Raw genomic sequence first — 72,089 nt, 5'->3', positions numbered from 1 at the left:
GATAAACAAGAACACGTCCAAGTAAATGTGGCTACAAGAGCCCAATCCAAATATGTATTGAAAGGGAGCACCTCCAAAACAACAAAACCTCCTAGAAATCAATACAATTTGATAGATCAATTGCAAAAAACACCATCCTAGATATCAATACTAGAGTTTCTCAAAATTTCACCAGTACACAAGGATATCTTAGAAAGAGCTCTTATCGACACTGCGATTCCAAATGACCTGGACATTAATCAATTCCAAGCCATGGTGGAACATTTAACCACACCTCATAACCTATCATTCTCAGAACATGATGACATCTCTCTAAATCATTTGCACAATATCTTGCTCCATATCGAATTTTTGGTTCATAAACATCAAACAAAATGTGTACTAATAGATGGAGGAGCCGGTCTATTGGAATCAAGGATCAATGAGAGATGGGGTGAATCAATGATCTACCGGTTAATAGATTTTCAAACTTAACTTTCAACCACTAGATGCAAACACTCAATACTGAAATGCAGAAACATGAAACAAACAACCACAAGATCATAGCATTGGTATTTTATGTGGAAACCCAAATGGGAAAAACCACGGTGGGATTTGAACCCACAATATTATTCCACTATGGCCAATAGCAAAAAAAAATTACAAAATGGGAATGCACATGCATTCAGGCACACTGCCTAGAGCTCACTGTTCAAATACAATAACCCAAAAGCATAAAACCCTCAGGGAAGTCTCACTAACTTACAAGATAATTACAGTGATGAATTACAATAATTGAACTCTGAAATAGCATCTGCAATGCTTGGATGAGTTCCGATTGAGTGTTGAATACATCGACTAAATCACCTTCTCTATTCTACTCTGTTCTGCCCTGTACTTTGTCTCAGTCAGCTACTGGATCAAGAATGCACACGTGAAACTGCATCAAAATGGATTCTCGATCACCTCTCACTCGCATACAATCACACCATCTTCTAAAAAGATCACCCACATCAAACTTATATACCAGTAACCACAAAATAGATCATTTACCATGTCGGCCTGAAGATGTAACGCGTATTCATATGTTAGCTTGACCGGATCCAAAAAGATAAATTTGGATCACCAAAACAATAATGAAATGATGTGTCTAAGTCAGCCCAATCATCCCAAACATGCTTCAATGCACCACAATCACCAGAAAGCTTTCGGACCCAAAAATGTTTTGTTCTTCCTAAAATACCGGTTAACAAACTATCAATTAACACCTGCTTCTGGATAAGGATAATCACGACCACTGGATCAAATCTCTATGAAGAGTTGCCATCAATGACAACCCTAAACCAATATTCGGCCACCAGAAACCACCGGATGAGTATCAATTGCCAACAATCTCCCCCTTTGGCATTGATGGCAACACTTGAGAAAAATGACTAAGTGTTGAGCAATGTACAACGGTTCAAAAGAATTTCTAAGGCTCCCCTTAGACAAATAATTCCACTCTCCTATACTGTACATTTTTCATTTTTCCTCTCCCCCTTTAACAATAATGCCAAAGATGGGGTGTTGTCCAAAATTTATATACAGATGACAAATACTTTAGAAGTGCTTGAAGAGATCAAGTGGTACAAGAGCACCTAAGGGTTGAAATGCCCTTAACCAGTTTTGGATTGTGAGACCTTCCAGTGGTCATGTAAATACATAAGGACTGGCTCTAGTCCATTTGTTTGGTTGTTTAATTGCAATTTTTAAAAAAATTTCTTATCGGCAAGCCCTACCCCGATCAGCAAGTCTTATCCCGATGAGGTTGCCAGAGTATGGAGTGGTTGTACCAGGTATTGGCAGGAGTGGTTCACACTTACCTCGTTGACCTGATAAGTTATATGTGCTCGGAGTATTATTATCAAGTATCAGGGAGAGTAGTTTCAAGTTACCCCACTGACCCGATAAGAAAGATTTGTATTGGTCATTCATTGGTGAAGCTATCGGGTATCGGGAGGAGCTATTTCATGTTACCCCGATGACCCAATGAGTAAACATTGGCTTGGAGCATGCTCGATGAGTGTTGCTATCGGAGATTGGGAAGAGTAGTTTCACGCTACACCGATGATCTGATGAGACTGCCTCGCTTGCCAAGTTGTCATCGGCCATCAAAAGTCAGCTTTTGAAGTCTTCCTGATGACCCGATAGGAAGTGCGGAGCGCGGAAAGTCATCATCGGCCATCGGAAGCCAGGATTTGTTGTCACACCGATGACATGATGGAACCTATGAGACAGTTGCATATGGAAACCGTTGGTAACGAGATCTATCTCGTCCAATAGGAGGAGTTCACAATAGAGGATGGAGTGTATAAAAAGACCCAACGGGCATCTGTAAGGGGTTGATCATTGATTGTCGATTGTCTCAGAGAACACATTTGTTTTTTCTGAAATGCGATAGAGAAGTCCATTTTCTGGTTTCCAATCAGAGTCTAATTTTTGTTTGTGAACTATAATAATGTGTTAAAAACTCTAAGTTCACGTATGTTGTTAATGTAAATGTTTCTTTTCTCTGTTCTATGAGTTTCTGATTTGAACCCATGAATAAGCTCGGGATCTATAAATAAAGCTTTCCATTTCTATTTTTGTTCCCTGTTCGCAATAATCATATGGCTCTGACTTGAAACTCCACATGATCATTGGAGATTGTCAAGCAAAGCCAAATATGTACAGTAGATTTTTATTTGTAAGAGTCCAGGAGATGGCATTTGCTATTCCTACAAACTGACCCTAGGCGAGCTTGGTGATAGTCCGGCTAGGTGTCAGTAACTTGAAGGAGATAACTTGTAGGGGAAGGAATCTGCTGAGAACTGGAAGAAGATCCAGAAGGCTACAAGCTTGAAACCAAGACATTGTGAAACCAAAAGGAGAAAGTTTACTAAACCAAACAAGATGGGTGGTTTAGCAAAGAGAGATTGAATGTGTGTGTCCTAGAGACCTGCAAGGATATAGTGAGCAAGCTTACTCTGTGAGCTTGAGGAAGGTGAGATAAGCAAACAATTGGTAGGGGAGTACATACGAAAGACTATGGGCCCTAAGAAAGAATAGGATTATGCCACCAAAGAACTCTAGTTGGTGGTAAATTAGGACTCTCCCTATCATCAACATAAATAGTCTTTAAAAATCCTAGGTGAGTATCCCACCCACTCTTCAAGTTATCCAAAACTATGATAAATGCACTAAATAAAGTACCATGAATTTCTAATTCCCTTAGGTTAGATGGCATAGGTCAAGTCATTTCCTTCATACAATCCACCTTATTACTTAATATGGTGTCCAACCAAGTGGCAATAAGGTTCTGGAGTTCACCTATCCTTCTCAAAATTTTGTCATTGTCTACTTGGAGACTTGAGATTTGATCATTTAAAGCTATAACATGCCCTTAAACACTTCTAGTCAATGTTACATTTGGATCAAAGGACTGAGAAATACCAGCAAGCTTGCCCTGGCAAACACCTATCTGCTTATCTATATCTACAGTGAATTTAAGAAAAATGAGGCAAAATTTGCATAATTTACCGGCTTCTGACAATGTGTCAGAAATAATCTACAATCTCTTAGTTAGTCTCTCTTTGTCATCCTCAACCATCTTCTAGAATGTTTGAATTCTAACATCCTTAAATTTATCCAAAACTTTCTGAGTAGTCATCTTTCCCAAAGAATCAAAATTGGTATTTGCATTGTTAATTAATTGTAACAATTTACCGAAGGGGCTATTATTGGAATCTAACTGTATATCTAGAGCCACCTTCTACAATACATCAATTGACATCAAAATTAGCTTCTTATCCTCTAATTCTAACTTCACCGGATCTTGGCTGGCCTGGGCTTGCACAATAGCTACGAGCATAAGCTTCTCTGCAAGAGACATCTTTCCAAGATTAACGAAACCATCAAGATTAATTGGGATCTGAGGCGAGGTCCCTTTAATCGGAGGAGTGACAATTGTCAAGTTAGCTACTCCTTTACCTTTATCAACCTCATCAACCTTGGCCTCTACATTCTCAGGTTCCTTCTTCTTTTCACCATCCCCTGTATCTGTCGCATCGGTATTGCCACTTGGTGCAGTATCAACCTACTAGGGGCTACAGAGTTGTCCACCACTAAAGGAGCATCATCGGTTTCAGCATCTACTGTAGTGTTACCTTTCTCTTTTGGATGATCCTCAAACTGAGTTTCAACCTTCTGACTTCCGAAAACACCTTGCTTATCTTCCGGCTGTGAGGGTTTGAATGCATCCTTGTACAAAGGGTCATTCTTAATTATCTTTTTTCATATCTCCTATGTTTCTTTCCTCACCTCTTCCACATTTCCAATCATCATTTTTTTACTCTTGTTCTTACTTCAGAATTCCTTCTTGTTTGTCTCCTTAATCAGCCCCTTGACTTTATTATGAGTAACACAAGTATAGACATTTACTAGCTCTCTCTCCGTCATCTCCCTATCAATCTTACTTGCAGTCATTCTTCTTGTGTCTATAAGGCTATACAAATCTTTTGGAATGGTCTTCTCCAATTCAATTAATGTTTTACTAAAATTATGTAAATATAATACAATTGTTTCCTCAATCTTTCTTTGATCACCCTCATCTGAATTCTCATAACAAGCTCCAATATTTTCAAGTTTCCATCTACAATTATTTCATCAATTACCTAATCCTTTCTTTGATCTGCATGGCCACTGGTCTGTAATAGGTCCATTGGACCTTTCCTTTTACACCAGGTATCTCATTTAAGAAGTATAAGGCCAGGAAAATAAGAAGTGTACCATATTTGAAAGTGTGCTTTTTATCCTGCTTGATCTTCTTCAAATTACTTAACAATTCATTCAGGAGGGCTGAACACAGATCATACCTTTTGTCGTCTTTGAGCATCTGGTATGCAAAGTAAATAGTAGTATCAGAGACAAAGTTGTACCTGCTTGACTAGTAAACCTTATGACTGACCACCATTGATGCAAATTTCACATCATTCTTCAAAATGTCATTTATGGTCATTGATCTGTTATCAAATTTGGAGCCAGTGGTAGCTATCAGCGTGTCATTCAGCACTTTTCTCAAGCTAGGCACCTCATCGGTTTTAGCTAGGCCTGTCAAGGCTCAGATCACCTACTGGTGATCTTGTGCGGCCTATCAAGCCATATGAACTTGTCGTGAACACGGCTAAGAATATATCGAATCCACTCTGCTTCATCGAACAACGGAAAGTGAACAAACTGTGAGAAACCCTTGTCCTGAAGCACCTTGTATTAGGGTTGGATATTTCCCAAACCGTCAGCCAAATGTTTGTTGTAAAGATCCAGCATGTCCGCATTTCCAAGTTCCTCAAGATCACACTGAATGTAAGCCCTGATATCTTCATTATGAAGCACATCTTAGGGCATAGATGAAAATGCACCTTCCGGATTGTCCTCAACCGACTTGAAAGGGTGTTTCTTGAAAATAGGTTGAGCCTTGTCCTTAATCTCAACCACCAATGGGGTAGCAACACCAGAAGTTGAAGCCATTTCTAATGCTAGGGTCTATGAAAAGAGAAAGCCCGAACAAATAAATACCTTGCTTCACAATTGAGCGCTGAAATTCGCTTTGAAGTCGCTAAAATTGTTGTTGAAATAGCCAAATCGCTTTGCTCTCTTCTCTACTCTATTTGCTTGATCGCATTGTGACAAATGAAACTTTGAAATACACTTTTATCCTTCAAAAACCTAATTTTCCACTGTAATAAATGGAACAACCAGTTATCATGATTTTCACAGAGTTGCATACCGGAGCATCAAATATTCTCAAAAACTTATGGATAACATCTACACATCTGATTTAAGCCTTCTGCAACCTTTTGGAATCGATTGTAGACCATCAAAGAGAGGTTTCTTACAATCTTCATGAAAAAGCTCCCCCAAGGCATAAAGCCCTAGTTGTCAGATGAAGATCCTACACCGGATTTGGGTGCAGACCCATTGTCAACCTTGGATTCATCTTTTCTAACCCACATCTTCTCATGTTTATCTCTAATTTCTTCTACCTTCGCTTTTCCCTTCTCATCTAATTTGTTCTTGTCTACCAGAACACTATTCTTGCTTCTCCAGTACTTTGTAATGTGACCATTTTTGTTCCACGACAAACAACATTATTCTACATAGGTTTGAAGTTCATCTTATTTTGTCTCATCCTGCACTGGTTAGAAATATGTCCAAACATCCCACATGCATAGCATCTCTTGTTTTGTATGTTATTCACTACTGCTCTACACATGTTTGACTTGTGTCCAAAATTATTGCATATAAAACACTAACCGGTAAAGGTAGGAACATTATTCATGTTGTTCATTCCACTATTCATCCCACTTCTGCATTGATTCGCCATATGACCAAACTTATTGCAAGTAAAGCATCTACCATTGAATTTATGAGCATTAGGTTGTCTTACCAGAGGATTCTTTTTCTTCTTTTGATCAGGTTTTGCATTGCCTTGTCTAGATCCGGAGGATTCACCTTTCTCAAATCCAAGTCCTTGCATATCCTTTCCATGTCCTTGACTCTTCAGGATCTCATCGAGCCTTGTTGAGCTATCTTTAAATTTGTCTTTGTATTCATTAGCAGTAGCAATTTCATCCCTTAAGTTAGCAATTTGTCTTTCAAGTTCTTGACCATTATTCCTTAACTATGACAACTCAAGCTTCAACTGATCATTCTCATAGGTAAGCCTGAAGCATTCATCAGATCTTTCCTTAAATGATTGTGCTAGATTCTCTTCATTCTTCTTCTGGTCCTCAATCTCCTTAGTCAACCTCATCATAATGGATTGCATCTCATTCTTCAAGGAAGCATTCTCTATTTCAAGCTTGTTAACTTCATCAGCTTTACCCTCATATTCCATGATCTGACCTTCTTTCTCCTTCATCTTGTCCATCAATTTTTTCTTCTTGTCTCTTTAAGTGTCCGCTTGATCCTTCAAGTCATTACTGAAATCATCAGCAACATTCAGGTTCTTCTTCAAGGTATAGATCTCATTTCTAGCTGCATCAAGATCCTCAAGTGCCACACCAAGTTGTCTCTGAAAACCGGAATCCATTGAATCAATCTCCTAGACCTTCCTCAAGTGGTTAAGCTTCCTTAGAGGTACTAGGCTCTGATACCAATTTTTGGAATTAGGAATCACTGAGAGGGGGGGTGAATCAATGATCTACTGGTTAATAAATTTTCAAACTTAACTTTTAGCCACTAGATGCAAACACTTAATACTGAGATGCAGAAACATGAAACAAACAACCACAAGATCATAACAATGGTATTTTTACGTGGAAACCCAAATGGGAAAAAACACAGTGGGATTTGAACCCACAATATTATTCCACTATGGCCAATAGCAAAACAATATTACAAAATGAGAATGCACAGGCATTCAGGCACACTGCCTAGAGCTCACTGCTCAAAGACAATAACCTAAAAGGCTACAACCCTCAGGGAAGTCTCACTGACTTACAAGATAATTATAGTAATTAATTACAATAATTGAACTTTGAAATAGCATCTGCAATGCTTGGATGAGTTACGGTTGAGTGTTGAATACATCGATTGGATCACCTTCTCTGTTTTGCCCTGTACTTTGTCTCAGTCAACTACCAAATCAAGAATGCGCATGTGAAATTGTGCCAAAATAGATTATCGATCACCTCTTGCTCGCATACAATCACATCATCTTCTAAAAAGATCGCCCACATCAAACTTATATACCAGTAACCACAAAATAGATCATTTACCATGTCGGCCTGAAGGTGTAACGTGTATTCACATGTCGGCTTGGCAGGATCCAAAAAGATAAATTTGGATCACCAAAAAAATAATGAAAGGATGTTTCTAAGTCGACCCAATCATCCCAAACACGCTTCAATGCACTGCAATCACCGGAAAGCTTCCGGACCCAAAAATGCTTTGTTCTTCTTGAAATACCGGTTAACAAGCTATCGGTTAACACCCGCTTCCAGATAAGGATAATCACAACCACCGGATCAAATTTCTATGAAGAGTTTCCATCAATGACAACCCTAAACCAATGTTCAACCACCAAAGACCACCAGCTCAGTGTCAATTGCCAACACGGTCTAAATATATGTACTCTAAAAATTATCCATGCATTGGGCTTCTATGAAAAAGCTATTGATCCTAAAAAGAAGATAACTATAAAATCATATGATGATGAAGAAAGAGAAACAAAAGGATTGGTGGTGTTGCCCATTCAAGTGGGACCAATTCAGAAGGATACCATCTGTCAAGTCTTGGATATAGACTTATCTTGTAACATACTCTTGGGTCATCCTTGGATTCATGAGATGCAAGCAGTACCATCAACATATCACCAATGTCTCAAGTTTCCATACAATGGGCAAGAAATATTAGTATCAACAAACACAAATCCTTTGCAATATTGCAACAATCTGAAAGCAGCTCAGAATGTCTTAGTACCACATAACAAGGAAGCTCTTGCTTCCACATCATCAAGCAATCTAGATCAACTCAAGTCTTTATCCATAGATGTTGGAAATAAGATACAAATGAAAAACAAAAGCATGGGGGAATACTCTTTTGAATCCCTATGTCTATCATAGTTACCCATATCACCAAGGTCTCATGGGAAACCATCAACATCAAAGCAAAAATCTTCACAACCCATCAAAATGTTTGATGGTACATTCATCCAAGCAGGCACACTGGCAAATGAAGCAGAAGACAAGGATGTCCTTAATTGGTTATACAAAGATGAAGAAGAAATCAAAGCAACAATTGTTGATATCATAATCCCAACTGAACAATATGGTGACAGATTCAGAATCATGCAACAGATGGGATACAAACGAAAAGGTCCTATTGGCAAGCGTCGGGAAGGTATCATAGAACTGATTCAACCTCATTCATAGAAAGCCAAGAATAAATCCGGCCTAGGATATGGACTACACAATCAACCACAAGATCAACAACAACATCATCAACCAAACAAAAAATCAACATGACAACAACAATCATCACAGGAATTGATACAACAACAAAAGCAGAAGAAGCGGTCTACAAACAACAGGAAGAAGAATATGAATGCCAACAAGAAGATCTTGTTATCAAAAGGGAGGAGGCCGCTCATAATTTATATGAACAGATACACAAGATACAAGCTAGTTTTGAGACCGGCTCACATGAGTGGGAATAAGATTCCTCTAATGAAATATCTTGTGATGAGAAAGAGATCCTTATCATCTAAAAATATACGCCAATACCCTATGAGGGACAAAGCTCAAGAGATAGACCATTTGAATTTGGATCACAAAATATCGATGACTCTAATGAGGACGATCAGGTTATAGACTCTGAAGAGGGTACCATCATAGACCTTGACTTCACTAGTACCAACTTTGGCAATGTATCCATCATGACCCTCACTTATATATACCTTAACCCACCAGATGATCCCTTACCATTAATATATCCAGAACTCATTGATTTTGAACAAATAAAGCCACTCAATATCCCTATCTTTTAAGATGATGAAGCTATTGTTCATTACCTTTGTTCGGTAAACCTAGAAACATATTCCACCAGTGAATCTCATAATGAAAGTATCAATCAGGAGAGTGCCAAGTCTTTTAGTCGCAAAATGAATAAAATAAAAAATCGATCTATGGTGAAAACCATTTAATGGTAGTATTAGATCATAAAAAAGTAAATCAAAGGACGTATTCAATGGTGAAAACCTCTTTGAGGCGCCAAAGGACGAGAGACTTGACACTATTCCTTGACATTATCAGGAGAGATCACCAATTTTGATTGAACCAACTCAATCAATCAACATCGGCACTTAAGCAACAACAAATACCATACATCTGGCAGAGTCATTAATAGAACAAGAATGACCTGACTTCACCAATTTCTTCAAAGAAAAGCAAGTCAATTTTTCTTGGTCTTATGCAAATATGCTAGGGTAGATCCATATTTGATCATGCACCACTTATCTATAGCTCCAGTAATCATGTCAAACAGAAACTAAGAAAAATGAACCTGCATGTCGCTCTTTTGGTTAAAGCAGAATTGAAGAAGCTACTTGATGTAGGATTCATTCGACCCATAGATTATGTGGAATGGATCTCTAACATTGTACCTTTATCCAAACTAGATAAGAGCATCAGAATTTGTACAAATTCCAGAGATCTCAACAAGGCTTGTTCGAAGGATGACTTTCGTTTACTCAACATCGACACAATTGTAGATCTAACAATAGGACATGTTATGTTATCACTCGTGGATCGTTTCTCAAGCTACAATAAAAGAAAAAACACCAGAAGACCAAGATAAAACAACATTTACATGTCCATGGAGTACTTATTGCTGAAATGTTATGCCTTTCGACTTGAAGAATGTGGGAGCGACCTATCAATGGGCAATGACCACAATATTTCATGACATGATTCACACATTCATGGAAGATTATGTAGATGACCTATTGCCCAAATCATTTACAAGAGAAGGACACTTGGAGATTCTTGACAAAATCTTTCAGAGGCTAGAACAATTCAATGTACGACTAAACCCTAAAAAGTGTGTCTTCGATGTAACATCCGAAAAAACTCTTAGGATACATAGTATCAAAAAAGGAATCGAGGTGGACCCCGCAAAGGTACAAGCAATCATGGAGATGCCACCTCATAGAAATATTAGTCAGTTAAGATCTCTATAGGGACAACTACAATCCATAAGAAGATTCATTGCTCAACTAGCTTACAAGTGCCTTCCTTTCACTCATCTACTCCAAAAGAATATCACTTTTAGATGGGAAGACCGATGTGTAGAATCATTCCACCAACTCAAGCAATATTTGATGAATCCACCTATATTGGTACACCCAATAGCTGACAAACCTCTCATTCTTTACATATTAGCTACAAAGGTATCACTAGAAGCATTGTTAGCACAAGATAATTCAACGGGACATTGAATGGTTACAAGCTCAACTACACATTAATTAAAAAAGCTTGTTTGGCTGTGGTGTTTTCTTCTCAAAATTTTTGACACTATATGCTAGCTCAGGCAATCAAGGTAGTAGCAAAAATTGACCCATTAAAATATCTTCTTAGCAAAGCCGCTCTCACAGGAAGGTTAGCTAAATGGGTGATAATTATAAGTGAGTTTGACATCCAGTACACAAACAGAAAGGCTATCAAAGGTCAAGCTATCGCAGATCAGCTAGCAGAAGCACCATTACAAGATAGTCATCCAATCCATGTTGAATTTCCCGACATAGATATTCTCACAGTGTCGACAAAACCATGGGTCTTATACTTTGATGGATCATACACACATCATGGATCAGGTGCTGACGTCCTATTCATCACTCCAGAAGGACACATTATTCCAAGATCTTATAGATTGATGTTCCCTTGCACAAATAACATAGCTAAGTACAAAGCTCTAGTAACAGGCATCAAAATGGTCATAGAGTGGAAGATCACAGATTTTAAAGTCTTTGGAGACTCCTAGTTAGTCATTAATCAGGTTAACAATGACTATCAAACAAAGGAAGAAAACTTGATGCCCTACAAGAGTCTGGTGGATGACTTCAAGAAGTATTTTGTGGACATCAAATTTGAGAAGATTCCAAGGTTGGACAACAAAGTTGCAGACGCCATGGAAACTATCACCTCACTCCTGCAAATACCAGACAAACAGAGTCATTATGAGTTCCTGGTGGAAGAACTCTTTTCCCCTGCCTACGACAATTATAAATCCCAAGTCATATGCCACATTGTAGGTTCTGACTCAACCCTCTATGGAAAGATCTACGCCTACCTAAAAGACAATATCCTTCCACTAGATCCATCCTGAAACCAGAAACCCAAATTTATTCGGCAAGCAGCCCGCTATACCCTAACCATTGACACACTTTACCGATGAGGTCTTAATGGTACTCTTCTTTGGTGTCTTGATCGTAAGGTATCTAAAACCACCTTGCAAGAACTTCATGAAGGTATTTGTGGCACAAATTCAAATGGTCCTACTCTCGCCAAGAAACTTCTAAGGATGGGATATTATTGGCCAACCATGCAAAAGAATCATACTAGTTTGCCAGAAAATGTCCAAAATGCCAAATTCATGGCAATTTTATACATGTTGATGAGATGAAATAATAGCTCTTTTATTCCTATAACTAATAAGTTTTTTCCATGTTTTAAGTTGCATATTGGGATAGTGTTTGAGTCATGTGATGTATTAAAGTTTGACTATGTGCATTCTGGATGATAACTAAACCCAAACCCTGTATTATTTTGACTTATTATTCATGTTGCCATGCGAATTATTATAGGTAATGTCATGTGTGGATGTATAAGTGTTATGATTACTAAAAATAGATATATATGTATGCTTGTATGTTCTAACTTTTAAATGCAAGAATAAACAAGTTGTTGTAGAAGCAATTATTTCAAGCCAGATGTAGAATCACGTCATAAAAGCAGTTGGAGACATTCAAGGGCGGTTAGACATTCAAAACAACAGAGAAGATGGTGTGTAAGAATCGGAAAAGGAATAGCAAGGCGATACCAGATTCATTTATGTTTGTCTTCAACAAATATCAATCTAGTAACACCGCCATGCTATATTCTTGGCTGCGGTTTAGCTAAGTTACACGTTTCCTATGGATTAACTTCTTCTCTTTGTAGTCATAAATGTTTTCCACCTCATTTCATGGGCGTGATCTAGATAGTAGGAAGTTTGTTATAGTTTTCTTATAAATAAAGACCTGCACCTCTTCTCAGAGGTGAGACAACATTTTCCAGAACTTGAAGCATTTCTTTCACTTCATGTGTTGTATCAATTTTTGAAAATAATGAATAAAAGCTATGTTATTCTGAGTATATGGAATCATCTTTGAAGTCTAGATACACTCATCCAAGGGGGCCCACTTGGTGAGTATTCTTGTGCATTTGTTAGATTAAGTTTTCCCTTTACTGCAGTAGATGTTCTAGCGACTAATTGTTCCTGCAGCCACTGGAACCAGATCTTGTGACTGTTCGTGCAACCAAAGCAGACAGAGTAATTCCTGTTTGTCAGCTTTGAACTTAGTTAACAGTTATTTAATTAGAATCTTTTGTTAATGTTAAGATTTCCTATAGCCATTCAATTGTTATGTTTTCACTTGTTTATTTCAAATAGATTTAGTTGCTGCAGTAGTGCAGAATGACTATCACATGAACTTAGTGCATATACAATGCAGACCCATTTCAAGTAATACATTCCTGGGTTGACAAGTAAATGAACTTCAGTCATGGAGATAATAGCTACATAGAATGAATGACTAATCTTTGGGTTGAGACTTTAGCTCTAGTTATTGTTCCTATTGGCGAGGCAAACATTTTTGGCATCATTGTCAGGGATGGTGTCAAACTAAGAACCTCTTACAGTTATGAATTTTTAAGTTTTCAGTATAGTTGTTTTTGATAACTCAGTTTGTTTTAAGTAATTCTCGTGAATCTGCATGCATAGATGAAGAAGAGATGCTCAAGGTAGATTCCTTCCTAACCATCCTAATCATACAAGACTCAATCCATATGAATCACCAGATGTAAATCCTTTTGCTGCACTTTAACAAGCCCTAGATAATTTGAACCCGCTTGAATTTGAACTTTCTGAGAATAACCTTCATTTCCTCTTTGGACCTCCTAAAGAGGAACCTTGTCTAGTAACTCCTCAAAATATTTCCTGCCACTTTAAAAGAATCAGCTTTGAGATGGTTTATGACTCTAGGGAGTAGTACAATCACTACATGGGATGAGATGAAACGGTTGTTTCTTGTAAAATATAAAGATTATTATAGAGGGACTGACTGCCATGGGGATGATATTTTTAGAATGACACAAAAGGAAGATGAGAGTCTAGAAGATTATCTGGAGAGATTTCTATTCAGTGTCAAGAAGTCCAAGCATAGTACTCTAAATGAAGACTCTCTTAAGTTAATATTTTTAAGAGGAATCAACAATGAATGCACAGATGCTTTGGATCTTATGGGAAGTGGTGATATAACACAAGCAATGTGGAATGGAATTGGTCAAATCTGTAAGAAGTATTCTAGATCTTCTTCTAAGAAAAGTAGGCGTTTTAAACCAATAATGTCTTCATCAACATCCAGTAATGGAGTTTCTCGAATGGAGCTTACCCACATTTTGAAGGATTTTAAGGAGGATATCATAAACAATATGGCTACTCAGTTAGACACACTTCAAGCTAAGAAGAAGCATGAGGAAGCCGATGCACTCCTTGCAGAATTCTGCCCATATTATAGACAAAAGAAAAGAGACTGTAGATGTAAGATGGTTGCCAATCTTGAAGTTCCTGATTTCAAGACAGTACAAGGAGATGATGAACAAGTTTTCTATGTTTCTCAAAGAAGGCCAAATTTTCCAAGACAAGGTATGCCTCCTGATCCACTATATTTTTCTAGTTATAGTGGAAATTCCTATGCACAAAATAATCAATGGTAATCTCCATATGCTCAAAATTCTGGAAATTATCAAAATTGGTATAATCCTCAAGGCCAAGGGCAAAATTTTGCCAATCAAACTCCACAGCGGCAACAACCACAAGGAAATTGGTCTCAGTCTCAGGGACCATGGCAATCATTCCAAGGGAATTGGAAACCTACCCCTCAATGGAGAGGAGGTCAGCAATGGAAAAATCAGTCTTCTGGTTATCAGCAACCTCAGCAGCAGCCACAACAACCTTCTATAATGCCTCCTCCTGCTGCCAATACCATTCCACCTAAACCTACACAACTGCCCACTCAACCCATGCCAAATCCTAATAGCAAGCCTCAGTAGCAACAACAAGTTTATTTAGCTGATCCTAATTAATACCCAATTTATTCTCTTTCTATAAGTAATATTAACCTTAGATCCGGGACAACTTTACCTAACCCATCCCCTCCAGTTATAACTGAGATACAAAAGGAAAAGGAAATATCTAGCCCAACAACCCAAATATCTCAGAATCAACAAATACCCCCATTTCCTCAAAGGTTGCAAGATGAAGAGATTCCTCAACAAGATGATATAAATTTTGATATCACAGATCAGTTGAAACACATATGTGTTGAAATTCCATTATTTCAAGATATTAAGGATGTCCCTATCTATGGTAAAGCAATTAAAGAGGCATGTTTAAAGAAACCTGGCAAAAAGAAAAAGGATCCACAAACAATGCATGTAATGGGTCAATTGGCTGATATTATGTTGGGAAAAGTTACAATTCCTAAATATTCTGACCCTAGTAGTCCTATTGTGAAAATAGTCATCAATGTCACTCAGATAAAGAATGCCTTAATAGATTTGGGAGCAGCCATAAATGTAATGACAAGAGATATTATGCAAGAACTTAACATAACCAGTCTCAGGCCTACTCCTACAATCTTGCAACTTGCTGACAGTTCCACAGTTCAGCCTGATGGTATGATTGAAGATGTTGTCATTACTTTAGACTCCTAGGAATATCCGATAGATTTTATGATCCTATCTCCTAAAGCTACATTAGGGGGTATCTGGTTATTTTCGGAAGACCTTGGCTTGCAACAACTGATTTATATATTGGATGTTGGCCATGGGGCATGACTATTTTTTATGGAAATACTACTAAAACTCTTGCTCTATATTCACCTGCTTAGCCCCAACTTGATCAAGAACAAGTTGTTTTGCCTAACGTGGGAGAAGAATTTGAGGAGGAAGTCAACTCTATCAATCATCTTATGATGATTAACAGAGAATCATTCATATGAGTCTAGGATGAGGATTCGATCCTCTCTAAAATTCTGGCAAATCAGTTTAATCTAGAGCAGCAGTCGTAGGAGTTAACATCAAATATTGCAGCATCAAATTTTCTTGCAGCCACTTATATATTGCATACCTTGTTGCCGCAGGAAGTCCACACTTCTCATCTTTCTGAGGCATCTCAGGTTGACCTTACTATCAAAGTGGAATTTGATTCAAATAAATATTTGAAAATCAACAATAAACTCACAGAGACTTATGTGAGATTCTACAAGAAGCGAGAACCAAGCCAAGATCTGATGTCGGTCGTAGATCACATGCAACTCCTCACGCAACAGATGATCAAAGATCAAAATAGCTAAATGAAGATAATTTCGATATGAGAGAGAAATAGAGACAAAGAAGAGAATTTGGAGAAGACTCTCACCGAGCTATCACTTCACCTGCTTGACTCGTGAAGGTGAGAGTATAGTGCTTATTATATAGAAAAATATAAGCATATACATCCAAGGGGTGCATTAACTCCTATTCCCCATAAAAAGTGGGAGGTTTTACCTTCTTGGTAAATGCCAAAACATGTGGCATAACCTCCTTAAATGAAGACAAAAAAGGAGTTGAGAAAGTTGGCACATAAGGCCAAAAGAGGGTGTGAAACCCAACTACCCCATAACCCACTTAGGAAATGACAAAATAGTGGTTATGAGAGGTGGCACAACAAGCCAAAAGAGGGTGTGTAACTCAACTACCCATGTGAGGTGGAGAGTTACATATGTAGCTGAAGTATTTCACCACGTGTCCTCATATAAACCACTCCTATTAACCTAAGCAAGCTTAAATAATATATGTGTAGGAAAAAATAAATATCCCCTAACATAAGGAAAATAAAAAACCTACACTAACACCCCCCCTTAAGTGTAGCTTAGGTGGGTGAAAATATGGGTCCCGACAAATGCAACCATGTTAGGTACCCATGTACATAGATAGCCCCCCCAAAAGAAGAAGCCCCCCCATAAGAGGAATAGCCCCCCCCCTAAATAAGGAGAGAAAGAAAGGAGGACTAAGAAGTCCCTCCTGCAGTAGACACCTGTCGTATCCCAAGAAGAGATCGCAAATGAAGGAACTTGCTTTCGGTGAAGGGTTTGGTGAAGATGTCCGCAGTTTGCTCCATTGTAGAACAATACTTAAGATCAATGATGCCTTCTTGAATGAGCTCCCGAATATAGTGCATATGTATCTCAATGTGTTTCATCCTCTGGTGATGAACTGGATTTCTTGAGATCTGTATAGCACTTTGATTATCACAAAAGATGATAGTAGGCTTCCTAACTGGAATACCAAACTCAATGAGAATATTCTGAAGCCAAATAGCCTCAGTGGTGGCATTAACTGCCCCTCAATACTCAGCCTCTGTTGATGAAAGAGCAATTGCAGACTGCTTCTTACTCAACCAACAAACTGGACCAGAACCAAGTGAGAAGCAATACCCTGAAGTGGATTTGCGATCTTGAGAATCACCCGCCCAATCTGAATCTGTATATCCCACCAAGTCAATATCCATGCTTGCTGCATACTGAATTCCATAATTGTGAGTACCCTGAATGTAGTGGAGAATCTGCTTAGCTGCTTTCCAATGCAACTCATGTGGCTCCTGCATGAATCTAGAGACCATGCCCACCGCATATGAAATGTCAGGTCTCATATGAGTCAAGTAGATGAGGCTCCCAACAATTTGTCGATATAAAGTGTTATCAACCAAGGGTGAAGAGCACTTAGCCTCAAGTTTGACCCCAGACAAAAAAGGAGTAGGTGCAGGCTTACAGTCGGCCATGCGAAATCTAGAGAGCATATCGAGTGCATACTTGGGTTGTCCAAGAAAGATGCCTGAAGAAGATTGAGTAATCTCAATTTCCAAGAAGTAATGTAGAAGACCCAAGTCTGACATCAGAAATCTATCATGTAGAGCAGTTTTCACTACCTTGATGGTGGATGAGTGACTCCTTGTGATCAACAAGTCATCAACATAGAGAACTAGAAATGTGAGAGTATTATCCCGATGCATAATATAGACATTTGGATCAGAATGTCATCGAGTAAAACCAACTGTCAGAAGGAAGGAGTCCATCTTGGCATACCAAGCTCGAGGAGCTTGTTTGAGGCCATAGAGAAACTTTCGAAGTTGACACACAAGTGAAGGATCTTGAACAAACCCTTGTGGCTGCTTCATGTAGATTTCCTCCTGAAGGTCACCATGAAGAAATGCACTCTTGACATCCATCTGATGGACTTCCCAATGATGGGTTGTAGCAATAGCAAGGACAAGCCAGATGGAATTCATCTTAGCAACAGGAGCAAAAGTCTCAGAGTAATCAACCCCTGGAACTTGGGAAAATCCTTTTGCTACCAAGCGAGCCTTATACTTATCAACCAACCCATCTACTGCAAATTTTGTTCGATAGATCCACTTGCATCGAACAAGTTTCCTTCCCTTAGGAAGAAGAACTAAATCCCATGTGTGATTCCTTTCTAAGGAATTAAACTCTTATTGCACTGCAGCATCCCATTCGGGAACACCTATAGCTTCTCGAAAGGACTATGGATCAGAAGCTGAAGCAATGAAGAGATGTGGAGCTTGCTGAAATTGTAACCTAGTTCTTCTAGAATCTGATGGATCACCAAGCCAATCTCCTGCTGACTGAAAAGTTTGTCGAGCCCAAAGAGGCACTGAAGCTGGAGAGTCTGGGGGAGAATCATCAACCTCTAAAGGATGACTATGAGAAGAATGTGAATCCTCACCATCACTGTCACCATCTGAAGTGGAGGAAGAAGACTCCTCAATGGGATTAGGAGGATTAAGATCCTCAAAAGAACTATCATCATCATGCAATGTCTCCAATGTGATAGTGGATGGAGAAGTGGTATGAGAAGAAATAGAAGAACTCTCCTCAAAATGAACACTCCTCTCAATGAACAACTCATGTGTAGAGGGATGGAGAAGTCTATACCCTTTGACATCATCTGGATACCCAACAAATATGCAAGGCTTGCTCTGCGGATCCATAGCCTTGCGTTTCTCTGCTGGAATGTGGGCCCATGCAAGAGAACCAAACACTCTAAAATGCTTAACTATAGGTTTCCGACTGGTCCAAGCTTGAAAAGGAGTTACCCCCTTCATAGCTTTATGAGGAACTCGATTCTGGATGTAACATGCACAATTGATGGCCTCTGCCCAATACTGAGGTGCCAAAGACTTGGAGTGAATCATACAATTTGCCATCTCCTTCAAGGACCTATTCTTCCGTTCTGCGACACCATTCTGCTGAGGACTGTATGGAACTGTGTGCTGCATGTTGATACCTTCTGAAGCACAAAATTGTTCAAACTGATTATTAACATATTCACCCCCATTATCTGTACGCAGAATCTTGATGAACTTCCCAGATTGTTTCTCTGCAAAAGCTTTGAAATCTAGAAAATTCTCAAATACCTCAGACTTTTGTTTGAGAAAGTAAACCCATGTAAATCTGGAAAAGTCATCAATAAATGTTAAGACATATCTAGCCCTACTGAAAGATGGTTGTGGAAATGGTCCTGCCAAGTCACTATGTACCAACTCCAATAGTTGTGGAGCTCTCCATGCTTTGCCTTTATCATACTTCTCCTTAGGATTCTTACCAAGAATACATCCCTGGCAAACTCCATTAGAAAATCGAATAGAAGGCAACCCTGAAACCATGTCTTGTTTACTGAGTTGTTGCAAATAACGATAGTTCAAGTGGCCAAATCGTTGATGCCACAAACAACTAATCTCATCTACATGAGTAAGTAAAACTGTCGAAGGAGAGTCAGGAACAAAGTGAGAAAACTGATATAATCTGGATTGATGATCTGCTTTTCCCACAGCAATAGTAGACCCATTATGCATTTTACTAATTACCACTGTATCTGGCATGAACTCAACTCGCTTGCTAGAACCAGTGTGAGTGATCTGATAAACAGATAGGAGATTAGTTGATAAAAATGGAACGCAAAGGACATCCTTAAATGTTCCTTCACCCACATCAACAGACCCTCTCCCATGCACTTCAACAGGAGTGTCATCACCCATTAGTATAGAAGGCATAGAACATGACTCTAAAGAGGTGAAATCATCTTTTGAAGAAGCCATGTGGTGTGAAGCACCTGAGTCAATTATCCAAGAATTGGGTTGTGAAGCAACAGCAACTAGGGCCTTACCCTTTCCTTTCCCTTTACTCTTATCTGTATCCTTCAAAGATCCTTCTGATGAACTCTGTTTGACTGAATCGGGCACCTTGATATTATTCTTTTCAAGAAGATTTGAAAGGTGATCAATTTGTTTCTTTAAACACTTATGCTCATCATGACCAAGCCTCTTACAATAAGAACACTTGACCTTCTCCTTCTTAGGTTGTTCACCTCTTGATGAAGAGGTCTGATTATCTGCTTTTGAAGTAGCAAATTTCTGATCTTTTTTCTTCTCTCCTTGGTTCTTTTGTTTCTTATCTTGCTTACTAGACCCTTTTTGTTCTTTCGTGCCTTGATTTACAACTAAGGCATGTGACTTAGAGGGTTTTATTGTACCCATTTGAACCAATTTGTCTTTCTCCCTAGTGAGTTATGCAACAAATTCATCCAGAGAAGGCATTTTGAATGTGGTACCTAGGGCACATTTTGTAGCATAGAATGTAGAAACAAACACTGAATAGTTAGGACCAAGCTTAGAAAGAATATTCAAGATCAGTTGCTTATCATCTTTCTTAGTTCCACACTGTTCCAACTACAATCTTACAGACTTAAGTTTAGTGAAGAAGTCTTGTATAGTATCAAAATTGGTTGGATTCAACCCTATGAGTTCATTCTCTAACTGATGACCTCTTAGCTCATCCTGCTTACCAAAGAGGTTTTCCAAAGTGGTCCACACTGCATTTGGTGTAGTGGCAGATTCAATGTGAAAAAGAAGGTCTGGAGAGACTGACATACATAGAGTACCAAAAGCTTCATCACATTTATTAAACCATTTAATCTTTTCTGCAGCATCTTGAGGTTTAGTTTCAAGTCCCATAGTAACACGATGATATCCATGTCTTTTCAGATATATTATCATCTTAGATTTCCATTCAAAGTGATTATATGGTGTTAAAAGTGGAACTATAGATGCATCCATGATAGTAGAAAAGAAGATTGCAAAGAATCAGGAAAAGTGCAAGCAAGAAGGCACAAGAGACACCCCCCTTTTCACTAGTCTCAGAAATCACCCCCCCCCCCCCCCAAATATTATAAGGTTGACACTTTATAATTAGTGCATTTACAAGGTTTTTTATCAGATTACAATTCTTTAAGAAACCAATAGAGATTTCAAATACAAATAATTTGAGACAAGATCTGAAACAAATCAGCCTTATAACTGCTTAATTTATCTCAATACCTTTCCAACAACTATTAGTTTTTGAAAAACAGAGTTGTGAGGAGAAAGATATGACCAATTAAAGAGAAAAAGAAGCAGCTAATACAACCTTTAATATCTGATAGAAAAAAGAAAAAAAATTTAATTAGACCTGAAATAATGGAGAGTGCTCATTTCCAGCTTTCCGTCAAGTATTTGTTTGCAAAAATCTGACACTCGAGGCAAAAGTTGTGCAACTTTTAAGAAATGTTGTTGAATTTCCCTGATAGAGAAACGGCTTAGGCCCTATTCAAGCTCGATTTCTGCAAAATTTATTAATTTTCTAGAAATACCATCCGAAACCTAGAAGTTTTTCGATGCTGGGAAGAAAACCCAAAAATTGTTTTTTCTGAAAGTGAACAGAAGTTGAAACACTAAAGCCGAAATGAAAACAGCTCTAGTAAAAAAAAAATTACTCTAATTTTTTATTGTGTCCTCCAAACTCTGATTTTGGTAAAGTAAAAGTCACTTTTGACTTTGTCAAGCCTTATGGACACTCTGGAAATTCTTATTAAGCTTCCAATATTACCCCAAAGCTGCAATCACCCAGATCTTACAAGGACACATACATGTAAACCAGATTTAACTAGAAGCTATTTTCCTTTAAACTGTTCTGATTTTCCAGATCACATGAGAATGCAGGAGAAGAGCATACTTAGTTTTTAAGGAAAATATTAGCTATATAAAAGTCTCAAATCCCTCAAATAAATTAAGAAAAACAATGAGCTATACCAGACAATAAGCTCTGATACCATGTGAGATTCTGCAAGAAGCGAGAACTAAGCCAAGATCTGATGTCGGTCGTAGATCACATGCAACTCCTCACGCAACAGATGATCAAAGATCAATATAGCTGAATGAAGATAATTTCTATATGAGAGAGAAATAGAGACAAAGAAGAGAATTTGGAGAAGACTCTCACCGAGCTATTACTTCACCTGCTTGACTCATGAAGGTGAGAGTATAGTGCTTATTATATAGAAAAATATAAGCATATACATCCAAGGGGTGCATTAACTCCTATTCCCCATAAAAAGTGGGAGGTTTTACCTTCTTGGTAAATGCCAAAACATGTGGCATAACCTCCTTACATGAAGACAAAAAAGGAGTTGAGAAAGTTGGCACATAAGGCCAAAAGAGGGTGTGAAACCCAACTACCCCATAACCCACTTAGGAAATGACAAAATAGTCGTTATGAGAGGTGGCACAACAAGCCAAAAGAGGGTGTGTAACTCAACTACCCATGTGAGGTGGAGAGTTACATATGTAGCTGAAGTATTTCACCACGTGTCCTCATATAAACCACTCCTATTAACCTAAGCAAGCTTAAATAATATATGTGTAGGAAAAAATAAATATCCCCTAACATAAGGAAAATAAAAAACCTACACTAACAACTTAAAGGTTAACACTGGTTGAATTGCTCAAATGTCATCAACACGCTTTTGCGTGGGACTACAAAGATATGCAAGGAATTGATCCTACAATTTGTACCCACCATATTTATGTCAAAGAGGACTGTAGACCATTTAGACAACCACATAGAAGAATTAATCCCGCATTAAGGGAAATAGTTAAATAGGAACTACAAAAATTATTAAATGTTAGATTTATCTATCCTATATCGGATAGTCAGTGGTTGTTGCCTCTAGTCATAGTTCCAAAGAAAGGAGGTAAATGGTGGGTATGTGTAGATTACAGAGCTTTGAACTTAGAAACTGGGAAGGATCATTTCCCATTACCATTTGTGGATCAGGTATTAGATTCCTTGGCAGGGAAGGGATACTTTTCATTCTTGGATGGATTCAGTAGCTACAACCATATTCAAATTGCTCCCGAGGATCAGGAAAAGACTACATTTACTTGCCCTTGGGGAACATATGCATATTATGTTCCTCCTTTTGGGTTGTGTAATGCTCCAGCTACTTTTCAAAGAGCAATAATAAGAATATTTTCAAATATTTCCCTGGATAGCATGGAGATCTATATGGATGATTTTACCACTTATGGTTCAGAATTTGAAGAGGCATTGAAGAATCTAAAGAAAGTTTTGCAGAGGTGTGAAGACTACAATTTATCATTGAATAGTGAAAAGTGCTTTATGATGATGTAGGAAGGCATAGTTCTTGGTCATCATATTTCTATAACTATAATACAAGTTGACCCAGCCAAAATTGAAGTCATTCAAAACCTCTTTGCACCCACAAAGCAAAAGGATGTTCGAAGTTTCCTTGGTCATGTTGGATATTATAGAAGGTTTATTAAGGATTTTAGTAAAATTGTAGGACCTTCATATTATCTTTTGACTAAGGATATAGAGTTTGATTAGACCTCTGCATGCCAAGAATCTTTCTTGAAGCTCAAACATGCCTTGACTTAAGCATCAGTGCTCAAGGGTTTGAATTGGTCATTGCCTTTTCATATTCATACAGATGCATCGAACTATGCAATAGGAGCAGTTTTGGGGCAAAAGATGGACAATTTGGAGAATGCAATTTATTTCATCAGCAAAAACATGCAGGGACTTGAGCTTAATTATATTGTCACCAAAAAGGAGATGTTGGCAGTCATATATGCCCTTCACAAATTCAGGCATTATATCACAGGATATCAGATATATGTGCACACTGATCATACAACAATCAGATATCTCATGAAAAAACCTTCAATTACAAGAAGATTGGCTCGATGGTTACTATTGATGCATGAATTTGATATTACAACTGTTGATAAACCAGGTAAAGCTAATGTAGTTGCAGATTATCTTTCTAGGCTTCAATTGCAGGATGATCTTGCGGCCAAAGATGATGCTTTCCCAGATGAACATTTGTTCCTGATAAAAGCTCACACTCCCTGGTATGCTGATATTGCAAATTATTTAGCTGCTGATAAGATGCCTTCTCATTTTTCTCCTAAAGAAAGAAGACTTCTAGTTGAGAAAAGCTTTAATTTCTCGTGGATTGTTGATTGTTTATTTTATACTGGACTTGACCAAGTCATAAGAAGGCGTGTCAGAGAGGATGAAACATATGATATCCTTCATGCATGTTATGATGAGCCATGTGGAGGATATTTTGTTTCTAAAAGAACAACACTTAAAATCCTTAGCACAAGATATTATTGGCCAGCTTTGTATAAAGATGCAACACAATATACTAAAACATGTGATACATGCTAGCGAATGGGTAGGCCTACCAGATCTAGTGAAATGCCATTATATCCCCAAATATTGGTTGCACCATTTGACAAATGGGATTGGATTTTGTTGGACCAATCGATCCTCCTTCCAATAGGAAATCTTATATTCTACTTTGCACTGATTATGTTACAAAATGGGTGGAAGCAAGGGCCATGACACATGCAAGATATAATAAGGTAGCTGAATTTCTCTATGAGGAAATATTTACCAAATATGGAGTACCAAGAGAGATTGTTTCAGAACAAGGACCACAATTTACTTCCACATTAATTGTAGCATTGGTTAATGAATATAACATCAGACACAGGAAGTCTACTCCATACCATCCTCAAGCAAATGGTCAGGTAGAAGTTACAAACATGGATTTAGAAGCTATTCTTACCAAGACAGTAGCTCTTCATAAGAAATATTGGTCAAATAGATTTCCTGAAGCCATTTGGGCATACAAAACAACATCGAAGACAACAACTGGTTTTACACCTTTTGAAATGGTGTATGGAAAAACAACAATGATGCCCATTGAGTTTGAGCATAAAAATCTTAGGACAACTCTACAATTGAATATGACTCTCTTAGAAGCACAAAAAGACCGCATCATGCAATTGAATGCTCTAGATGAGCTAAGAAAGATGGTTGTCCAGCATACATAGATTATTCAACATCAGCAAGCTAAATGACATGATAAGTATATCAAGGAGAGAAATTTAAATCTGAAAATTGGGCATTGATATATGATTCCTGATATAAGGATACTATGGGGAAGTTGCAGACAAGATGGTTGGGCCCATATGAAATAAATGAAATTTTTCCAAATGGAGCAGTTCGGTTGACAATAATAGACCTAGTCAAATTCAAACTTTTGGTCAATGGTCATCGACTACGCCTTTATCATAAGCTTGCAACAAAAGAATAGTTCCTACAACAATTTGCTAACCAAGTGCAAACAATAGTTTCTGTAGCATCTGAAGAAACCCCTCTAGCCACAATTCTTGCAGCATTTGAAGAAAATCCTCTTGCCATAGTTCCTGCAACATCTGCAGAGGATATTATGGATGCAGTTCCTGTAGCTTTTATAGGGGGCCTTCTTAGTCCCCAATCTTAAAATTATTCATGTGTGCCTTCATAATAACCATTTCCATACTTTATGGAAATACGGTTCCCTGCTGATAATTTTCTCATCCACCACATCCCATTTCATATCTATTTATGTCACATCATTCACTTCATGTCATCTCATATTATATTATGAATGGCTAATTGTTTAAATGTAGCATTAATTAGTATGACTGCAGGTATGTGTATTATTTATTTTTCTTTTAATTATGCATTTATTCTTTCATTATGATTATTACCTGCTATAATTCACATAATTCGCATACCCTTCCCTCTGTCATTTTTCACATGTGTGGACATGTATCATCTTAAGTTGGGGGGGGGGGGTGTTTTATGGTTTGATTTATAGGTTGCGTAATTATGTGTCCTTATCAATAATGTGTTTTAATTTGCCTTATATCATTTTTGAATGAGAAATCCTGTGGCACGAGTGAGTAGTTCATCGTGCCGCCATAATCGATGAAAGGTATCGAAAAAGAAGTAAAGGATTTCGAAGCATGAATTTTCAATTTTGTAGGATATTTCAGTCTTTCATTTTGCTGTGGTAATTATTTTTGAAAGCGAATTTAGCCATGGGAGGAGCCCCTATCTGTCATGAGCCTATAGTTCATGACGCTTTGTTGCAGGACAACCAGTGTGAACATTACTTCCGTACCTATGGGTGAATTGACTATATTTTAAAATTGACGTAATTTAATGAGGAAATTACTCATAAATTCATGCGCACATACAGTGAAGGAGAGGTCTATGTCAAAGGGTTAAGTGTCATTGCCACAGAGCAACGAATAGCTGAAGTCACTGGGTTGCCGCTGGAGGGAGAACTATTTCCTGAGGTGAAAGATGCAAGAAGTGCTAGGGCAAAGTTTACTCACCCAGCTGATGGACCTCTGAGTGTGGACAAGCAAGGAACCGAACAAACATCTCTTCTAGCAAAATGGCCCCAGGTTGCATTTTATGTGATGAAATATATTACATGTGATGGTAGGTACTCCAATTTGCATTCGGTTCATTTTAAATTATTGAGTCATCTACGACATGGCCGAAGGATGAATGTTTTGAATTTCTTGTATCATCTTATCTCCATAAGTACAAAGGAAACACAAAAGGCCAGGTAGTAATCGTTATGTTGGTCATCATGGCTTAAATTGTTAGCAGAACAATCTCTTAGAGATGTCTCGTAGATGTCATGGGGAGAGTTCGAGGATGTCCTGCAATTTAGGGAAGAAATTGTTCCTGCTACAGAAGAAATTGTAGCTCAAGAGGAAGATATCGGAGAACCCTCATCTCCTAGGGTTTCTTTAGCAAACGAACCTCCTTTTGCCGAAGAGGCCTTGCCTGATGCAAAAGAAACAATAATTGAACCAAATATTGAGCAACCCTCCATTGAATCTCAAAGTGGAGCGACATCTTCTAGAAGGAAAGAAAAAGAAAAAGAAAGAGGTGATGCAGAGGAAGAGACTATAGAATGGCCTCAAGCAGCACAGGTTTCTCCTACAACTAAAAAGCGCAAGGTAAAGGGAAATTTTCCTGTAGCAACACCTCCTACAACAACGTCTCCTACAACCACTTAGGAAATGTAATTAAGAAGGAGTCGATGGGGTAAATGAAGAACTCAAGCAACAGGGGATGTGAATGAAGTCATTTATGTGGAAACATCGAAAGTAGGGCATGTAAGTCAGACATAGGTTCAACCACAGTCGAAAGACTGTCAAATTTGGCACATGTAGCAGAGTAGTTTGAAGAACCGGTTGAGGAGATCTCAAGCCCTCAGGTAACAACTCACAGGCTCCCTTCATCTCTCACTAGTTTATTCATTGCACTTACATTTTATAGACAATGGGAGATAGAAATGGATAGGCTATAGGGAATAATTGATAAGCAACAAAAAGAAATTGAAAAGAGAGACAATCAAATTGTTGAATTGCAAACCAAAATAGACATCGTTGCAAACATGGTTCCTGAGTTGATGCAGTGCAGGGCTCCGTCGAGAGTTTATGCTTTATATTTGAAGGAACAATATTTATGTTTCAAGCTAAATCGCATTGTTAGGGATCTTAGTCCTTCTTTAGATACTCCATAGGAATTTTATAATGTTTATCAAAACTCTCCTACAGTCGTTAAGAATTTGTTGTGAATTATATTTGCATAATTATGTTATCTCTTCTGACAACGAATGGAATCCCTTACTGTATATTGGTGACATTTAGTTAAAAGCATTGATGTCATGGATACAAAATAAAATTAGTATGGGAACATAGGATAGAACACATAGGAATTTGGAGTTTGATTGCCCGCTACCACTCAGAGCTAAAGCCAAAAACCCATGACATATGTACTATGACTGGTAGAAGTTGTTGACTAGAACTGATTTCAGAAGCCAGGTTTTACCGTTGAGAGAGAAAGCATTTCAGGAATATGAGCATTTGGTTGAAAATGAAAATCAAGCTGTAGTTGAATGTTTGGTTCAGCATTAGAACAATCTTCTAGAAGACCTAAAGCAGGGTGAACCCCATTCACTGCCTAATTATCATGCAGCCACACAAAGAGCTCCCAAGTATATTCACTTGGGTAGGACAAAAAGCAATAACTGGCTACCCTTGATATTTCAGCCACCTATCCTTATGTGGCCATTGATGAGATGCAGGGCTACAAACAAACCATATGAAGAGGCCATAGAGGAATCTAGGTGGGCTAGGCTGAAAAAGATGAAAGGGTTTTATTGGAACTTCGCTAGAGGAGGTACAGGACAAGGAACCATAGGCAATTTACGAGTCAATGCCCGAATAATAAATTTTCCTCTTGCTGGAGGATCAACAAGACATTAAGTTCAGGGGTGTGATGAGATGAAATAATAGCTCTTTTATTCTTATAACAGATAAATTTTTGCCATGTTTTAAGTTGCATATTGGGATAGTGTTTGAGTCATCTGATGTATTAAAGTTTGACTATGTGCATTCTGGATGATAACTAAACCCATTAAACCTTGTATTGTTTTGACCTATTATTCTTGTTGCCATGCGGATTATTATAGGTAATATCATGTGTGGATGTATAAGTGTTATGATTAATGAGAGTAGATATATATGTATGCTTGTATGTTCTAACTTTTAAATGCAAGAATAAACAAGTTATTGTAGAAGCGGTTATTTCAAGCTAGATGTAGAATCACGTCATAAAAGCAGTTGGAGACATTCAATGGCAGTTAGACATTCAAAACAACAGAGAAGATGGTGTGTGTAAGAATCGGCAAAGGAATAGCAAAGTGATACCAAATTCATTGATGTTTGTCTTCAACAAACATCAATCTAGTAACACCACCATGCTATATTCTTGGTTGTGGTTTAACCGAGTTCCACATTTCCTGTGGATTAACTTCTTCTCTTTGTAGTCATAAATGTTTTCCGCCTCATTTCATGGGTGTGATCTAGATAGTAGGAAGTTTGTTATAATTTTCTTTTAAATAAAGACGTGCACCTCTTCTCAGAGGTGAGACAACATTTTCCAGAACTTGAAGCATTTCTTTCATTTCATGTGTTGTGTCAACTTTTGAAAACAATAAATAAAAACTATGTTATTCTGAGTATATAGAATCATCTTTGAAGTATGAATACACTCATCCAAGGGGGCCCACTTGGTGAGTATTCCTGTCCGTTTGTTAGATTAAGTTTTCCCTTCGTTGTAGTAGATGTTCTAGCAACTGACTGTTCCTGCAGCCACTGGAACCAGATCTTGTGACTATTCCTACAGCCAAAGCAAACAGAGTAATTCTTGTCTGTCAGCTCTGAACTTAGTTAACTGTAGATTTGATGGTGACATTGGCTAAGCTGTATGAGAAACCCTCGGCTTCGAATAAGGTATTTCTTATGCAGCATTTGTTTAATTTGAAAATGAGTGAGGGAGGATCTGTAGTGGAGCACTTAAATGAATTTAATACAATTACCAGTCAATTGTCTTTAGTAAAAATTACTTTTGCAGAAGAGGTTAGGGCTCTCTTGATTTTATGTTCTTTGCCAGAAAGCTGGAATAGCTTGGTTATGGTTGTAAATAACTCTGTCTCTGGAAAAAATACTTTGGTATTTGATGATATTGTTGGTGTTATCCTAAGCGAGGAAATGTGAAGGAAAAGCACAAGTGAGACTCCAACATCATCAAGTAGTGTTTTGAATGTGGAGAATAGAGGAAGATCAAAGGAAAGAGGAAAAGGCCCTTGGAATGAGAAGTCACAAGGGAAGTCAAAGAAAGGACGCTCTCAATCTAGAGGAAAGAAAGATTGTTGGTACTGCGGAAAGCCTGGTCATCTAAAGAAAGACTGTTGGTCTCGAAAAAACAAAGGAGACAAAAATGAAAATGACAATAAGGAAGCTAATATTGCAAGTAATACTTTACAAGATGCTTTAATCTTATGTTTGGATAATGTTAATGATTCCTAGGCAATAGATTCTGGGGCCTCATTTCATGCTACACCCCATAGAAAATATTTTCTAGATTATGTTCAAGGTGATTTTGGACAGGTATATTTGGGTGATGATGAGCCCTGTCAAATTGTTGGAAAAGGAAAGATAAAGATAAAGTTGCAAAATGGAAATGACTAGTTTCTACATGAGGTAAGACATGTTCCTAACTTAAGAAGAAATTTAATTTTTGCAAGGCAACTAGGTAGTGAAGGTTGCATAGTTACCTTCTCAGACAGTATCTGGAAGGTCACTAAAGGATCATTAGTAGTAGCTAAAGGTGCGAAGGTAGGCACATTATATCTGTGTACTGGTAACACTTACTCTACCTTAGCTGCTACAGATAAAGTTACTGTAGGGACAACAACAATAGATGTTGCAAGAACAGATTCAATAATGTGGCACCATAGGCTTGGGCACATGAGTGAGAAAGGGATGAAAATACTTCACTCCAAAAATCTATTGCCAGGACTAAAGAAGATTGATTTAGAGTTCTGTGAAAACTATGTTTATGGTAAACAGAAAAGAGTCAGATTTCTCAAGGTTAGGAAAGAGAAGAAGAGTGAGAAGTTAGAGCTTGTGCATTCAGATGTATGGGGACCGGCTCAGGTATCATCTCTTGGTGGCTCTTGTTATTATGTTATTTTTATTGATGACTCAACCAGAAAAACATGGGTATATTTCCTAAAACAAAAAATAGATGTTTTTGAAACTTTTAAGAAATGGAAAGCTTTGGTTGAGAATGAGACATGAAAAAAGTTGAAGTGTCTCGGATTGGATAATGGAGGTGAGTATTGCAGCAAAGCATTTGAAGATTACTGCTCCTTAAATGGGATTCGAAAGCAGAAGATAGTTCCAGGAACTCCGCAGGAAAATGGTGTGTCAGAGAGAATGAATAGGAGTATCATGGAACGCGCGAGGAGCATGAGATTGCATGTTGGATTGCCCTTACATTTTTGGGCAGATGTTGTACATATTGTTGTCTATTTGATAAATAGAGGACCTTCAACCCCTTTGGATGGTGGTATTCCAGAGGAGGCATGGACTGGTAAAAAGGTAAATTATTCTTTTCTAAAAACCTTTGGTTGTGAAGCTTTTGTCCATATTGATAAAGAAAATAGAACCAAGCTTGATGCTAAATCTCAGAAATGTACCTTCATTGGATATGGGATACATGAATATGGCTATCGGTTATGGGATTTTGAAAATAAGAAAATAACTAGAAGTAGAGATGTTATATTCAATGAGAAGGTTATGTATAAAGAACAAATGCAGGAAAAGAAGCACGAACAGGACAAGCAAGAATATGTGGTGTTGGATGAGATTCCTGAAAATGAAATGCCACAGGTACCTAATGCTCAGCAACAACAGAATGTTCCACAAACTCCTGCAAGTGTTAGACGTTCTACAAGGTCAAGTAGACCCCCTGAAAGATTTTCTCCTTCTTTGTATTCTATATTATTAACTGATTCTAGTGAACCAGAAGAATATGAAGATGCAATGCAGGTGGATGCCAAACAACAGTGGGAGCTAGGCATGAAAGAGGAGATGGACTCCTTGACGAAAAATAAGACTTGGGACTTAGTCCCTTTACTTGCAGAAAAAAGAGCCTTGCCTAACAAATGGGTTTATCGGTTAAAGGAGGAGGAAGGAGGTCAGAAAAGATATAAGGCCAGACTTGTGGTAAAGGGTTTTGCACAGAAAAAGGGTATAGATTATGATGAAATATTTTCTCCAATTGTAAAAATGACTTCAATTAGAACTGTAGTTAGTCTTGTGGCTGCAGATGATTTACATCTTGAACAATTAGATGTGAAAACAACTTTTCTCCATGGAGATTTGGAGGAGGAAATTTACATGTTGCAACCACAGGGATATGAGGTCAAAGGTAAGGAGAACTTGGTGTGCAGGTTGAAGAAAAGTTTGTATGGCCTAAAGCAAGCACCCCGACAATGGTATTTAAAATTTGATAGCTTCATAGCTGAACATGGTTATCATAGATGTCATTCTGATGATTGTGTATATTTTAAGAGATTGGATAATGGTAGTTATATTATCTTGTTGCTTTATGTTGATGACATGCTTGTTGCTGGGTCTAACATGGAACACATAAATGATCTTAAAAACAAATTAGCCAGGTCATTTGCTATGAAGGATTTGGGTGCAGCTAAGCAAATTCTGGGTATGAGGATTACACGGGACATAAAAAATAGAACCTTGAATTTGTCCCAAAGTGAGTATATAAAGAAGGTGTTGAACATATTTAACATGCAGGATGCAAAAGCAGTTAGTACACCTTTGGCTAGTCATTTCAAATTGACTAAGGAGATGTGCCCAAAGGCACAGGAAGAGGTAAATAAAATGTCTAACATCCCGTATTCATCATCTATTGGCAGTCTGATGTATGCAATGGTATGCACAAGGCTAGATATTGCACATGCAGTGGGAGTTGTGAGCAGGTTTATGAGTAATCTAGGTATGGAACATTGGAATGCTGTGAAATGGATCCTTCGGTATTTGAAAGGAACCACTATGAAGGCATTATGTTTCAAAGGATCTAATGTTGCTCTGAGTGAATTTGTTGACTCTGATCTAGTAGGTGATATTGATTCACGGAGGAGCACTACAGGGTATGTTTTTACTATAGGGGGAACTGCAGTCAGTTGGATTTCTAGGTTGCAAAAGGTTGTTGCACTTTCAACCACTGAAGCTGAGTATGTTGCTGCTACAGAAGCCAGCAAGGAGATGATTTGGTTACAATGTTTTTTGGAGGAATTGGGTCAAACACAGGAGGATCGCCCATTGTATACCGATAGCCAGAGTGCCATTCATCTTGCGAAGAACTCTGCTTTTCATTCAAGGACAAAGCACATTCAGCTCAGGTACCACTTCATCTAGACTGTTTTGGAGGAGGGTCAATTACGGCTTGAGAAGATTCACACAAGTGAGAATCCTGTCGATATGTTCACGAAGGCAGTTCCACAAGAGAAGCTGATTTCTTCATCATTTTCTGTTGGTCTTCTTGATTGATAATTATGGAATTAATACTAGTCGAGTCCTAGTGTTTTATCCAGCGGATGTTGCATGTACAGTGGTGTCGTGTAGTATCAGTCTCCAAGTGGGAGATTGTTCGGTGTGGAGCCTGATCAGTCTCCAAGTGGGAGATTTTTGAAATGTGGCGACTGATCAGCAAAGTACTATACACTCAGCAAAGTTTTGTTGATGAAAACTGACATTGTAATAAAACCCTAAAAAGGCCAACTTTGTTTGTTGCCCTAAAAATGCATGTTATAAGCGGCTGGGATGCTTAAGGCATGTGAAGGTTGATGTACTATATTTGCTAGATAATAAGAAAGATTGGATGACTGTGTATGGTGGACGTAACCCATTTTGGGTGAACCACGTTAAATCTTTGTGTTATCTGTGTCCTATTTTATTCCTTTATCTTTTGTATTTAAATTTGCATATAATTATTAGTTCATATTTGCTTTGGATCTGCTTGAAACCCTAACAAACAAAACTTGAAAAATCTAACTAAAACTGTGTAAAAATCACACAAGGATGGCCGAAATTCCACTTACTAGTGGGCCATACTCTGTTGGCCAGTCAAATCGACAAACTCGCTCAAATCTGTGGCTGTGATAGGGGGGCACCATTTTGCTCTTCTTCTCTTCTCTTCTCCAAGCTCCAATCTCCAAATGCCAAGTGCACAAATGAGCTGGAATGGGACCCTTGGTAGCTTATATAGCAAGTGGTGATGTAAGTGGGGTGTGTTGCCTAGATGGACATATGGGGTATGTATGCACTCTGCTCACACCATATTTTCACCAAATTTAAATAGGTTTTATCAACAAATCAATATAAATTTTTTTTTTAAAAAAAACATCCAAAAAAATCAAATTTTTTTTAAAATCCAAAGAAACGAAAAAAAATGTCAAAAATCAACGAATTAGCTTGATCATCATTTTTTTCTCAATTTCTCTCCTAAGGGGGGATCTTTATCATATCAACATCATATCGGTATCAGTATTCATATTTGGGGCACCATATCACTTTTTTTTTTTTTGCAACAACATCAAAATCGAAAATCTTGTGCGACATATCAAGCGTTTTTTCTTTGAATCAACATGTGGTCACACATCACTTCAAAGAGGGGCAAAATGTAGACACCTAAATCTGCACACTTCATTAAATAAATTTTATTTGTTTAATTATCATTTATCTACCTATTAATTAAATTAAGGTTTAATTAATATCCTTTTTTCTTCTATCTAACCATTAATTAAATTCAATATTTGATTAATTCCCCTTTCTTCCATTAATTGAATAAATTTTATTTATTTGATTAAATTCCCTCTCCACCATTTAATTAAAATCATATCTTGCGTATAAATAAATCAAATTTATTTAACCCCGCCACTTGCATTCTCCTACATTTTCCATTAACCTCCTAATCATTCTTCTAGAACATCTCAAATCACACTTAACTAGCCTATTTTCTTCTAATCATGTCACATCCCTAAATTTGGGGAAGTCACTTCTCCAAAATTGGAAGAAAGTCTTCTAAATGCATTTAAGACTTTATCTTTTTCAACAAGTTAACTTGTTGAGTTCCCCAAATTTGTAAGGCTCTTACAAATTAACCTCCAAAGTCTTCCAAACCATTAAAGGCTATTACAAAAGCCTTGAAGGTTTCTCCCTTCACACAAGCTAAACCCCCAAAGTCTTCAAAGAGATTTTAAGGCTCTTACAAGACATCATCCCTTCAACACATCAACCCATCATGACTTGTCCTTTTGACCATCTTTCAACTTTGCACAAGAGTTGAACCAATGGATAATAGCCTGCATCCTTGGATACAAGCTTTATCCAATAAAATTGCCCACATGGGGTTAATCATTAAGTCTTCCCAAGAATTTAATGTTTCCTTCCTCTCCTCTCAAGCAATCTCATGGTGACACTTGTCAACATGAGATTCGGTTGAAAAACTCAAATGGATTGATAACTTTCAATCCTGGCCCTTGTCAAGATTATTCAATCTTGGCCATCTATTTCACCAATTCTTTTATAAATAGAGCTCATTTTCTCATATCAAGGATCCCATCTTAGTTATTTGCATCTAGCTAAATTATCTTGTGCAAGTTATCCAAGAACTCCATTGCCATCTTCAAGCATTTTTAGATAATTGTGGTTGCACTATAGCATAGATTTCATCATGTTTTAGTATATCATGTTAGTTTCTTTTCCATGCTAGATCAATCTCATCTTCACACCATGCTCATGCTAGCTTAATCTCACACTAATCTTCTCATTTTGGTAACATATCTAGTTTCATATCCATAGCATATCACTAAGATCATAGTTGCATACATTTAGATCTTAGAATCACATTTCTCTCATTCTTTCCGTTGTCATCTTAGAGATCAAGTGCTCGTCCAAACTAAAAGCCAACTTGAATATGAAGGATCCTTGGAGATAGAGGACAATGGGACATGCTTCGAGTTTTGTTTCATTTACTTGTTTTATGTTTTTTATCTCTAACATAATGTTTCATTGGTGTGCTTGAGTTGTTTGTTTCTCATTTGCAAGATTCCACACTTTTGGAGCATACAAAAGCTTATTTTTTTATTTTTTTGAAATGACATATGCACTCCTTTGTTCTTTAACCACATTCATTAACAAATCTCTATTCTTTAGGAAACCCCTCATTTAAAAATTGATCCATCAAAATTTACTACATAAAGATAATGAGGATAGTATTTATTTGGTAGTTTGTATTTCCAAGTCATTCTCAAGGATAGGAGAATTAGGGCACAAATTAGGATTGCTTTCTTTTTTAAATTAAATATTAGGGTTTATATTTATCTTAGTAATCTATGTATCTATAGAATAATTTTGTTATCAATTGTTACATCATTATTATTTTGTTTTATGTGAAAGGCCGATTTCATATTTTGACATTTATAGATTATTTCATATGATTTTCATAATTTATCATTTTGTATGTTTTGCATGTTTTTTATAAATGTATTTACAATATTTATTACATATAATTCTTTTTTCATATTTTTATTCTTAGGATGCATTTATATTTCATTCATTATTTTTCTCTCTCCTCTAATTTCTTGTATTATATATATAAGGTATTCCAAGGGTGTATATTGTCAATAATATTTTTATAATTGAGACTTCAATTTCTGATAGATGTTATATGGAGACTAGTTACCATCTTCAAATAAAGCTCTACCACATAGATTGGCTACTATGTCACATGGGAAAATTTTATGTCACTTTTTATAGAAGTATAATTTCCTAAGTCTCTCCCTTTTCATTTGCATGATTTTCAATTTCCTAGATAGTTAAGCATAATTCTATTTTACGTCCATTTTTTTTGGTGAGGTAGAAATCTACTCATTGTACATTTCCCCTTATTGCATAGAGTTCCCATTGAGCATACATGTTAAAGGATGAACACAAATAATGAAACTAAGAAAGCTTCATATCTTTATATAGATCCAAATGTCCTTTTATATTTGCATATTTGTAAGTGCTTACATGCTTTGATATAGAAAATCCTTTAAGGATTTACATGCACCTCAAAGTAGGGACAAAATAATAGTAAAAGTTACATGCCCATCAAATTGTTTGTGAAAATATAATAAGGGATAAAAAAATAATGGTTCTTCAAATTAAAATTAAAAAATCATATAAAATAAAATAACTCTTTAAATAAGAATCAAACAAACATTATATATAAATTAAATTATTTCCAATATTTGTATCTAATACATAAAATACTTTCTAAAATAAAATAAAAGAATTTTTGAATAAAAAATAATAATTTGAATTAATATATACAAGAACTAACTTAATATATATAAAACCACAGATGAGATAAAAGCTCCAATTATAATTAATCATCAAATTGATACTAATTTAACAAATATGAAAGACATCAATAGAAATATGAAGAATTAAAAAATAAAATGATAACTGAAAATAAATAAGAAGAAAATAATTACATCAAAGAATTAATAATGATACAAAACTTACAAGCAAAAATAATGAAGAAAGGAAGAAAGCAAATATATAAAACATAATGAACAAAAATATACAATAATTAAAAAAGACAACAAAATATGCTAATTAAAGCACAAATCAATTTTTTGATAATTTTTAAAAGGATATTAACTAAGAAGTATAAAATTAAGAGAGGTTTGGTCCAATCAAAAATATTTAAAAAGAGCCAAATAGTCTAATGAGAAATGGAATTGAGTGGATCATAATTCAAAAGTTATGCAAACAAAATGATACACAACGAGTTATTAATTCAATACTAAATTAAATATCACAATGTAACATTGCAACAAAAACTTTTAAACTTGTTATCCCTTTTTCCAATTTAAAAAAATTATTAACACTAATCAATTACCGAAGCTATTCTGGCTCCAAAATAGATCTTTCGTACAACATGATAGTGACATGTTAGTCAATCGCAACCGTTTATTCCAAAATAGATAGTGTAAAAGACACGACTAACACGCATGTTAGTCAATCCGTACTGCCGTTTTGAAACCAGAATAGACACTTCCTTTATGTTTTCCCATCAATTTCTTATGAGCTTATCACTTACACCTCCCATCTCCCATGATTGCAAATGCTACTACTATAAGCCATCTGTACAGACTTTAGTATCAAACACAATTTAAAAAAATATATCTTTCTTCCTTTCATTCATCGAGGAAGGGGCCCGAACCTTAGCAACTTGGACCTCTAAATCTCGCGTTGCCTAAATCCCACGTGACCTAGCGCCCATATGCTTTGGTTGCAAATAGTAAGGATTTACATACTGCCACTAAAAAGAACTCTGCAATCCTTCCATCCATATTTAGCGCAGGGGAGCGGGAATGACTTCTCTCATACGACCCACTGTTGTATGCAATGCGGTTCGTAGTTGTATTATGTCTCGTCCACTTTCTAGATCACTTGGCAGAGCTCTCTTATTTCACAGGGGGCTTAAAACAGCCGTTCCACCACGTTTAGCTGGGAGATTTCATGGCGGCCATGGAGAGGGCTTAAATTCATTCAGGCATGGCTTCTGTGTTAGGGCAACGGAGGTGTCTGAGCCAGGCTCTGTTGACTCTCCCATGATGCAGGCAATGCAAAATAAGGTAGTTTAAGTTTTAAAACTTTTTCTCTTCTTTTCTTTTCTAGCAATTGGTTACTTCAAAGAAAGTCTACTCCGGAGGAATTCAAAGGGAATCGAACCGAGGCACTTCATTTAGTCATTATAGCCATTTGCCCCTACACCAGACTGTTGTGTTTTGAATTATCGATAACAGGGTTACCTGTGTTACTATATAGTCTATTCATTAGGAAAGAAGAAAAAAAGTTAGCACATCTAACATATTGAGAACTCATTTTGGTATAAGTCCTGAACCTGCGCAAAATTATTGATAAAAGTCTGTAAAACTGGGCAAATTATTCAATTAGGACTCGATCAAAATCACCTAAAAATTGACCGAAAGCACTTACCATGAGTTCATGTTGCGATTCCTATTTGATTCTTTTTTAGATGCTGCAGATAAAGGCAGTTTGCTAGGTTTAAGTTTTCTTTTCCCCTCTTTTGCTTCTGGATTTTTTAATTAGTGAGTGGCAAAATCTCTCAAGTCTCGCAAGTCTCACTTGTTTCGAGATTTTTTAATTATTGAGTGGCAAGTTTCGCAAGTCCCCATTATTAAGCCAATTCATTTTGGCTCTTACTCTTAAACCTTGTATTTTTATTTATTTTTGATTGGTGAACGCTTTTTGATTGGAGCTATGAACCAGTGGAGCCACAATAGGAGAGCCCATCCCCAAGAACATTTTTTCAGTATTGTTTTGATGAATGTTTTGTCCTAGCACCTTGGACAAATCACTGTGATTGTTCTAAGAGAGTATAATTCATAGGAGTCTTGGACATTTTTTATGTATCAAACTATAATTGTTATCTAAGAAAGTTCTGATCTAATCAACATGATACATTTACACACTTAATGTCAGTCATCACATGTGTGATGATCTTGTTATATTCCATTGACTCAAAATCCAATATTTTCTAACTAGCCTGCTTTAGTAAATAGACGTAGGCATTCTAACTGGTTTTAGACTTCTAGTGGCTTCTTACGTGTTTTTGTTGAAGACATCTTCTGGCTTATTTGGATATTTGTTGCCATTTATACACATTTTGGGAAGTATAAATGCATGTTAGAATTTGACAGATATTGTTTTGGAGGGTGGCATTTATGTTATGAATATTTGGTCTTAAGTCTATATAAAGTTATTTGGCCCTCATTGATTTTCTGAAGCTAGTTTCTCATGAATATGTCATTTTTTATTATTGGGAATCATCAGTTGTATAATTTTTATTGGTCCTTGATTTTCTTGACATAATAGTGGCTAATTGTTTTCAAACATTGATTGCATATATCACAAAGATAAAAGAGCAGTTAAATGCTGAAGAAGTTATTGTCAAAGATGCTTATGGTGATGGTCGTCATGTAAGGTATGTTCCTTGATTCCTCAACTTGATCAAAACAGAGGAATATCTCATCTCTAATTTATGCATTCTTAGCTTCTTTGGAGTTAGATATGATAAATAATTGGCTTTTTAATTTTTAAAATTTCTTTATTGATAGCTTTTGAACCTACCATTTCTTGTTTGGGGTAATATGGCATTCATTAACTCCATGGGTGTTTCTAACATGATTTGTAATGTAATGGTGATGAGGAGTACATCTAAGAGTGTTACTGTTACGCATGTTTAAATTTCCCTTTACTATAACAATTTGGCCCATAACTATAGTGGATATGGCATAGATGTGGCGTAACAATAATGGGGTATGTTCTAGTGCGACTCATGTTTACAATTTTTATTAATCAAATCCAACTTAGACTTACCAAGCCAAAAAAAAGTGGTGATAATGGTTTCCAACGTCACTTGTGTACATATGTTTCCATATTATGAAAGAAATAATAGAGATAATTGCAGCACATTCACACTAATTGTCAGTAGATAGAGGAAAATAGAACAAATGCAAGATGTTAGATATTGAAATATTGAATAGCTGAAATATGAAGAGCCACTTCAAGGGGAGCAACCTCCAAATGAGAGTAAATATAACAGTGGATACCTACTCCCTTTTTATGACATATTTAGGTTTGGCAACTCAAAAGTCCTAATTAGTACAACTAAACAAAATTTTGAAAATAGAGAAACTACTAGAAGACTGATCAACGACATGCATTTCACATGTAAGGCTACTCTATAATGTTAGCATAAATCATAACAAATATGTGACAACGGGATGCTCCCTTGCCTTTCTTCAGAACATGTTGGGCACAATGCATAACAACTCTTGATGCTCATGATGAAGTGCTTTTCCTTTCATCATGCATCTTATATCAGTATTTTCTTCCACTTTATGATTTACTTGGAAATGGGTTCTAATTGCTTTATTCACTAGTTAAAGATCTTAGATTTTCACAGTCAGACACAATATCATGCATCTGGATACCATTGTTTAATGTTTTCAATTCCAACTTCACTATTCACTTGTTGAATACAACTTTTGGTTCCATTGTAAATTGTTCATTCTTTATTGATTTGTGGAAGCCTTTTCGAGGCTGGTATTTTTATACCCAATGACCTTGCAGCATGAGACATGAAAAGTATGGTAGATTCATGAGGAGCAGGGTAGCTCCAATCGATAAGCTATGTTGCCAACCTTGTGGAGTATTTTGTAGGGACCATAGAACTTTGGTGCTGACTTTTTGCTCTTCTATTTCCTAAGGGGCATCTGCTAGTAAGGTTGAAGCCAGAAGAAGACTTAGTTTTCTAATCCCATGCTGATTCTACATAGTACATACTACTTCATCCTACTACGAGCCACTGATTTTACATACTACTTCATTCTTGTGGATTTGATGGACTTTTTGCTGGTGTTGAAGGTGATTCTCTATTGCTTGAATTTGGAATGGACTTTTAGATAGGAAATAATGGAGGATGCTAGTTACCCATAGAGGCTGTAAATGGTGTCAAATGAAGTATCATGCCCATGACTCTGCCAGTGAAAGGCATTTCCACCATTGAGATTTCTTATCAGAAGAAAAATAATGGAGATACCTTTCCAAAAATTTGTTTATAATCCCTGTTTGACCATCTGATTGACAGTGATAAAAAGAGGCATCTACCAATTTTGTGTCCATTGTGGCAGATAAGTCGATCCAAAACTTGTTGGCTAAGGGACCTTCATCAGTAGCAATTATTTTGGGGATACCCTGAAGTTCCTTAAGATTTTCCATGAATTTTTTACCACCTTTCTTTCAGAAATGGGCATATTTGGTGAGCCTGTCTACAACTACCGTTATCTTATGTTCCCTTTGACTTGAGCAACACTAAATACTCAACCAAAAGTTTCAATACAACCCTTCAGCCTCTCCAAATAAAAAATCCTTCTTAGTTTTTTGACTAGTCTCAAGGACCTTGGATACTTTACAATTATGATGAGTGCAGCTTTAATAAACTCTTGTTCTTCGATTGAGAGTTATGGCTTAAGAAAAATCTATCCCTATACCACAAAAGAGTCACCCATCCATTTTAATCTTGTTGAAGGTGTTCATATTCCTTTATAATTATTAGACAATTTCACAAGTCAAAGGATCTTGGTACCACACTGAAAATTTTCCTTATAGACATTGCATGGAAGAGTACTTTGTCATTTCTTTCTTGGAAATGAAAATACATCTCATGGCTACATGTTCCTTTAATGATATCAGATTTCCGCAATCTATAGAGTTGTAAGTTGCTGCTTTTGGAATTGATTGCGTGAGTTTTTTTACATGTTCCTTGTTTTTCTTATAAATGGTTTCAAAACCCCATATCCAAACAACTTGTAACCAAGACTTTTGATCCATCTTAATTGTCTAACCATGAGGTCTTGTAATGAACCTTTGTTGTACCTGCCTTGCCTTTCTGATAATTAGGGCTTGATCTATCCACCAAAGGTTGGATTTAGGGCCACAAAAGGAAATTATGGTTTCCTGCAACATTTAGATATTTTATTTTATATGTCAGCAGTAATATTAGATCGGTGGCATAATTATTGCAGCACAAAATACATACACGACCCATTCTAGATTTTGAGGATTTTCCAGGTTGGCTGGGCTACCCATCCAAACCCATCCCGTCTCTTAGGGCTAATAGGGCCACCTGAGGATGGGCCTAGCATACCCCTGGCTTGCACTCATTAGCTTGAATGTACTAACAAACAGAGGATATCAGGAAGATAACAAATGCATACATAAAACATAGATTCATGACTATATTACTTGGTTAACATTTATCCATTATATATAAATTTGTAGGGATTAATTCATTATATTTGTGCCTAGTTGCAAAAACATGACTATCATTAATTAGTATTCCTTTTCTCTACATATTAGTTGTGTCTGAGAATGAATGAATTATTTTTATTCTTTTATCTATCACTAAAGTGTATTTTAATGCAGCGTTCTAAACCTGATATTGTAGGTTACCTATCTAGCGTGAAGATTAAGTTCATTTTACCCTTTTGTACATTACAAATGTGCTTAGTTCATTTGGTAAGACATTTTTAGGCATGGAACTGATTTAGCAATTAATCTGGGTCACTAGTTAAAATATATTAATTACTGTTATATGAGGAATGAAAACAGATTTAATACAACTTGCACAAAACATACTTCAACATTTGGACATTTAAGCGGATTGGCATGGGGACGTACCAGCCTACTGGTGATGGGAAGGAATGCTTACTAGGCGCTGGTTCTTCATCGCTGGGAAGAACCAGCGACTAGCCCTTTTACATCGTCTGCTGATTGATGCATTCTCAGGGCAATCCTCATGGTTGTCTAGGCATCATAAATTATGAAAATTGAAATAAATATTATTACTGAGTAACGAAGTTACCTGTTGGATGCTTCTCCTTGTCCTTCTCTCCTTGTCACTCCCTCTCTTGTGTTTCCTTGGGGTGCGGTTTTATACCTCTTTGAAACCACGCGATTCCCTTTGAAACATGGTGTCTATTCCGGAGGTGTCTTGGGAATGGACGCATCCTTTCATTACTAGTTAAGATAAAACATATTTTAAGTGGTAAAAATAATTTATGTATTGAATATATATATATTTATGTACGTGTATTGTTTAATGTTTCTAGTCATTGCCTGCTGTCTACATGGGAATATGACAGGTCTCAATCTGAAATGGAATTCTGAAATAAGTAAATTCAGCTCAGCTGGACCATTAATCTCCTTACTAATAAAAATTGACTAAATTCAGCTCAGCTGGTCCATTAATCTCCTTACTAATCAAAATTGACTAAGGCACCTTGAAAACACTCTCAGTGCTCCTAAGATGAGATATTTTAGCAAGAAAAAACTCATATATTGGTTGGTGCAGTGAGACATAGAGGTTCCAGAAAGGTTCTAAGGCAAATTGACAACCTGTGGTCATAAACATTTGAAGAAAATCCTCACTTGACAGTTAGCTCAATAGGAAACTGTATTATAATTTCAGCTTAAGATAGGACCATACGTCAATTTCAGCATGCGATAGAATCATAAAACAAGAAACAGGTGATTCAGATGGGTTCATCGATGTTGAACCCATACAAAGAAGACAGATTAGTAGACCTAAATAGATCCAAGGAAGCTCAAACACTTGAAATTTTGTCCTTTGAAGCCTGTCATCATTTGGAATATTTGTTTAGTCCATTTGCTGAGTTTCTGTATAAGTACATCCCTTGTGTGTCATGTAATTCTTTCTGTGAGTGTTTTTTGGAGTAGTAGCATCCAAGTGCACTGTAGGAGAGCATGTACTGAAACAAGTTGCAGAGCAAGGCTAGTTGGGATAAATTTGTTGATGTTCTTGGAGGCCTCGAGAAGCCATTTGATTTGTAATATTGTAGAGCGCTAGTGGCAAGAAAAGGAAAATCCTTACTTTTTATTTGAGTTTGCATATAAGTGCTTCCCTTTTGTGTCATGCAATTCTTCTTGTTGAGTTTTTTTGGAATGGTAGCATGTAAGTTCAGTGTAGGGGAGCATGTGTTGAAACAAGTTGCAGAGCAACACTAGTTAGGACAAAATTGTCAATGTTCTTGGAGACCTCAAGAAGGCATTTGACTTGTAAAATATTAAAGTGCTAGTGGCAAGAAAAAAAGGGAAGGCCTTAATTTTTTTTTACTTTTATCACAATGGGTTTGTCCAAGGTAAATCCCTCGTGTTTGAGCTGTAGTTTTCTGTGTTTCAGTTGTTTTCTTGCTTCTGTCCATTCATGCAACTACCTTGTACTATTTTTGGCACTTGAGCAACTTGTCTTCTTAAGCAAAATAACAAGGGGACAAGTATTTCAACCAAGTTGTGATTCATGTTGGTGAGTTGGCTGTGGAATATCTATGCTAATTATAGATCAGATTATTCTAAGAGCAAGATATGATCCTTGGGTTTATATTGCTATATTTATAGTCTTTAATATTAGGAAAATGCCTTGTATTTTTGTCAACGGTATTGGCAAGACCCATGTCATTCAGAGCATCTACATCACTGTGCCAACATGTTTTCTTCTTCCTTGTGTTGTACTTGGCATGCAGTGATTGGTGGCAGAGTTGCTTTATCAAAGGAGACTTAGGTTTTGTTAATTATTGTTTGCTCTGCCATGCCCACTTGCATTTTCGCAAATCTTGTATACTTTGTCATGCCAACATTTTTGTGTCTCCACATGGTTGTTAGTTCGAAAATTCTCTTTTGGTAAGGAATTGAAGGTACCGACTAATTGTTGAATGGGGATGAGCAGCAAGCAGAGTTGTTAAATTAATAATTGGGGGCTTTGATTGAGAAACTTTGCCTGTTACACTGACATGCTTTTGAAACTTTTTTTATGAATCTAAAACAATATGCGTCTTTTGAATAATCTCCTTATCTATCATTAAATGCATATCTTGATCCATTCTGATCTTTCTTCTGACTTTGCTTATTGATGAGTGCATTCATCAGTATTGATGTTATATCATCAGCCTTTGAAGGACAATCCCAAGTGAATAGGCAAAGGATGGTCTACAAGGCAATATGGGAAGAGATGCAAAGTGTTGTTCATGCCGTTGATCAAATGACAACAAAAACTCCTGCTGAGGTTGCGGAAGCATCGAAGTAATATTTAAATTTACTCAAGTTGTATTGTTCCCATGGACTCTACAATGTGCCTCTAATCGTACTTCGACAATTTGTTTTTTCACTCGACATTTTACTATAACGTTCAATCATCACAAGGTTGAAGTCAACAAGCTTATGTACTCTTGCATAAAGAATTTGGATTTATAAAGCTAGAAATTCCGGGCAGATAGATTTGTACAAGAACTACAATCTCTTAGGATGCCTAAACTACTGAATGACATGAGATGTTAAAAGATTTTGGTTTGTGTGGAATATAGTCTGTGTCAATGCTGATATAACATATGAAAATGAAAATCATTTAAGAAAATAAAAGTTTTGGTTACTCGTGAAATACCTAATTGTCAACATTCACTATTTGTGAACTTATATATTACAGTATTCCATAGTCATTTACGTGGGTAAGCAAAATTTAACATTTATATGTACTAGAGGAATGATCTCCTTGCTCCTTGACCATCTGCAAAATCATATTTTTCTTATTAATCCTCATTATGATTAATAAGATGTTCTATGCAGTTACACATGCACACGGGAATCAAGCTTTCATCATCTTGTTATTTTATGTGGTTCGTTACCATCCCGTGGAGTTGTAGATACCGTATTTGCTTTTTCAATTTTAAAAACAAAAGTGATATTTTTGGTATTGGGATAAGTTTCTGTTTATTTAAACTTACAAACCATTCTTGCAAAAACATACAGACCGGAAACCTTTCAAAACTGAGAGCAATATAAATAGTTACTGTTTTACTGAAAATTATACAGGAACATATCCAGATCCAAATTTAAATTCCATGCTTTGAGCGTCTGATCAAGTTTGTAATATCATCTCGAAAACAGTTTGCTTTGATTTTGACTTTTGCTATTTTCTAGATTTGACTAACCCCATTTTCACATAGTCTGATTGCTATCGCTGTACCAAATCAATCTGTCTCTTAGACTGTCAATTACCGCTGCACTATGAAGCAGAATGATTAAAAAACTGTTAGGATGCTGATTGCCTTTAAACCGAACTCTGGCATGCCTGAGATTGCCAAATTATCTCTTTCCTCATCTCAAATCAACCCAGCAGGATATTTAAAATGATCTATTATAATGGTTAAAACTATCGTGCAGCACCTTCAAGCAGCTTTTTTCTAATCTACAATATCTCCAGTAAAGAAATATACATTTAGTTCCATGGGGGTGTATTATTATGCTGAGAGGCATCCTACAGTGGCAGCAAGTCACGAAGCATCATGTTGTGACCATGTAAATAAACACCAAGACACTTTTGACATGTATTTAGAAAAACTAAAACTACAAAACAAGTCATAAGTAAATAAAAATGAAGTAACAGTGTAAATAATTTTTTTTTTTAATAATTCTAAAGTAAAATAAAATAACTCAATTCTGATATCTTTGGCATTTGCAAGATAGATGTAATTAAAACATCTATACAAATTTATTTGTAATCAGCATAAATATCCCGTAACACAATTATCAAAAAATGGATATGTATTATCCCTGTGTTCTTAAGCATGGTGGTTATTGAAACAACAAACTAAAGTTTCAAAAAGATGCTAAACAATGCCATGGCTGTCAACTACGTCAAATAGCTATTTGAGAAACTCAATATGCTTCGACGTGCATTTATTCATTGCATAACAGTGCTCACAAGACTACTATTAAAATACACCTGCAGGTTCAATTACAATGATTGCTCTCCCGCCCATTAAACCTGTAGGTTCAAAATCACCACTCCCAACCGTTATTCCTATTGTGGCACCCTCATCTTTGGTCTGTGATGGGCCCTCTTCTTTGGCCTATGATGGGTTTCCAAGTCCTTTAGCTTTGTCGATCATCCATGATCTTACTTCCCCTCTACTGCGGGCTCTTTCTGCCGACATTGGTCATGTCTCGGGCATCATTGTGCCTGAGTCTTTGTCTAGGGTTGACTCACCTCTCACTTTTGGTGGCATGGGTGTTGGTTGCCCCTTCCCCGCTTTGGTGCTTGCTTTTGTTAGTGGTGGAGGTAGCTTTGTTCAAGTGAACAATTTTGGTGTTGATTGCCCAATGAGGGAGAAAACTCATCCTCTTCCTTGTGCCAAATCATCCTTGTTAGTGATTTGTGGCTAGGATATGGTGGAAAATGAGGACTTGTACAAATGTAGGGGTCTAGTGTGCAAATTTTACAACCTTTGGCCCCCTCTTCCGGACCTTCACAACTCTTCCTATGTGACAAATGTTTCTTCATTGCCTCTTTCGCCTCTTTGGAGGACATGAATTTAGTGTTGGATAAGTTGTAGGGTTGGATAGAGCACTCTCTCTCCATTAAACCTTGGTCAACTTTCTTTAACCCTCTTACTGAGCCACTTAATGTGCACATGGTATGAGATAGTCTTTCAAATCTCCCCCCTAGTTTTGAGCCATTGGCAACTCTATTGGTCGCTTCTTGAAGGTAGATAGTTCCACTTCCTACATGAGGCACTCCACTTTTGCTCACATTCTCATGGACATTGACATCTCCAAGCCTTTCACAGGGATACAATTTTGATGGTTGGGGATAGGCCTTGCACTCAACTTCTTGATTATGAGAGTCTCCCTTTTAGATATCATTGATGCTTCTCCATCGGTCACTTAGCTATGAATTGTACTTTCTCACATTGTAAGGTCACTACTACTCAGTGGAAGAATGCTAATGAATATGGCTCCTCTCAAGATGATGAGGAGTTCTTAGCTTTTGGTGTAGCTTTGATGTGCCCTACAGACCCTATTGTGGAACCTCCCACCCTAATTGTGGATCTCACAGCCTAATTTGCCCTTAGCTTCATATAAACTCTAGATTACTTGTGGTTGAAGGTCACATCTTGTCTTGTCATTCTATTGCTCCCTCTTTACACACTAACAAGCTCTCCTTCAGTTTGGAAGATAATGTCTCCTAGACTATTGTAAGAAGGAAGAAAGGTCCCCCTAATTCATGTTTCCAAGCTCATGCCCAACTGTTGGATGGGAGATCAATTCATTTTAGGCCTGGGATATGTCTAAGTGGGATCCCAAAGGTCCCAACTCTTGCTTTTGTTTGTTGTTGTTGACAGCTTGGCTGCAAATGTTCCTCTTTCCCTTGGTTGTGTTGTTTCTTTGTTGTTTTTGGCCAGCTTGGGCTTGTTTTGTCTAGCCTTTTAACTGCCTTTGTAAAAGGTCAGCACCCTTGTTTTCCACTTAATCTAATAAAAAACACCACTATCGAAACAAGACAGTAACAATTACACCATAATTATTATTTAACATAAGAGTATGCATAGTCCTTAAGTAAAGAGTTGATCAAACATATATTAGCTCTAATAAACTAGAATAATACTTGTAAATAGTTGAACATGGCAATTAGTGGACCAGCAATGGTTATCTCAATACACATTTCCTAGATGATGTCTACCTTAATCTCATGAAGCATATTGAAATAAAAATCTCATTGATTTAATTTATTGGTTTATCACTTAAAATATTTTTACTCACACTAGAGAAAGAATTGATTACTGAGCTTGTGTTACCTTCCGAAATTATTCTTGACTAGCCTTTTTGTTTGGTAAGTTTTAGTCCTCACCACAAGGCCTTGGCCTCATTGAAATTATTGGAATTTGATGAGCTTCACAAGACATTATTACCAAGCCTCTAAGACACTTAGAAAAATCGCACATTTCTTTCTTCGCCTAAATTTCCCTTAGAAGTTACATAGAGCACATTTCATTTAGATTCAATCTCATCACGTAAAACTATTATTTTCTTGGGTGGGAGTGTTGGCATTGAATGTTAGTGGTGGAAGCTAAATAGTTGTCTTCCATTTTAGTTCTCATTGAACTATTTCTATTGTATAAATATTGAAGAGTTATTTGTAAAATTTGTGTGAGCTTTTTTTTATTCTCCATTGCATAAACAAAGAAGAGTTTTTGGGAAAAAAATGTGTGAACTTTTTTCATTCTCTATTGCATAAACAATGTCGAGCTTAAAAAAAGTTCACATTTTTTTCTAGAAGCTCATCATCATTTATATAATAAACTCTAAAAATTTAATGTCTCTAATTATCTCCTTTGTATTTGTTTGGTTGCTTCTGTCTATTAGCTTGTCTTCATTAACGATGAGTGGTCTTTTATTTTATTTTTTGTATTTTTTTTTTAATATAAGAATACGTTTGTTTTTCATTTGGAATCGTCACATCTTATTTGATCTTTTAATCCTAAGGGTGTGAAGGCTCAAATTGGTGATGTTCAAATATTGGTATGGAAAACATTAAGAAAGGGAGTAATGGATTGAGAAGTGAAAACAAATCCTTCAATGATTCTCTCTTTCTAGAAGACGGTTATCCATTGGTCACTAAAGGTGCTTAGTTTATTGCTTAAGATGGAAGGTTTGTTCAAGCTTTGGGCAAAGAGGAAGGCTCAAAAGGTGAGCATGTAGTTACTCCATCCCCTGTTCCTAATGTGGAAATTGTTTGGCATTTTGGAAAAAGAGAGCTCACGCTTAAATATGTTGGTGTGTTTTTTGTTTATTTAACTCTCGATGCATTTCCTTTGTGGAAGTTCTTTGATGACTAATTATCTTTGGTTTTAGGCAAGATATGCGGTCTTAATGTTACATTTTGTAGACTGTTGTAGAAAGGGTTATATTTCATTTATTTTAAAACTTAATGATATGTATAAAAAAATCTTTAACAAAGGATTTTGGATGTTGGCAAAAAAAATTTCGGCCTCTATAGATCGTAAAGTTAATCTTGAAGATGTAGTTTCCAAATCTTCACCAAAATGGCTTGTACTATGCAATTGTTTTTTTTTCGTTTATTGCCTTAAATTCTTACCTTAGTTCTTGAGATGAGGTTTAGGTTTTGCGTATACTCCTATTTCAATTCCCAAAGTTGATTTCCTTATTGAAATTGAAAAGGCCATTCAAACTCTACCTAACATTGTCACAAATGAAATTAGGCAAGATTGTGTTGTCACATTGAGACGTGCAAAGCCCCCCAAATGTAATGTCCCCAAGGTTGATTTTATTGCTTTCAAAAACCCTATGAAGAATGATGATATAGTCATTGTAAAAGTTGGCAAAGGTAATGCGGTGGTCATACTTGACAAACAAGATTATGTCACAAAAATGTTGGACCACTTATCCAATGGTGGTAGCTATAGAACCCTCCCTAAGACCACCCCTATTTCTAAAATCATAAAAAAAGTTAAGCTAGCTATCTCCCCCCCCCCTTTTTTTTATGATTCCACCAAGAAGCGTCGCATTCCACATAAAGAGATCGCCCCTTGCATTTGTAGTATCTTTAAAATCCATAAACCGGACATTCCTCTTAGGCCAGTTGGTGACACTTTAAATCCCCCACCTACCATTTGGCCACTTTCCTAGCTAAATTGATCTCCCCTCTTTTAGGTAAGTCGGGATCCTTTAAGGACTCAAACTATTTCATCAATTTTATTCAAGACAAAAAAGTTGAAGACCATGAGATCTTAGTCAACTTTGGTTTAGTGTCCTTATTTACTAAAGTACTTAATGCTGACCCTTTGGAACTTGTCAAATGCAAGACAATTGATGAAATTGCTTCTCTAGTTGAACTTTGCCTTTGTTCAACATTTTTCACATTTCAAAATGTGATTTTTATGCAAACAAATGGAGTTGCCATGGGTGAACCCCTTTGTTCTCGATCAGAGCTAGTCTCTACATGGAATATTTTGAAGAATTAGCTCTAAATTCCTTCCCCCTTAAACCTCGTTGGTGGAAACACTATATAGATGACACTAATGTGTGTTGACCACATGCGTATGAACGATTAGAACCTTTTCATTCCCACTTAAGTAACCTAGTTGATTGCATTCAATTAACCAACGAGTTTGAATCCAATCAACAACTTCCTTTTTTAGACGTCCTCATCATTAGGAAAAATGATGGTACCTTAGCTCATCAAGTATTTAGAAAAACTACACACGTGAACCTCTACCTTCACGCCTTGTCCCACCATTATCCTACCCAAAAAATGGAGGTTCTAAATCTCTTGCAATACCAGCCTATCATATTTGTGATGAAGTGTAATGTCCCCGATATAATTAAATAGTCCATTTAAATAATTTATTGTACGGCCCCGTACTTAATAATATATTTCAGGTCCCTTTAATTAATTAGTTAGTTATAAACTTTTTGGTGTCGGCCCATTTGTAACCCTTCGGGAAACTTCCTGGAGCCCATATATATGGCCGAGTTAGTCATTGTTGTAGGTATGTGAATTTGATATTTTGTTCTCTCCTGTGCAAATTCCTATTGGAGTTCTGGTATCCGCCATTTCGGAGGTGAAAGACCCTCCCTATTTGGTATTTGCAATTTCGGTGAGATTCACCCCTCACCCTATTCTATTTATTTGTACTCGTTCCGAATTTGGCAAATCTTGAATCTCATCATTGTTTATCACTCCAGTTGCATATTTGTTAATCCGATACATTCAGAATTTATTGCTTACGAAAGATCAACCCTTCACTGCACATTCACTAGAGCACACCATACGCCTTACCTCCCACCGTACGCCCACAGTACGCCCATCGTACGCCTTGCCTCCAACCGTACGCCCATTGTACGCCTTACCTCCCATCGTACGCCATTCCTCCACCGTACGCCCACCGTACGCCTTACCTCCCACCGTACGCCATTCCTCCACAGTACGCCATTCCTCCACCGTACGCCTACTGTACGCCTTACCTCCCATTGTACGCCCATCGTACGCCTTACCTCCACCGTACGATCACACCCACATGCTCTCAATATTGTCGTACATTAGCAAGGGAACATTACAGTGGTATCAGAGCTTGTGATCTTGCCAGCCTGTCGTATAGTGGATGTAAGTGTACACTCGAAGGAGGTACCATTCGGCCGATCGAATGGGGGAACCACGGGATCTTGAAAGAGAAGTCATGGTACTATTAAGGGAGCTAACCAAAAGCCAAGCTTAGCTCAACGACACCATAATCAAAGGGGAGCAACGACAACAAATCATGGAGGAAACCTTACGACAATTAGCCTTGGGAAAAATGAATGGAGAACAAAATGGGCAGGGCAATGATTTGGTCATAGGAAGGTCAAACGTCCAACGCTCGCATTCACGGCCGTTGATGCCTTCTTTGCCTCAGAAATCAAAAGCACCCCGCGGGGAGAAAGAACCCACCTTCCAGGAGATGCAAGCACAATTGAACCAAGATTGGAGGGATGCAAATCTTGAGGGGGACACATCCTTCAAGGATTATGTTGAGCTCCAGATGAAATACTTGGGCGATAGAAGTTGGGGCTATTATGGACACTATAACAATGACATCAAGCAGAAGGTTGGCAAGATCAACCTATCATCCTTTGGTGGGACCAGAGCAACCTCAGCACGAGCCTGGGTTCAAAAAGCAGATACCTACTTCCAACTCAACCCGATGCTTGAAGATGAAGCTATTAAGTTTGCAACACTCCACCTGGAAGGGGTCGCGCATGAATGGTGGCATCATGGAATGGTCACTCTCGGCCATGACCAGATAACCTCCTATGTGGAGTTCACTGAGAAGCTCATAGATCGATTTGATGGGGAGGATCCAGAACTCAACTTTAAGGAGTTGGCGCAACTAAAGCAGTTGGGGCCTGTGGACAGTTACATCACGTAATTCCAGAGACTATCTGTGTTGGTAACAAACATCTCAGAGCGGAGATTGGTGGTCTTGTTCATGAGCGGTTTGATGGAACCACTAAAAGGTTGGGTGAAAGGGTTCAATCCCAACACACACTCTGAAGCGATTAAGAAGGCGCATGACATGACAACCTCATCTTCTTCCTCCAAGAGTTACTCGCATGACAAACCACCCCTAGCCCTGAGGAAGCCATCATTAGATGAAGCCACAAGGCAGGAACTCAAGAGAAGGAAACTCTACTTTACCTGCAAGGAGTCGTGGGGACCAGGACACCGATGCTTAGCCATTGAAGTGGTGTCCGACGACGAAGAAGAGAATGAGGAAGATGGTCAGCAAAGCACAAAGGAGGGTAAAGAAAACATAGATCGTGTAGGGAGAATCTCCACACTGGTCTGTAGGGGAAGTACCATTGCCACCCTGACTAGCACTCCTGAGTGCAGTGTGTTTCGGGTTCGTGGCACACTCCAAGGGCAACAGGTCATAGTCATGTTGGATAGTGGGGCCACTCTCAACTCTATCAACTCATCGCTCGTCACCAGGAGGGGTTTGCATACAGAGGAGCATGAGGGGTTCGAAGTCAAGGTAGCAGGAGGCAGTCTATTGTCATATACTCATCTGGTTCCACATCTCAACATCACCATGGGAAACTACACAATGACAGACGATTTCTTCGTGATTGATTTGGATGATACAGATGCCATCTTGGGCATTCAATGGATGAAAACCCTCGACCAGTACACACAAAGCTTCAAGAGGATGGAATTCTCATTCGAAGTGGATGGCAAGAAGGTGGTACTAAGGGGAATGTCCAATGGCCGCATGAGGGAAATTTCGGCAAGACAGATGGAGGCAATCTTCAGACATGATGACATCATCTGGGAGAGTGAACAGATCGGGGAGCATCAAAGTTTGCAATTGCTTGAGGGCAAGCAATTTTTGGGACGGGAGGACTGTAATGTCCCCGATATAATTAAATAGTCCATTTAAATAATTTATTGTACGACCCCGTACTTCATAATATATTTTGGGCCCCTTTAATTAATTAGTTAGTTATAAACTTTTTGGTGTTGGCCCGTTTGTAACCTTTCGGGAAACTTCTTGGAGCCCATATATATGGTCGAGTTAGTCATTGTTGTAGGTATGCGAATTTGATATTTTGTTCTCTCCTGTGCGAATTCCTATTGGAGTTCTGGTATCCACCATTTCGGAGGTGAAAGACCCTCCCTATTTGGTATTTGCAGTTTCAGTTAGATTCACCCCTCACCCTATTCTATTTATTTGTACTCATTTCGGATTTGGCAAATCTTGAATCTCATCATTGTTTATCACTCCAGTTGCATATTTGTTAATCCGATACATTTAGAATTTATTGCTTACAGAAGATCAACCCTTCACCGCACATTCACTGGAGCACACCATACACCTTACCATACGCCTTACCTCCCACCATACGCCCACCGTACGCCTTACCTCCCACCGTATGCCATTCCTCCACCGTACACCTTACCTCCCACCGTACGCCATTCCTCCACCGTACGCCTTACCTCCCACCGTATGCCATTCCTCCACCGTACGCCTTACCTCCCACCGTACGCCTTACCCCACCGTACGCCTTACTTCCCACCGTACGCCTTACCTCCACCGTACGCCCTCACCTTCACCGTACAGTCACACCCACACGCTCTCAATATTGTCGTACATTAGCAAGGGAACATTACCAGCCTATCATATTTGTGATGAAGACCACATTGATCTTGAACTTTCCCACCTCTATCAGGTTTTCAAACTCAATGGTTATCACAACAAAGAAATCCTTAAGAGATTTCAAATGTGCTAAAAATTGTACTAATTCTATAACCAAACCAAGTTTGCCTCGTGCCTCCCAAATTGTTGTCATCCCTTATGTTGAAGATCTCTCTAATAAGATCTCTAAGATTCTTTGTAAAAAGAGCATTAACTGTGTCTTTAAACCCATCTCCACCACCTGTAAATTCATTCACTCTGTCAAATATCCATTACCTTCTCTTTTCCACTCGCAACTTTATAAAATTGATTGTTTGTGTGGAACCCCATATATTGGAGAATCAAGATGACCCATTAGCACTAGGATAAAAGAACACGGTGTTGACATTAGTTTTGATTGTGTCTCCAAGTCTGCCTTAGTTGAACACTCCCACCACTTCAAACACAACATTTGCCTTGAGAACTCCCAAGTCATTGTTGGAGAATATGACTATTTTAAGTGCAAATTTTTGGAGGCCATCACTATTAAAAACCATATGTCCAATCTTTTTTTTTATTCGTAAACTACAACCAAGGTTGCGAGAAAATTTATTAATAAAAATATATAGTTGCATATATGGCCAATTGTGGCCACCACACAAACACTGCATTTGCAAACATTCCATTAGCCACACACCTATTGGTTTCTGAGGGTGCTATCAGAAACAAAATCTACTCTTCTACTAAACATAGCAGTTAATGAGCAACTAAAATCATCATTGAATAGTCAAGCCCCATATTTGGTGTGAGACTAAAGAAACATTATGTTGCTAATATTTGAACATTTGTTGGAATTCTTTTTCTTTTTTTTGAACTGTGTCATGCATCAACTCTGTCTCCCTCAATAAAATCCTTTAGAGGATGAGGTGAAGCCTAAGGAGTGTTAACCACCCTAGGAGAATGGGAACTTGCATTAAGGGTTGAAGAGTTTGAAGGATGTTTGACCACTAGGGTCAAGATTATTGTGACATTGTATTATGGAGGATCCACCACAGTGGAAGAAGCCTTATTGGGTGTTGAATTGCAAGAAGTCATTCAAGGCGAATAAGAAACCTTGCTAGGAGATTTTGTTGCCATGGTAGTGATAGGCTCTGCTTCACAAAAGCCTCATCTATGTTAGAAGCATATTCAATAATTGGAGAAATATTTTGGTGACACGATTTAGCCCCAACCCACCAAGTGCCCCTCCTCTTGGGATAAGTAGAAATTTTGTTGCACTTTGATGCACTATGCCCAATGCAATAACATCTTTGATATCTGAATGGTATTCCTTCATAATCAATTTCAAACCTTATTGTAGAATTTGATTTCAATTTCTGAGGGTGAAGGTTTGAAAAGATCCATTTCAACCAAAATGTGAGCAAACGTGAAAGATTTTTGAATAGTGAAAGAAGATTTAGAATTGGAAGATGTAGACCTAGAGACAAATTTGCCAATGGAATTCGTGATTACAAACAAGTAATAGGAACCCCAAAAATGCAATGGAAGGTTGGGTAGGTGTACCCAGATTGGAGATGTAGTTAATATTTCAGAAAACGGATCATACCCCAAAAACCAAGGTTTCATGCACAAAATGGCATCATCCCCATCCATGGACCCTTTTGCAACAACAAATTTTTGTCTTTACAAAGTGCATATATTACATAAAAGAAGCCCTTCGTACAAGGACTAATACAAATCTCACCATCGAGAATAGGTTGCCACTTCTGCCTAATCCATTAATTTAACTCACTAGATTGGGCAAAAAATCATCAAATCAAGAAATCAAGATATGCTTTGTGTAAGTAACTGCATCCTCACATGCTTATTTATTTAGACCAAGCAAATGGACCTTTGCATCTTTGAGATTTGAAGCATAATCCATCGATCCAATGCAGGAGATAGAATGATTACTTGAAACCCTAGCGCAAAATGATTAAATATGATCCTTGTCACCCAAAGGAATTGGTTTTGGGCATACATTTCCTCCACCATTGATCCCCCCATTGCTCTGAAATTTGTGAGCAACACAAACCCAAGGCACATGAGAAACTAGAGCACCCTCCATAACAACACCAACTCTAAATACAGGGTATCCAGGAGATTTGGGAGTAGACCAAATTGATGCCCTAGAGGAAGAATGTTTGCTAGAGCCATCATTGGCATGAAAAAAAGCTTATTTTCGATTCAAAGGAGATATTGCCCAAAGTAGGGATGTTTGGAGCCTTTGCGCTAGGAGAATGGAAGCCAAAATGTGCAGAGTGATTGCTCGCATAGGGAGAAAAGCCACTATTCTTATCATAAATTCTAACTAAGCGTAGAGCAAGAGATTTCAAGAGTGCCATCCTTGTCTTTGAAAATAAGAGCAAATAATTATTAGATACACCATATGTCCAATCTTATTTGAGATGAGGGATGACATATTAGCCCTACTTGACAACCCCTTTTGAACTCCCTCTTCTCTAACCCTCCCACATGATGTACTCCCATCCGCCTACTCCTTGCCTTATTTTTTATCTCTAGCCTTTTATCCTTTTTCATTTAGTCACCTTCCCTTGTTTCTTTTCATTTTAGTCTCCTTCCTTTGTTCCTTTCCATTTTTCTCCTTTGCTCTTTTCTACCTTGATATGTGTTTTGTTCTTCTCTTTTTATCTTGTTTCTTCTTAAATTTTTCTTTTTCAACTATTTTCTTTTCTTTAGTTTGGTTTTGTTTATCAATTTATTATTTATTTTCTAACCTTGTTTAACTTCTCGGGTGTTCTTTTTTTTTTCATTGATTGGTAATGGGCTGAAGTCAATAAGGTGTACATACCCTACCCCCTTGTGGGATTTGAACTTGTGACCTCTCTTTCAAGAGCACAAGTTCTCCACCACTAGGCCAACTCAAGCTATACTTTTGTTTTCTTGTTACTCTCTTTTCTTATCTTTTAATTTTCTTATTAATTTTTAATATTATTTTGTGTTCTTGTTTTAATTTTGTTATATTATAATATTATATTACTCTTTTTTTTTTAAATCTTTACTTTTTTGTTTCTTTGTTGTTTTTCAATTTATTTTTTTGTTTATTATTGTTCTTGCCTCTTATTTTTGTTTTTCTATTTATCTTTTGTCATGTTATAATTATATTATGTTTAAGTTCTTTACTTTTTGTCTATTTGTCTTTTTTTTTTAGATTCATTTTAAGTTTATTTATTATTGTTCTTGTTCATGTTTTTATTTTGATAATATTATAATATTATATTACAATATAAACATTATATTATAAAAAATTAGGTTCTTTGTTTTTTAATGATAAAAGCAACAAAACAAGGTTGTTGATCCTATATAAAGACAGACCAAATAAACAACAAAATTGATTTACAATTCAAAAATTCACCTTATAAACGATGATACAAATCAAACTAATGAATTTCAAATTTTAAGCCTCTAAAACCTATACATCTTTAGCACTTCGTGTTTTCTCTTTTCTTGTCACAAATATGAATAATTGGTTCTAAATTTAGGTTTATTTGTTGTTTCCATGTTATTTATTAATTTATTTTAAGTTTATTTAGTTTGTTCTCTTGTTTTTTTTATTACAAAGCAGTGTTGACTAGGGCGCCAACACTTTAACATAGTTAGAGACTATCCACATCCAAAAAAACACAGACCCAAATTAAACACAACTGCCCAAATCAAGGAGGAGAAAGAACATCCACACCTTGATTGGGGAGGGAATGGGAAGGAGGGAGAGACCTACCCTTTCGCGTACGACATACAACAGTCCAAGCAATGTTGTCCCCAGTATCAACATGGGGGGATCATTCAGAGAGGGGTCCTTAAGAAAAGGTCCAGTAAGATCATCCTCAATAGGCAATATGAGAGTCATAGTAGAATGAACCTATTCCAAAGCAGGAGTAGCTTGAGGTTGCAGAGGAGCAGTAGCAGTTCACCGAGGGGCCATAGAGCCAGACTGTGCGGTCTCAGAATTTGAAGGAATGCCAGAAGGGTTAGTAGGTGTCTCCTCCCCCATTCCCTCCAAAAGCTCCTCCAAAGCATAAATAGTTAAATGATCAAGTGTAGCATCCTTCCACCAGGTCACAACTTCCTTGCATCATAAAGTAGAGTAGTCTGAAGCCAAGTGTCTAGTAGAGAAGCACCTTTGGCAATGGAAGGGGAGACCCTCAAAGTCCAATGGTTGTGTCCATGGCCTATCCTCGACCATGAGCACCACATTAGTAGGGAGAGGAGAAGCGATATCAATGTTGACCAAAATGCAAGCGAAGGTGGAGTGGCCCATCGAGGAGGTGTCATCATCCACCATTAGGAAGCGACCAATGAAGTTCCCAATAGCCTCATAGCAGGATTGTTCCCAAAAGTGCAAGGGAAGATTCAAGAGACGGACCCACACAGGGAGAACATTGATTGGCTCTGTGAGGGGGTTGAAGGCAGTGGTCTAGGGTTTGACAGAGAGAGGGTAGGCATCCCAAGCCCACAACTTTCCCAAATCAAAATCCCGATCAACTGAAGAGGTAAAGGAGGCAATGAAAAATCCTTTAGCACACGAAAATAGCTCAATATTGTAAGCAACCAAGGGTTTCCAAGAGTTACTTACCCAACATTGAAGGTCTGGAAGGGAGGGCCAGAGTCTAGAGAATCTGTACACCAGGGCATAGTGTTGATAGAATCCTATGTTGTCCACAACATCTTGCCCGCAGACAACCACTGGGGATGACTTGACACAGGGGAGAGGACGAACACTCTTGGAGGCTGCAAATTTCGCCACTCGAGCAAAGCTTGGCCTACTAACAGGCAGAGGCATGGACGAGGCAACATCAGAAGTAACCTTACCAGCAAAAGTAGCCACACCACGAACCAAAGCAGAGGCCATATAACCCATGGTAGGATGGGGTAGAGTTGTAGCCACAATAGAGGAGGAAGCGAGCCCACTAGTCAGGAGGGCAAAGCTCTCCACAGCAACCGCGGTCGAGGGTGCACGAGCAAGGTGATCTGACGGCCCAACCAACACACCCAAGCGAGCAAAGGTGGGAGGAGGCAGGCCAGATGAGGGAGAATTCAAACCAGGGAGAGCGGGGAAGCTATTGCGCGTCAACATGTTTGGAGGATTAGGAAAATGTTTTAGTTTGTTCTCTTGTTTTAGGTTATTTTCATCTTCTTGTTAATTTTCTTGCTTTACTTCTTTCTTTTAATTTCTTGTCTTTCTTCTTGTTTTAACTTTGTACTAACCTTTTATTCTCACTCACTCTCTTTCTTTCCTCTTGTTCTTTTCACCCTTGTGTCTTTTTCTTTCAACTTGCACTCTCTTTTTCTCAAATTTTACATTTATAAAGCTATTTTGCATTCTATTTCTCACATAATCCTATTCCTGACGATGAATCACTAAGAGTGATTTAAATGTCAAATAAAAGTACTATAAATTTTATCTTGAATATTATATCTACCCTTGAGTGAAGTTATAAAAATGGAGGATAAAAGAGCATCTCCCCTTCATATGAATGTTAGAATTTTAACCTCATTGAAACATGATTTTTGTCTTTTGGATTTTTTTCTCTATTCCTTTACATGGGTTTATGTATAAAATCAAGGTTATATTTTGGGAAGCTTAAATGCATGTCTTTATTGAAAAAATGATGATTATATGAAGTAGGTATGCTCTATCAAATAGAAATGTGACGAGTAATTCTAATGTGAATCTTGTTGATGTCTTTGGGGGTATTAATATGTGTTGAGAATAACAATGAAGAGATTTTGCCTCCTCGGGTTTAACTATGCAGAGTATATTGTTATTCTTGTTTTTGTTGCACCTTTTTTGTTCATATTAGTTCTATAATAATTTTAATTTGCCTCCATTGGTTTTCAATGTTAATATAAATAATAAAAGGACTTTAGATGGTTTGGAAAGCCCAAAGCTTTTAGTTGGCTCTTTTAAACAAAAACCTTATATATAAAATAGTGGTAAAGGTCTTGTCAAAATATGAGGAGAGATCAAAAGAATGATGAGGAGAAGAGTGGCTATCCACTGCATAGAAGCAAGAGATTTGTCATCATCATGAAAGGAGTCACTCGATTGAGAATTGGGAGCATGCATAGCTAAGTGATCTTTGTTAGCATCCTTCCACTACATAGTAGAGCCCTTAAGATTCGAGAGAGGACAATCCATAGCTTGGTGACCAATGGAGAAGCATCGACAACATTGAAATGGGAGGTCGCAATAATCAAGAGGTTGAGTGGAAGGCCTATCTTGAACCATCAAAACCACATCCCCATGAAGTGGCTTAGAGATGCCAATATCCATTAGCTAGGGAGCAAAATTAGGGTACCCCATGTAGTAAGTGGAATTGTGAACTTTTAAGAAGTGAACAGTAGAGTTGTCTATGGCGTCATAACATGAAGCCTCCGAAAATTGCATAGGGAGGTTTAAAAGTCTAACCCACATTAGATGCACACTTAGTGGCTCAACAAGAGGGAGTGCTCCCCCCAAGCCCACAGTTGACCCAACACCATATTTTTGTCCTCAAAAGAGGCAATGAAAAACCTTTTGTATAGGGAAAGAGTTCAATCTTATTTTCCATAAGGACTCCAAGAATCTACCACCCATTTGTGACGATCAAGAAGAGAAGGCCAAAGATTGAGGAATCTACGACCCCTACACTGGTAGAAGTCCTCATTTTTCACGACATCCTAGCTACAAACAACTATTAAGGATGATTTAGCATAGCAAAGAGGATGATATTACTCCCTCAAGGGTTGATCAACACCACAACCTACTGTTGAGAAAAGTTGTGTCCACCAATAGTAGAAGCAAGTTCTAGAGGAGGCATACATTGACATCCATGTCACTAAGAATAATGGGCAAGTTAACCTTAGTCGTTGAAGCAAACACATCAACAATAAAACCACAAATAGGACTAATAAAATGATCTTGTGCCAAAGAATCATTCAACAAAGCTTGAGGACATGGATCCCCAATATAGGCCAATGGTGCAATGACAAAAAGCAAGGACATTAAGCCTGCAACAAATGAGATTGCGCACATGACAAGCGAGAGCGAAGCCATTCAAACAGGAGGTTTGCGTAATGTTATCGATTCTTCTCAATCTAGTTTTGTAAAGGAGAGATATACTCTAGATAATTTGGTTATTACTTATGAATGAATGCATTTGGCTAAGGCTTCTAATCAAAATATTGTTATGGCTCTTTTGGGTTTTGAGAAAGCCTATGATAGGATCAAAAGGTCTTTTATTTTGCTTATGCTTAAGGCCTTGGGCTTTGGAAAAAAAATCTATAGAATGGTCAGGGTTTTGTTTAGAGATGCTTCTGCACAAATTAGCATCAATGGTGAATCATCGTACTCTTTTCCTATTCACAAGTCTATTAGGAAAGGTTGTCTTATGTCTCCTTGTCTTTTCTTTGGTATTACCAAAACTATGCATTATTTGTTTAGGGTTTTGTCATAGAGTCTTCTTAAAGGATTGTCTTTGCCTTCAAGTGATTTTATTGTTAAGCTATAATTTGTTTATGGTACCTCTATATTTTTTTATATGGTTGAAGATAACTTTAAAATATCAGATAAAATATTAGAGTTGTAATGTGTTGCTTTTTGTTTTAACATTGTTCATAAATCTAGCACTTTGTTAGAATTTTGCTTATCCTAAGTAGCTTTTGAATATGCATTAGATTTGTTATGGACCTAATATGATTATCAAGTATTTGGGTATTTTAACATTTTTCATAAATCTAGCACTTACTTAGAATTTTGCTTATCCTAAGTGGCTTTTGGATATGCATTAGATTTTTTATGGACCTAATATGATTATCAGGTATTTGGGAATCCCGTCCTCTTAATCCTTCTATGAAATCTGTGTGGGAGTATGTTTAGGATAATACTACTAATAAGATTTCGAAGAGGTGAATCAATTTGTTGTTCTTTGCGAGAAGATTCAAGTTTGTTAGAAAATGTTTTATTTGTTTACTATTTATTTTTTTATGTTGATTGTTCCCATTTTAATCAACTGAATAAGCTTATTAGAAAATTTATATGGTTTGATGGTAGAGGAAATAGGAAGGGCATGCTATCTTTTGGGAGGTATGGGTTTAAAAGATATTTTTAGGCATGGTGTCTCTCTTATGGTCAAGTGGCTTAGAGGATGGGATACCCAAATGCTCTAAATAGAATGGATTGCATTTATGAATTTATTCTTTTTAGTAATTTCAAAGTCAAGCCTTTTGGTTCTACTATAGATTTTTTTTACTTCTAAAGATAAGGTTTTAGGGTTTAGGTTTATTTGGTAGACCTTGATTAACAAAAAATTTATTGTCCTTTATTAGGGGTTGTTTTGCTAATTCTTGGTATAATAATCATTTAGAATCTATTGATAACATTCTCGAACATGGTAGAATGATGGATTGGGAGCTTATTTAGAATAAGTTTGATATATATGTTCAACAAAAGAGGACTTTTCAATGGTCAAACAATTTACTTCAAATAGTTCCTTTAACTTTAATTTTGGGGTGCTCAAGCACTTCATAGTGTTTGAGCTAAGAGATTAAAGAGGAATTGTTCAAATTATATAGAACTTAAGAATTAAGCTCATCATTTGTGAGGTCATATTGTGTCATACGTCTAATTCTTATTTGGTATACGATGAAGTTGAATCAATTGTGCAATTGTTTTTTGTTTGTCATTTATTAAGTTGGTGTGGTAGTGTTTTTTACCTTCTTGGACTTAACTATTTGGTAAAGCGTATATTAGTTGACATGATATTTTATATGGCAAGATCTTGTGTCTCTTGCTAAATTTTTGGATAGGTTTTGGTTTGTCGCATCTTTTCTATAGTTCTATGGATTATGTGAAATACTAGAAATGAAGATGTTTTTCAAGGAAGTAAACACACGTCTATTGAATTGTCTCAAAAAGATAGTATCTTGGTTGCCAATATTGTTGTTTCTAGGTGCTGGAAATGTGATGATTTTAAGTAGTTTGTTATTGGAAGCATACAATTTTTTATTATCATATTGTTCAACGGGCATGATACTTGATTTCATTTGTGATCATATTCAAAGAGGTATAGTTGGTTGGGATCTCTTCACATCAAGATTTTAATTTTGATGCTCTTTAAGAAGGTTCTTTTCATCCTATTTTTTGTTGTGGTTCTTCTGCCAAGCATTGTGCTCCAAATAAAAGAAAATATGTTTTAGTTGTTATTGTCTAAGAGTGATTCAAATATGAATATCTCCCTTTTGTTGATCGTTCCAATTAAGTTGTATCTCGATTCTTAGCTTGAGGAGTGTGTGAATTTTACATTTAAGTGTATGGAAAAGACAGTCTTTCCTTGACAAGTTGGATAAGAAGGGTTTTGGCAATGGTTCTTGTTGGTGTGAATGAGGCATATAACCTAACCACTTCGCCTTTTAGGTTCCATTGACACATGTTCAAATGTTAAGTTTACTTAGGACTTTAGGAATCTTTCTAGAAGTCTCTAGTACACGCATGATCTTATCCATTATTTCTCTCATAATATAGGATTAAAATTATTGTGAAACTCCTTTTTGAATTTTTGTTACAATTGTTATTTGATCTTTGTCTATCTTTGTAATAAATTGTTTAAGCAAGTTATTCTCGTAAACTATTTCCAATATAAAAAATAAAAAAGAATTATTTGTTTAATATATTTATTATTTAATATAGTTTGACAATTATTATTATTTTACTTGATTTTATTAGAATTATTTCAAATCTTTATATATATTGACGTGTCTTAGTTATTGGTCAAAAATAATTTTTAAATCTATATAAATAGAAAACACATAAATATTAAACATTGAACTCCAACATGTTACTTTTATTAATTTTATATGACTAAACTTAAATGATTAATTTGTGACTTTTAATAATCCAACAACATAAAACTATAAGAAGTATAAAAAGTGAGATAGTTTAATAATTCCACTATTTAATAAATTAATCATTTTGTTAGATATTGCACATTAAAAATTGTATAAAACTAACATTGACTAATAAATGAATGAAATGAACCCTAAATTATTTATCTAATTTAATAAGTCATTCTTGATCTAATTAAATAAATTCATAATTTAAATGAAATAGATATTTAGTTTCACATAGCCAAATCTTAAGCGTGTAGATATATGTAATAGCTTATAAATGTTTAAGTCTTGTTAATGCAACAAAATGATGAAAAAAATATGGTACTTATCTTTATAAGAAAACAACATATTGAAAATAAGATATTTATTATAAAAAATTATGTGAAACATGTCCTAGTTGATTTTCCTAGCTAGAATCTTTATGTCTTGCCATGATTAATTTTGAATGGATCTACAAATAAAGGACATAACTACATAAAATTAAATTAGCCTATATACTATATATTGTGTAGATAAGGCAGAGTAAAAAAGGGAAGATTTTTCCTCTTATCAAATTGGACTCTCACAAAAGTATAAATTTGGACAAATAGTGGTCTCCAATTTTCATTCGATTTGATTTTTGTTTGTGTTTTTCTTGTATTAGTGTATTTTTTATTTATTTTTTTGCGTTTTAATTTTCGTCTTGAAAAACCAATTCTATTTTGGATTTTTTTTTTTGAATTCGTGAGAAATTTGTTTTCTATTTTGATTTGGCTCAAATTTGTTGTTTCGATTATGACTAAAAGAAGTTTCAAATTTGATAAAGTGAAATTGTAATGAAGTGCATAATGGTCTATTATAGCAATGGTTTATGGTAAGCTTGCAATTTTGATTTCTTATAACTTCTTAACCCTCTAAATAAATTACCCAAACTATAACAAACTATGGATGTAACCATTACACCTACTTTTTTATGAAAGTGCTAATTGCGCCCACAAATAACAAAATTAATAAAAAAATGACCTCCAAAACAATGTGAAATGCCACATATAATTATATTAATTTGAAAATTGGAAATTAATTGCATAGAGAGGAGATAGCCAATTATTTATAGAAAAGAGGTGGCTTCTAATGTGTCCTACATAATTGCATTAATTATATACAATAAAGCTACAAGTGGTTTCTTGCACAATACACCTACATAATTATATCAAAAGTGGTAGACTATCATTATCTATTTGACACCACTACAACTTTCATATATATTAATGTAGTCTTCAACAAATAAAATCTCATCTATCTTCAAAATGTTAAAAAATAATTTATTTATATATATGTGAAATGATAACAGCTTCTATAAAAAAAATTGTAATAATAGAATAATGAACAAATCATCATTATGTATGAAAAAAATCATCTATAGTAAATTTATAGTAAATTTTGAGCTGAAAGATGAAGCATCTCTTTCCTTATTTTCTTATGATTACCTTAAATAATGACTTTTTCTTTGTAACATTTTCACTAATACACTTCTTCAAAGAGTCACTTTGAATAATATATACTCTTATTAGAGAGAAACTAAAAGTATTTTACTCATATAGTACTCACTAATTTCATCTATTACATCAACATACAAATGAGGATAATCATCATATATAATACAAGATAAATTTCTTTGTGAAATTAAAATCCATGAAAAAGAAGTTCAAAAAAGCTATTTTCAAAATCCATGAAAAAGAAGTTCAAAAAAGCTATTTTCATTTAGTTTGAATAATCTTTATACCACTCATAACAAGCATCTTTCCAAGTTTTTTTATATAATTGTTTCTTTTTTATAATTAAATTTTAATCATATAAAAGAAAAATGTATTCATAAAAAATACTATCCAATGTATTTTACATCTTTTATTTTCTTTTTAAACATATATTTTTTTAAATATGGTTTTGAGTTAAAAAAATATATATATTTGACTTTCAAATCTTTTATCCATTTTAAATGTTTTATATATATAAATGATGAGATTCCTAACAATATTAACAAAAGTTACAATTTTTATACGACTCTATTAAAACTTGTGGCAATGATATCTTCCATTTAAAAAATGACATTTTTTATTCATTTAAACCAAAATCTAATACCTATGCCACATATTATATACCTACATATACCAAAAACAACTATATAACAAATAACGGCAACACCAAAAAAGATAGGTTGCTCTTGAAAATATAGAAATTGATAGAGGCAATGCTTTTGCAAAAATGAAAACAAGATTTGATGGATAGAGGAGTAAATCCCTAGTTATAACAAAATGAATTTTTTATAACACAAATTACTACATAATCACAATGAATAAATATAACGAATCTAATATTAACGTTTATAAACTATTATATATCACAATAACTAGATACAATGAAACAACTAATACCTTCTCACACATATTACATACATAAACACATCAAAAATGATAAACTACCTACCATTATTTATATACATAACATAACTATCTAATTATAATGATTAGATACAATGAATCTACTAATACTTTTCTCACACACATATATATGATTCACACATATATATGATTCATTGTATCTAATCATATTATATATATATACCATTATTTATATACATAACATAACTATATAATTATAATGATTTAAATACAATGAATCTACTAATAGCTTTTTTAACATATATATATGTTATTCATTGTATCTAATCATATTATATATATAACACTTTTACCCACAATTCACAACTTACCATTAGCCTTACATTAAAATAATGACAACATGATCTGAATGGGCATATTTCACTTTTATTTATGAAAGGGACAGACTCAAGTTACAAGAATTGGTGGCCAACAAAGAAAGAGTGCAAAGTCAAACAACTCTTGAAGATAAGATGACTCATTAAAGTGTAAATTCAATGAATTGAGTCAATATTGATATTGATATTGATATCAACCGTCCTGGAGAATCTCATTGAAAAAGAATGCCCAATCTGACATCAATCTCCATCAGTAGTGCTATGTTGGGGTGGAGCTGCAGGTGGAGGTTTCAGACAAAAACTGATTCACCATTTGCAGGATAAGGTAGTGCTACAATCTGATTTAGTGGATTGAAGGGCCATGCTAATTCTGAGGCTCGTGATACAATCTGATTTAGTAGATTGAAGGGCCATTCTAATTCTAAGGTCATAAGTCATCAATTCAATTTATAAATTGAAACTGAGAAAGAGGCTTTTACTAAATATTATTTTTTTTAGAGGGGTCAATTTTGGTACGATTTTTTTTGGAAATGTTTTTGTTCTAGAGTTATGAATTGGTAAGGTTACAAATGATGGACCTCATACCTGTTTAATAATGCTGAGGTTTAAAAACCTGCAAACATATTGGATCAGTGAAGACACAAGCCTGTGATCACAATGGTCCAATGGAAGTTTGAAACTTGATAACCACAACAACAATATTACCACTTAACCACCACACTATGGAAAGAACCCAAATATCAATTAATTTACTGATTAAAGAATAAAAAAATTTCAATAAAAATAAGAAAATTATTTACTAATACTGATAGTTAAATGTTTAAACCATCTGATGTTTGAAATAAACAGTTCAGATGTGGAGGATAATCACCATTATGGATATTGTGTTCATAAAGCTAATCAGTATTATGGATATCATCTTGATAAAGGATAATCAGTGTCGTGGAACTTAGCAATTTAATAGGTATAAAGCAGTTATCTTCAGATAAGAATAACATGGTATGTGTGTGATACGGATGTTACATCTGGGCAATGAGTTTTAATATTCTGATCAACAATTTGAAAGGTAAATTTACAGATCTTTCTTAGCCCTTTTTATAACACAAGCGCATAAGGAGATTGAAACAACATCCAATTATCTATGGAAATATTGTAAACCATATAATTGATTTATCTAAGAATAAAGAAAGTGTTTACCATTCTGAATAAAAAGGCATAAGAAGATTGAAACGACAGCCAATTATCCATGGACAATACTGTAAACCATATAAATCAGATCTGTCTGAGAATAAAGAAAGTGTTTACCATTTTGAATAAAAAGGCATAAGAAGATTGAAATAACAGCCAATTATCTATGTACAATATTGTAAACCATACAACTGATTTGTCTAAGAGTAAAGAATGTTTACCATTCTGAAAAAAAAAAGGGCATAAGAAGATTTAAACACCAGCTAATTATCTATGGACAATATTAAAACCATAAAACTGATTTGTTTTAGAATAAAGAAAGTGTTTACCATTCTGATTTCATTTGATCTAAATCAGGAAAAAAACAAGTTGTCTGGGGCTACAAGCCAATTGAACTCCAACCAACATTCTGGTAGAGCCAATATACAAATTTCATGTTCATATGTACAATTGCAGGGAAAGAATAAGAGACCTCGAGCTCATTCCAAGCTCTCAAGATAAAGTTTTCATGAGGACAGAGAGAGATCAGATAACAACAAATAATCAACCCTCCGAATGGAGACAAAGGATAAATGAAAATGCCTTCATCTCCAAATACAAGAATCCCCCACAATCACAAACACAAAAACATTTGAAACAGCAAAGGGAAGGAACCTCTTCTTTCAAAAAAAAAAAAATTATCCAAAAAAGGAAAATTTCCTCCCAATTCACAACTGTTAAGTGCAGGAAACCCTCTTACTTGTCCTTCGATAAGAAACTTTCCCCAATTTGCTAAATTTCTTCTCCTGCAAAATCTTCTCCCCTTTACCTCTTTTCACGCCATCTTCGATACTGAAATTCCACTCACCCTCCGAGCACGGCTGTTCACAGGTCAAGCACAAATCACTGCAAACCAAACCAATCCAAACCCCCTTATGAATATACACAATTGTAAACCATCAGACAATGAAATATACAGTGTATATACACACCGCTGATGAATATATACAGTGTATATACACACCTGGGAAAAATTCCGAGGGTCTGGAGCTTGGCAGAAATCTTCGATCCGTTCGCAGCATCGGCCGTTTCCATTTCTAGATCAAAACAGCAATAAAACTATCCCGATAATCTAAATCAGAGACGATTTGACAGCGATGAACAATTTAATTCCTGGGTATAAAACCACAGATGCAAATTGAAGATCTAAAATCCACTGTTTTGAGATAAAACCGCTCAAATTGCAGCCCCGTCAACAATGATCATTTCATGGATTTTTTTGTTTTTATCCAGTCTTATCTCCGGCAATACCATTGGCGGCCGGCGGTTTTCCTCACCACCTTTTGAATGTCACCTCGCCATTATTATTATTATTATTATTATTATATAATATTTAAGCCAACCTGCCCGTTATTACTTACATTGGCATGAATACAACTATATTAATAATAATATTCCCTCTTAAGGTCAATTTTGATAGATGACTCCATTGAGGTTGGGATATCCATCCATCTTCCATAAATTTACCCAAAAGATGTTAAAAGAGATGTTTTTATATATTTTCTTATGAAGTATGTTGGAATAGGTATATGTGTCATTATATAAGTGAGATGATCTATTAGTTGAGCATCCTAACTTCGCGTTTTTCAAAATCTTATGTGGAAATTTGAAATCACTCCTAATTTTTTTTATAGCAGCTTACTTGGCAAGTCGTCTGCTTATAACTAAGGTTTTAGGGCCACATCATCAAATGTGATGCCAAATTAGAATGCTTTTCGCTAAGGTGTCTAAAAAGGCCCAAAAGAAAAGTGAGACCAATACTTGTGCACTAAGACATGTTTTATTGGTGTGTTGATTTGGCATCACATGACTTGTTGTTTTTCAAATCTAAGGAATACATTCCATTCAAGTATGGGTAGACATCATCAACAATAACAATTTTAAAGTCACAATTACGGGTGCAATGTTGTCAAAAATATTAGGCATTAAATCATCAAGTAATATCACAACTATTGGAGCATGCTCAACTACCAGGTCCTCTTCCCTAGTAGATCACAACAATTTGATTAAACATACATCTAAACTACAAGCTACTTTTGGTTAAACAATCACATGCAAGGAGATCTAGTTCGTCGACTTCACCTAGCAACTAAGTAGCCACGTGCAAGGGGATCTAGTTCATTGACTTCACCTAGCAACTAAGTAGCCACGTGCAAGGGGATCTAGTCTATTAACTCACTTAGTGGTAGAACGTAGTCCAAACATGCCTCCAAGAATTTGAACCTTGTGTTTGAACATTGGGTTTGAACCTTGGTGGATGGCCTTCTATCACATATCATCATCCTCACTAATTATGCTCAACCAATTAAGCTACAATCCTTTGGTAAAAAGGTATGAGTTTTTTTTTAATTTTGAGTAGCATCTCCTTTCGCATTATAAGAGGCCTCCAAATGTAATTAGTAAATTGGTATATGCTTTGTCAATCAATGATTTTTTATTGATTTTTAAATAACAGAAATAATTTAATACTTGAGTAAGTTGGTAAGTTGGTATATGTTATTTCAATCAATGAATTCCTTTTTTTTCAATAATAGAAAGGATTTAATAGTCAAACATGGTTCACTAGTGATGAGTATATTTGTCATATTATGATTTACAACTATTCAGCATCTCATATTAAGAAAGAAAATAATAGTAATCAAAATTTACCTATACATGGAATATAAGTTAATTTAATTCATTACACATAAAGATCACATATTCAAATATAATATTACATCTTGTCATCACATTGAATGGCTTGAATGTGCACATTTGATGTAACTATTTATAGTTAACTATTATGATTTAAGAATAAAATAATGCATGAATTTGTATATTTTATACAACTCTTTTGTCTAAACACATTAAATATAATCTACGACATCAAAATACTTTTGTTAATATAATACATACTTGATTATATAAAAAGGTATTATTGTGCAATTTCTAATCTTAAACCATATTCAAATTAATTTTTCAATGAACAATAAATATTCTTAACATTTTTAACAAGTGATTCCTCCTATTTCAAGTATGTACAACTAATACTCTTTTTTATACCCAAATCAACAATTGATGTATAAATCATATATTATATAGATTACAAATATGAAATGTATAACTCAGAAAAGCTTAGAATTGAATCCGAACTAGAAGAAATAAATAATTGAGTTATAGCCATGGGCATGACCAACAAAGAGTATGAAGCAGAAAAACTCCTCAGAATGCGGTATTTTGAGATACTGACTCAGGAGGAACTATACTGTAAGGATAAATCGCGAGAGCACTGGATTGCAGAGGGGGATATGAATACCAAATTTTTCCATGCATCTGTGAAATCAAGAAGAAGTGGTAACAAAATTAGTTTGATCTTAGATAATAATGGCAATCGGGTGTATTTGGATAAGGATATTGAGCAAGTTGCTTTAAATCATTTCATGGGCTTATTGGGGGAAAATCACTCCAGTCACGAATCATCTTTTCCTTTAGTCTTAGAGGTCATTAATCCTCTCCTT

General features: G+C 36.2%; 1 protein-coding gene and 1 long non-coding RNA gene across 3 annotated transcripts; one reads left to right on the top strand and one right to left on the bottom strand.

Annotated features, from left to right (window-relative positions):
* The first annotated feature begins 37,646 nt into the window (after positions 1-37,646).
* Positions 37,647-45,514, top strand: LOC131051014 (protein BOLA4, chloroplastic/mitochondrial). 2 transcript variants are annotated; one of them, XM_057985355.2, is made up of 3 exons: positions 37,647-38,204; positions 39,510-39,577; positions 45,103-45,514. In XM_057985355.2, exons 1-3 carry the CDS (start codon positions 37,941-37,943, stop codon positions 45,257-45,259), a joined length of 489 nt encoding a protein of 162 aa, XP_057841338.1. In that variant the 5' UTR covers positions 37,647-37,940; the 3' UTR covers positions 45,260-45,514. The 2 variants fall into 2 exon arrangements, with proteins under 2 accessions (XP_057841338.1, XP_057841347.1); XM_057985364.2 differs by lacking the exon at positions 45,103-45,514 and adding an exon at positions 42,605-42,632.
* Positions 45,515-68,866: 23,352 nt separating this feature from the next.
* Positions 68,867-69,812, bottom strand: LOC131051010 (uncharacterized). The gene is made up of 2 exons (XR_009107065.2): positions 69,557-69,812; positions 68,867-69,438 (listed from the first exon to the last, which is right to left on the bottom strand). It is a non-coding gene; the product is annotated as an uncharacterized LOC131051010 (long non-coding RNA).
* Positions 69,813-72,089: the final 2,277 nt, after the last annotated feature.

This window comes from Cryptomeria japonica, chromosome 2 (genome assembly GCF_030272615.1).
Source record: "Cryptomeria japonica chromosome 2, Sugi_1.0, whole genome shotgun sequence".
In the NCBI taxonomy this organism is placed as follows: domain Eukaryota; kingdom Viridiplantae; phylum Streptophyta; class Pinopsida; order Cupressales; family Cupressaceae; genus Cryptomeria; species Cryptomeria japonica.
Note: the sequence above shows the minus strand (reverse complement) of the source record. Positions and strands in the feature narration are given on the sequence as shown.

Excerpts from the sequence above, each read along its gene's own strand:
- LOC131051014 (XM_057985355.2), top strand. The coding sequence starts at position 37,941 with ATGACTTCTCTCATACGACCCACTGTTGTATGCAATGCGGTTCGTAGT. Across the intron at positions 38,205-39,509 it reads TGCAGGCAATGCAAAATAAG|ATAAAAGAGCAGTTAAATGC; the intron begins GTAGTTTAAGTT and ends TATATCACAAAG. Across the intron at positions 39,578-45,102 it reads GGTGATGGTCGTCATGTAAG|TATTGATGTTATATCATCAG; the intron begins GTATGTTCCTTG and ends TGCATTCATCAG.